The following is a 60,948-nucleotide window of genomic DNA, read 5'->3' on the forward strand; positions in this document are numbered from 1 at the left end:
CCATTATCCGAGATGCTAAATACATAATTTATTATTCCTGTATCTGAATTTCACACAGTGAGGAAAACATACAAAAATAGAAAAAGTGGAAACTTCACAGGTCGCTCAACACAGGCATGTTTTGCAGAATTCATTGGGATATATTAATGCCATTGAAATGACAGGCCCGGTCATTTACACTCGGAACTATCCCTTCGTCATAGATATTGGTATGATCCTTATTAACCTAACACTTCAGGGTTTTTTATGTACACCCAAAACTGTAGCCTCCTTGCAGCTTAATTTTAACCGGACGAGAACAAAAGTTAATGGCCATAATAATGGCAGTGATCAAACAAACACATTAATAGTATTTCAATAGGCATTGACATGATGCGAATTCTATTGACAGTTAATCTATTATGTTGTTATCAAAGCAACTGTGCTTCTGAAAAAAACTGGGGCAGAGAAGATATTTGAGTGCAATTTCAATTATTACATTTTGACAGGATGCCATTGCAAATATACATGTAGAAATAGATGCAGTCTTCTCAGTGTTTTACTCACAATGTGATGACAATTTCTCACAATGTGATGACAATTTCTCAGTGTTTTACTCACAATGTGATAACAATTTTTCTCACAATGTGATGACAATTTCTCACAATGTGATGACAATTTCTCAGTGTTTTACTCACAATGTGATGACAATTTCTCAGTGTTTTACTCACAATGTGATGACAGTTCAGTTTCTCGATTAACATTAATGAGTTCCAGTCATTCAAAATTTAAGAAATCTTACATTGAAACGTAATATTTGTGATACAATGACGATTAACGCACTCTACCTTTAAATAATTAAAAAGTACAAGAAGACTCCTTGGAAGCAACGAACATTGCACATACAGCCAGAACCACACTTTGTAAAGTATGGCAACAAGAGCAAGAAGTTCTACAGGAAAGATAAAGCAGTCTCGTTTCTTCAAATACTCAGTAACAAGTGCATTTCAGTTAGATGAAAGATGTACAGGTGAGGATGGGACAGAAACTTAGAATATTAGAATAAGTATTCTAATGCATTTAGCAAATATATGATTACACCCCTATAGTATACGGGACATGTAAGATCAAGTGAAGTAATGTTTCAAGGTTAATACTATATTTTTTATCAGACGATCTGTGGAAAAAAATAATGAAAGCGGTTGTTTGAAGTTGCAGACTGGAAATTGCTTTTCCGAAGTGAAAGAAATTTTCTAAGAATGGTAATCATCAATCATTGATAGGCCAGGCTAATTGTTGAAACCTGTCAGCGATCAACATAAATTGGAGTATAAGTATTGTTAATGACCTGGCATTGTACCTCACTGTCAATGGCGTGATATGCATCTATCGACTCGGGTTGCGGTGGGGTTGGGGGGATAGATATTATAACAACAATTTACAGACTTGTGTTATCTTATATGTTGAGATTTCATTTACTAGTTCATTTTTTATCTATTTCTGATAGTTTCTGTGGGCGAATATGGCAAGCAAATACGATTACTATCGAGCTGGAATTGTTTAATATGCTTGCAAATTAGTCAAAACAGAAAAAGGTGTCTGTTTTATATAGGTTTGCAGTAATAACACAAAAAAAACCGAAAAAAATGTTAAAATTCATTTTCATATCAAGGTCGATATCTCATTTATATAAACCAATAATGTCGTAATATTTAATAAAGTTAATTATATCTATTTATTGATTAGATAAAATATGAAGCCAATAAATCTTAAATGATAATATATTGTTCAGGTTTAAAATAACATAATGGTAGTGTAGTTTATTTTGCTTTTTTGCTGTAAATACAAAGGAACTGCTCTCTGCAGAGATCTCACTTTCAGGTGGCGTTCCGGTTATCTAAAGCTTAAATGTATAGTACTCAGCTGTTTGTTCTTGACATAATGTATACCCTGGAGTTAAGATCATGAGTTTTATAACATATATACCTAAATTTTAATACTTATTTTACAATTTTGTTATTGCAAGTAGTAGAACAAACACTTTCGTTTATAGTTATTTTCTAATTGGGTGCGTTTTTATTTACTTGCTAAATCTTGAATTAACGTTATACACCCTTTTTAATAGTAAAGTGAAGCTACCTTGAAACGCAGTTACAATGAATGACTTCAGTACGAGTAATTTTTTTTTTTTTTCGTATTGGAGTCAGTGTTTTAAGATTCAGTGGCTGTTGTTGTTTGATTTCTATATTCATCCGTGACAAGTAGGCTGAGTTATGTCAACCATAACGGCAATACGTTATATTTTCTTATGAATAATTTCCCGGTTAAAACTAATATATAATAATAAATAGCTTATTAAATGTTTTGTCTGAAAAAAGTATCAATTTATCAAGACATATCTGTCAAATTCTGATAAAGTTTTTTTAGATAAAAACAGAATTAGTTGCGTAACAGCATTTGATTATTATTTAGTAAGTTCAATTTGAAAAAAAAAATGGTGGGCAAGCACGTACTTCAGTGCGTTTTTTGATAATTCTTATCGAAAACAACATTCATTGTCAGTGTGTACTATGTGGTTCAAATAGAAAACAGTAGAATGTGGCCTCCCCGGAAAATCAGCTGAAGGATCATTCACTATCTGTTCATTTTATTCAACATGCATCTCTACTCTATTGTCTGATTGCCAATATGTTGAAGCCGGGAACAGTTTAAATTAGTAATTACTGCCCAGTTTGAGATAAACGTTGACTGTTTAATGCGAGATTCTTGTCTAGTACGTGCAGACTTTTTAAGCCATCACTTAAAGACTTCATATGAGCCGTGCCATGAGAAAACCAACATAGTGGCTTTGCGACCAGCATGGATCCAGACCAGCCTGCGCATCCGCGCAGTCTGGTCAGGATCCATGCTGTTCGCTTTCAAAGCCTATTGAAATTAAAGAAACTGTTCTGATCTGGATGCTGGTCGCAAAGCCACTATGTTGGTTTTCTCATGGCACGGCTCATATAAAGATTCAGACTTGTTTCAGTACAATGGAGATGAATAAAACAATTCTGTAAAGCAAACCATGCATTGATGTTAATCAGTTTAATAAATAATAAATATTTGTCAATTTATAGTTTGTATTTATTTTAGAACTTAAATGTACAGTGTAACTGATTTGTTTTTCTCACTTATCGGACAGAAAAATCTCTATTTTAAGAAATGCTGGAAAATCTTATCTCACATGGGTTATCACACACTCCTGTGACGGACTACTTCATGCGCTGAATATACATATTATTTATGTAAAATAATTAAAAATCAGGTACCTTTAACTTTTCTCTCCGTTCCTTATAGTGTATTTCTCGATTCAAAATTCGTTACTTTATGATAAGAACGTGCCGTTACGCTACAAACGATAAAACTAAAGCGGAACTTTGTTATTGTGCGTCACTGAAATGTCATGACGTCACTTCTGCTTACGGACGTCAATTTCCCGCTTTTTAAATATTTCCATATTTTCATGCTTGTTTTTATTGTTTCTGCTGTGGTAAGTGAGAAATAGAATCCATCATTGGTGTTCGGTGAAGATCGGAAATCCCAACCCTCGGGCGCACCGCTCAAGTCTTAAACTCGGCACAGCCTCGTTTAAGACTTTAGCGGTGCGCCCTCGGGTTGGGATTCTCTGATCTTAACCGAAGACCAATGACAGATTCTCTATATATTGCCTTCCCTAACAAACAGTTGAATATCAGACAAATGTTAAAATACTTTAGTCGTATATCATTATACAACAGATTTATATGATCTACTGTCACAAATAAATACAAATATTTACAATCAAACAAAGCTTCAATTTTCACGTGACAGTTCTGGCGGTTTACTACATGGTCACACTTATACTTCACGGGCGGTAATTATATTCCCTGGACAGACGCCGCTACTGATTTCCACGCACAACTCCGTCTACGTACAATGTCTGCTTTTATAATGTTTTCTATACCGTTCTGGTTAGAATATGCGCCGATTGATTTCCCCATAGACATATGTAGACTGACATTATCTGTTGTGATCATGATATGTTTTCTTTTGACATACTGACAATATATAATATTCATATTATGAATTCAAAAAGTAAACGTTTATTACGTGTGAAGTTTTCGTGACAATGTCTATCTGTATATTTGTAAAACTTTAAACAAAGTTATATAATACTTAATCTCTTTTATAAGTTCGTTTCTCTCTGAGCATATCTGAACAAGTGAGAGTCAAAGATTATATGAAATATTTCGGATAGTGTTATTAAAGCGAGGTTTCTCATTAAAGATCTGGTGCAGCCGTTCTGCGCATGCCCGGAAGTGATTATAAATTGGAGCGCACGGCAAAAATACGCAACGCACGCATTTAGTGTATATTATGTATAATACACTGATTAAAGGTTAGGGTTAGTAACACCATGGTTACAAAATATATACATTTAAGATACTTTTCGTTCAGATTGCTTGAAACCGGTATATACCGGAGTCTGTTATATATCACAGGCGCACCAGATCTGCTTTCAGTCACAGCCTTATTATAGAGGATTTCATTGTGGACGCCTTTATTTTTATACAACTCTAGATAATGCCTGATCGTAATTGTGTGGTCCGGTCATGTTCTGCATTCCGAGGCAAAAAATAACCAATGTGGAGGATGTTTTTTAAAAGATATTCAAATATGGTATGGAGATAATAAGTCCAAGTTTTGCATATGTAGCTGAAAATTATATCATAAGTCTCGCATTGAAATAAACGTTGTTTTACACAGACGTTATCGAGATCTTCTGTTTTAAGATCAGTTTATACAACTGTACATATTAACTGATCAATTTCTATACTATGCTTTTGATATTGAATATTCTTAGAGAAAACAGACGTTTGAAAATATTTTAGATTGTTTAGGATAAGAGCATCTAGTTTTGATCGTTCAATTCATCAAAGAGATAATAACATCTTGTTTTCAGTCAAACTAAAATTATATATTTCTATGTATAAAGAGAACAGGAGAATTACAAAGCTAACTCCATTTTCATTCAACGTTTCGACTATTTTTATTAGTCTTCTTCAGGAAGTAAACAAATATGATATGAAATAAACAACGTCATGAATATATGACGTCATAAAAGATGACGTTACGCTACAAACATTTTGGCGTAAAAATTACAATGTACAATAGGCTACATAATGTTTACACAAATGTATATCTAAAGTACTGTTTAAAGTATATTATGACAAAAGTAAAAAGAGGAAATATACCCAACAGTAATAATATAGTACTGTTGAAATTTAAAGCACAAACAATTTTGAGAACAAGTCTATGCCAAATTCTTATAACAAAGAACCTGGCTATATTCATAAAGTAATAAATATAGTTAAAAGAATTTTAAAGTGGACCTCAACGCTTAAAACAATTATTCTTTCAAAATGTATATAAGTCTAATGGCAAATACTAGATACTTTTAATTAGACGGCCAAAAGCGATAAAACTTGTGACAAGTTAAGCCACCTCGGGCAATATCAGGATTCGTTATTCCGTTCTTGGCACGAATGTAGACGTAACTATGTGCCATCAAGACCTTAAAAAACACACTTTTGGTGTTTCGTGTGTACATATTTTTTTAATTTTCTTCAACATTGTCTGACGAGGTTTACTCATGTTTATAATATACTTTTACTATTCAAGTCAGTTTTTATGAAACTCCAACAAAAATCATATATCTAAATATAACATAATCATTTTGAGAAATAAACATATGACTCTTTGGTATTTGTTTTTCTTGTATGTAAAAAAAATCGTTTCCAACCATACTCATATTTTGCGTTTACCGCCTGAGTGCGCAAATGGCTCCTTAACTAACTCCATAACTAACTCCTTAACATGGCCAAATCATTAATTTCAGTAGAAGACATCATCCTATAATTGCAGAGAGCTAGTCAACCTTCCATAATAAAACATAATGGATTATTCAAAATGTTTCACTAGTCATATTTGGAGTTTTTCTGCTTATTTTACGTAATGTTCTTTTTGGAAAATCCATTATACAGCTAGTAATATAAGGCATAAAATCTCGCACGAATCATGACCCATCGTGTTCGACCTATGCAGGTTCCTTACACAAAACTAACTTGTTCATACTTCGTTTTAGTTGCAACTGATTTCGTGCGTGCCATAGAAGTAATTACCTGTACGAAAAGCCGATTAACATGACATTTAGTACAGATTTAGTATAGGTAATAGAAGTTAATCTACAATTTATCATACTCGTGTAAATGTTTTCTAATGTGATAATATAAAACATGAAGGCTGATATATCTGCGAGCGATAGTGTCATTTGTCAAATTTCTCTATACAATTTAAGAATATTAAAACTAAGAAAGAAGTAAAGAGAGATCTGCTAAACAAATAAATTGTTTTAGAACGAAGGAGTAATATTTCTTACTTTTTTAAAATATTAGGAATTGAAAATAAAATTAAAACTATACAACTTTTTGCATGTTTATGTTATTTATTTATTTATTCATTTATTCATTTATCCCAGATGTAACACATGCCCTTTCAAGAAAACCTGACTGTAATTATATATACTGGATTCAGTAGCAAAACACAGGTAACACTACAATATAAATCAAAGCCCTGAAAGGACTGTAGGGAAGCGTAGCTGAACCCATATGCATTATAATCGAGAAGCCAGGCAAGAAAAGATTCCATCATTTTCCAATATTTCACTCAATACTTTCAGTTTTTTAACTCATTGAACCCAAACAGTAACCCAAATCCAGACCAAAGTCAGTCTATATAAAAGTTAACACCCGTTTACTTTTTGTTTTTCTAAAGTAGCGATATAGTTCTTTATGGAAATATAATTCTCTGAAAATCTAATCTGCTAGAAAATGTCGAAAAGTCGTTACAAAGTAAGTGGATTTTATATGAAATAAAGAACAGTCAGATTAATAGTGTTCAACCTATAAAAGGTAGCGCTGAGCCGGAACCATGTGTTCTTGGTCTTGGTCACGTGATAAATATTTACGTTGTAATGTAGTACAACGCGTAGACAAAGTTCTTTACAATAACTTGTAATCCCTGCCATATTTTTCATTTACAAATAAGTCTTCACATTTATTGCATATGCTAAATGAATGGTATCTATTCTCTCAGACACTTGAATTTCATAGAAGTACTGACAGAACTAATTTTATAACGTATGTATGGAGAAAGGTAGTAACGGCATTTGTAACTACAATTTCACCAATGTCTGTATACGTAGTTTGGCGACTTTGGGAAGGCTACGCTCCCAAAACAGGAATATATTCGTGCTGTGTTTGAATACTTTGGCGGATTGTTTAACAAGCTAACAATGAGCATTACACCAACGTACTATCGCCCTTTCGTGGAGAGGCAAAACAATTATTGCCCTAGCAGAACACAGTAAAAAGCCAATGGAATAACTAATTGGAATAAGATCTTAACGCTTTCTGTTATCGTAGTGCTAAGTACATAAACATCTTGTATGTAAATATACTCTAAGCATTTTGGCACGGTCTGAAATGAAAATTCCTCAATAACATATTTACGCTAACTGTTTTAATTGTTTCCAGACAGTTCAATTCACCTTTATGCTTTGGATTCATAGGTCGTTGACTGAAGGCACTGTGGGTCATGGCATACAAGTACATTTCTCTTTTACTGTCCATAAAACAGAGCAGAGGTGATAATGAAACAATTAAGGAAATTGAATAATAACATTTTGTCCTTTGTCCTTTATGTATTTTTTGTTTCGGCATTATCTGGTACTGAAACCATTGTATGTATGACCTACATTTACAGCCAAAGAATGCCGAAGGCAGCCCGCTTAGCTCAATAGAGAGAGCGCAAATCTACGGATCTCGGGGTCGTGAGTTCGATCTCTGGGCGAGGCGTATGTTCTCCGTGACGATTTGATAATTTTGTCTGAAATCATTCGTCCTCCACCTCTGATTCATGTGGGGAAGTTGGCAGTTACTTGCGGAAAACAGGTTTGTACTGGTACAGAATCCAGGAACACTGGTTAGGTTAACTGCCCACCGTTACATAATTAAAATACTGTTAATTCAAAAAAGGGAATGCCGAAATGGCACGCCAGTTACCGATGTCCAATTAACTGATAATCATGCATTTGTTCTTTGTCAATGCATTTGTTTTATTTTTTATATAAACGAAGGTTATATTCTATTTGAATAATTTGTTCAGTATTGCGTACTTGTTTGATGACAGGAAACAATTGATAGAAATTTTGAATAACTGGTATATCTGAAGCATTTTGTCTAAAATAGACTTTGCTAGTAGTTTTACAACGTTCAGGTGATTTCATACCAAAGCTTGTAAAACAACGTTAAGCAACAGACATAAGTAAATGTAATACATGGAAAGCTAATTATGCTAATCTAGTATATATGACTGATTGTTATTATGGGACGTAACTTGAATAAGCCGATGGCTGTAAATTTTATTGTAAGCAAATATGACTAGGAGATGTTATACGGAAACTAATGGATATAATTTTACAAAAATGGCGTTTCACTGACTATAAGAGTGTTTTACTTTAATTCGCATTAGCACGAGTAAGCTGTTGTTGTCCAGGTTGTATTTTTGCCATAACTTTACACGTGTCAAAAGTGGCAGAAAACTATCTGCTTTATCAAAGCATGAGAGAAAAATGATGTTTCCTTCAAAGTTGAATATGTTTTCCAGAATGTCCGTTCCCTACATGCTTATACAAGGAGGATTTCAACAATATCTAACGGAGATGCTAACATCTATTAGTTCCAACTGCATATTAAACGTATCAGTTCTGGTCAAAAGAAAGTATGCTGTAAAAGAAATATTTTATCACACAAGTTAAGAATCACTCGGTTTTTTTTTAACTCAAGCGATAATCTTTGAAATTCGCTTTATTTTATAATATTTACTGAAAAGTACAAAATGATATTTAGAAATTTTAATTTAAAGCTAGAAGCATACTTTCACAAAATTTAACATTGTACTACACTTGTTATATATTTCACGCAAAAGCAAAAGGAAAATGCATAATACAAAATCATTAAGCAGATATGATACAGGTTGCAATGAAGTCACTTGTGTTAATGCACACTTAGTCTATTAGTCTTTGATTCTAGCTTAGTAAGCTAGCATATTGTGTTTATTTATATCTTCTGTAACTTCTAGTATATCTGCATGATGTTCACGGGGAGACAATGACTGTTATAAACATTAATTGCCATAACAATGGTAATGATCAAACAAACATATTTATCTGATCTAATTAGACATTCATTTGATGCATTTCAATGACATTTATTTCACTGAAGCCGTTATCACCAAACACTGTAGTGACATAAAAGAGATTTTAATACAGTGGAACAGAGTAGGCACTTTTTCCAATTTCATTGATTGCGATTCGACAGGATAACATTGGAACTGGAAGCAATCGATCTCTATGTTAACCTGTCATATATTCTGGTATAAAATATGAAAGAATTTTCATTCAAAAGATAACCAGAACAGAAAAGCGTACATGCTAAAGTACTAGAAATTTCTCCAGGGTTCTATAATTATAAAATAATACAAGTGGGAAACCACATAAACGAAAATGTTGCAGGCTCGGTTTGACTGAACCTGTTCATGGACGGTAGTTGAAATTTTAATTTAAAGCTAGAAGCATACTTTCACAAAATTTAACATAATTGTACTACACTTGTTATACATTTCACGCAAAAGCAAAAGGAAAATGCATAATACAAAATTCATTAATCAGATATGATTACAGGTTGCAATGAAGTCACTTTTAATGCACACTTAGTCTTTATCTTTGATCTACTTAGTAAGCTTGATATTGTGTTTAAATTTATATCTTCTGTAACTTCTAGTATATCTGCATGATGTTCACGGGGAGACAATGACTGTTATAAACATTAATTGCCATAACAATGGTAATGATCAAACAAACATATTTATCTGATCTAATTAGACATTCATTTGATGCAAATTTCAAAGACATTTATTTCACTGAAGCCGTTATCACCAAACACTGTAGTAACATAAAAGAGATTTTAATACAGTGGAACAGAGTAGGCACTTTTTTCCAATTTCATTGATTGCGATTCGACAGGATAACATTGGAACTGGAAGCAATCGATCTCTATGTTAACCTGTCATATATTCCGGTATAAAATATGAAAGAATTTTCATTCAAAAGATAACCAGAACAGAAAAGCGTACATGATAAAGTACTAGAAGTTTCTCCAAGGTTCTATAATTATAAAATAAAACAAGTGGGAAACCACATAAACGAAAATGTTGCAGGCTCGGTTTGACTGAACCTGTTCATGGACAGTAGTCGAAGTGAAAGCTACAGTTCACGCCCTCTAGCCCCGGATTGAGCAGAACTCAACATTTGCACATGTTATAAGTACCAGAATGTAATTAAGAGACATCCGCTGATGTATTCATACGGTGGTGCACATAGAACCTTCAATGATGCACAGAGTACAATTCCATGAAAAGCGGCGTGGAATTTCCATAACTTCCAGAAATTTTATAATGATTTACGTGTGTTGTCCGTTGTTCCGTCCACCAACATTTCATAAAAATAACAGCTTTAGCTTTTATTTTACATGACAACTTAGCACCACTTGATAAAATGTTCATGTTATAATTACGAGTTTCTGATTAACTTCGGTAACTGTTAATATTTTAACTTAAAGTCACCAAGTATAATAGTGACGGCATTCAAACTGTTCGCGCATTAAAAATGGTCTCTATAGATATTGGAATTTGTGACTCAATGTCAGGGTCACAATGACAAAAAATATATATTTTCTTGTTAAATCCAAACTGACATAATACAATTTCCAGGTGTTAAATGAAATATTATTAAAACGCACAACAGTATATTAACAGATATAAGCAAAAATGCAATTGTATAATTATAACCAGACTTTGATTTTTAACTCATGTATTAATTTATATAGAAATTTAGATCTGAAGCTGTAGTTGAGAAATAAGACTTGGTAATTCACTTACGACATACTTTCTTCTGGTTACATAAGAAAGAATTACATCCAAGTAACAATTTATGGCCCTTATACTGTTTTCGTTTCTCATATTCTAGTCCCGCCTTCCCACACTTTCACACATACATACCTCATCCATCCCCGATAGGTTTGTTGTTTTTGTTGTTTAATTTCTGTACAATTTCGTGATATTGCTTCTCACTCCCCAACACAAGCGCATACACATTTCTCCAACGATGCAACGTGAATACTTAAGGACGTATGTAGAATTTGGTGCGAATTTCCCATACGAATTCTTCAAACTTTGGATATTGAAGGACATTCATCTAGAAAAAAAGCAATAAAGCATAGTCACGTATCGGAAAAGAGTTATATGCCTTGAAACGCATTTCCCCCAAAAAGATGTTTTCAAGGGCAGATAACTCTTTTCGAACCGTACCTATGATTTTATTGCATTTTTGTTCTAATGATTGTCTTCATACCAAGTTTAAGAATTCTGTTATTGGAAAATTCGCCCATCTCATATACAGGGAATTCTAGCGTACACCTTTAAAGGTTCAAATATGTTTCTTTATATTACTTAGTACTCCTTAGTATCTGTCTCCAACTTCCTTTTCAGTTCCTCGACTTTTTTCTGCACTTTCCTGGTTTTAGCAATACGAGAATATAGACTGAAACCGAAGGAAAATGAGGATTCTAGGTAAACAAAAATGAATAATGAGAATGTGTAAGAAAAATAAAATATTGCATGTCGAAGGTGCCCTTTCAAAATGGCATTTTACAGATATATTTCTCGTACACGCTTTTTATTTCTGTTGTAAAACTAATATGAAGTTTTGACAGTGCAAGACATTCAAGGAAATAAAACTGGCTTTTTTCAGTTTGTTTAACAGATTTCTTCTTCAGTCATTGTGTAAAACAAATTTAGAAATAAGAATAAACGAGGTATAAAAAGTTAAATAGTTGGTTAATTATTACTTCTATCCTAAAGTGTCTTATCTCATTTCCTCCTCTACCCAAATATATGAGAACCATAGGACGTAGTAAGTAATTATAAAAGGTACTACAATGAACTGACTGTCCAATCATTTACCTCGCCTTAAGTAATCATCGCTTAGCAAAATAACTTCTAAAGCCGTAGCTCAAATTTATAATAAAACAAGGATAATCCAAGTTAACAACAAAACCTTACAAGAATTTTTTTCAAAGCTTTCTCGGACAACTGATACCTACTTGAATTTCAGACTGTCACACATAATTCAGTCTGTAACCATATCTTTGAATCTCTGAAATAAACATATTGCAAATATAAGATAACATGATATGTCAAAGTATTAACCATCATACCTAAAAATCTAATTCACATTATGTCTGCCTTCTCAATCTGGGTTTTCTCCAAATGATGACATCAACTGCTATACTTTTACGTTCACCAATAACATTTCAAAGTCTGGAAATTAACTCAAGAACTGGTGCCAATTTCATCATTTTATTGCTTTTTAAAAGTCGCTAGAGAGGCCAATGTAAAAATGTCATCCCAATTGTAAATCTCCTGAGTCGCTTCTAACAATATTAAACAACAGAAAAATTGATATTAGCGTCTGGGTATTTTTGTTGGTGTTAGTATTAATCAATTCCTTTCGTCATCAGAATCTATAATATTACGTATCAGAATAACAATTATGGACAGAAGCTGCTCACATAACACTGAGTATTGTTGAAACCCGTTATTACTACTTCTAGAGCCCGCCCGCTTAGCTCAATAGGGAGAGCGCAGATCTACGGATCTCGGGGTCGTGAGTTCGAGCCCTGGGCGAGGCGTATGTTCTCCGTGACGATTTGATAAAAGACATTGTGTCTGAAATCATTCGGCATCTACCTCTGATTCATGTGGAGAAGTTGGAAGTTATTTGCGGAGAACAGGTTTGTACTGGTACAGAATCCAGGAACACTGGTTAGGTTAACTACCCGCCTTTACATAACTGAAATACTGTTGAAAAAACGGCGTTAATCCCAAAATATACGAAACAATGTTTTGGAAAAAACATCCGCTTGCGCGAGCATCTATAAACACTTCATTTCATCACTGTGTGACATATAACAGTAAATGGAAGATTACGTTTGACTGTAAAATGTTTCTGAGAAGCTTGTGTCCATTGTATTCTTTTAATCAGAAATTTCACGCATATCTGCTTTCCGAACCAGGCACTGTTTCATAGTTCTAAAAATAATACAGAGAGGCTGATGACATGTACGTTTTCGTGAAGGATCATCAAGGTACTAAATTTATAACATCCAGAATACTGCGAATTCTTTTCGGTTTGTAGGTGCCAAAGGTGAGTTATTTTCATTTGGCACAGATATAGTTCCAACATTTGCCAAAGCAATTCATGTATTCATATATTAAGCATATTGTTAATGTTTATGTTTTGCATATTGCATGACACCTACGACCTGATATTGTGACACCATTTATCGCTTAAATTGATATATCAACATTATTTTCGGTTCAAATGTACTAATATGCATCAATGCATCAAACAAATAGACGGACAAGGTTCAAAGATTCTGTACAACTCAGATAGAGTAGGAAATGCCTTAAAGAAAGAAGATACAAGTTAAAGCATAACAAAAGTTCTTTCTAGGGCACATCTATATAAATATATAATGATCATCTTGTAAAATTTGCAAGGTTGCAATGTCTGTTTTAAATATTGGTCATCAGTATGTGGAACCACAGGATCGGACACAAGGACAAGATCATTCTACCTTATTGACATTCCGTATCTCCGTTTTTAATCAGGGAGTCAGTGGCGCCGTGGAAAGCAGTTTTGACTACAACGCCAACGATCCGGGTTCGATTCCCGGACCCGGATCGATTTCCGATGGCGGCTGATATCCCGACTAGTGTTCAGTGCTGGGTGATTTACTTTACAGACTGGATGCTGGGGAGGTAAATATGACGCCTGCCATGGGCTCGGCTGGAAATAAGTTGTTTCATCCATTCCAGGCGGGGACTTTCGTCGACTACCCATATTAAATAGCGCCCTGGGGGGCGTTGCAGTTTGTACCCCCCAAGAAAAACACTAACATTTTGAACTATGGTGTTTTATACTGCCAAAAATGTCAAGTAAGTATTTACACTAGTTATTCAACATAAATTGTTAAATCCAACAACAAAGTAAATCCGTTACCACTTTCAGTTGAGTAAATACGACAATAAGACATTGACCCGGTCAATCCATTTCCACAATTAGTGTATGATTCGATGCGTGAATTTGTTGCGCATAATTAGAGGATCGGTCGAAATGGGATGTGTTTTTAAAATTAACCATGCATTTGAAGGTAACGATAATATTTAGTTGTTTACATGTAAATTTGCTGATATATGTATATCTGTTTGTACATATGTTATGTTCTTCAAGAATGGTGGAAATCCTCGGGTTTAGTAATATGTAATCCACGGAGCGCGTTCAGTCAGAGAGTCGCCTCAATTAGGAAAGAATAATTTTAACATCAGAGGTTATTTCCAAGGTCACTGACTTTGATTGGCCAGCTTGTAATGACAATAGCTTTCGAGGTCAGTTGCTCAGTCAAGTGTCACTTACCGAATCAGTGTGTTCCTTCTCAATAGAAGGAAGAATAAAATACTCGGCTCGGCAAATGCATCTAGCAGCAACAAATTTGTAAATTGTTATCTAGCTACAAACTTTAGTTCAAATAAAAATAAAGAGCAATACCTTCATTGTTCTTATAGAAAAAGCGGAGAACGACAGGTCGCTCAACACGACAAAAACGAAAATGTTGCAGGCTCGGTTACTTATAGCATGTGTAAATGTTGAGTTCTGCTCAACCCGGGGCTAGAGGGCGTGGACGGTAGCATGCATTTTAACTACCGTCCATGAACAAGCTCAATCAAACCGAGCCTGCAACATTTTCGTTTATGTTGTGTTGAGCGGCCTGTGGAGTTTTCCAAGGTCACTGACTTTGACTGGCCAGCTTGTAATGACAATAGCTTTCGAGGTCAGTTGCTCAGTCAAGTGTCACTTACCGAATCAGTGTGTTCCTTCTCAATAGAAGGAAGAATAAAATACTCGGCTCGGCAAATGCATCTTGCAGCAACAAATTTGTAAATTGTTTTCCAGCTACAAACTTTAGTTCAAATAAAAATAAAGAGCAATACCTTCATTGTTCTTATAGAAAAAGCGGAGAACGACAGGTCGCTCAACACGACAAAAACGAAAATGTTGCAGGCTCGGTAACTTTTATCATGTGTAAATGTTGAGTTCTGCTCAACCCGGGGCTAGAGGGCGTGGACGGTAGCATGCATTTTAACTACCGTCCATGAACAAGCTCAATCAAACCGAGCCTGCAACATTTTCGTTTATGTTGTGTTGAGCGGCCTGTGGAGTTTCCACTTTTTCTATTTGATTGAGCCTGTTCATGGACGGTAGTGCAAATGCGTGCTAATGTTCACGCCCTCTAGACTCGAGTTCAGCAGAACTCAACACTTACACATGCTAAAAATACAAAACAAAAAACAATTTAGAGACATCCGCAGACGAAGGAGGTATAATTTTTGAAATAGACCACTTGGTAATACCCTTTCTAGTTTCAATTGAAGAATATTGTTTTATGTTCTGATGACAAATATTCAATAGAGAATAACAGGCTACTGTCTTTTGATATCAATGTTATCAGGTCGAGGATGATATCGGCTGGAAGGGGTGAGAGAACAGAATACTGATATCAAGTGTCTGTTATTCGTTTTGGTCATGCATGAAACTTATACAAACTGCCTTCAACAATATATGTTTTCATCTCTTATCTTGTACAATTGACTTCTGAAGCAAATATAAGTAAATTCATATTTTAGTAAAGCACAGATTTGAAAATTCATCCTCTCCGAAACAATATGGCAGTCATCTTGAATTCAACTTGGACAATGTTTATTGACTTTCTGATATTCTTACAAAAACTAACAATTAAGGAGAGAGTTTCAAATAAGCTTTCAGCTTCCTACTAAATCCTGTGTGCTTTTTTGATATATATATATACATGTTGTAAATGAATTGTGATTAATAAAATATTGTTTAAACCAAAAACTAACAATAAGACTCTTACCCGCGTAAAAATAAAAAATCATCCTCTTGAATAATCAGGACATGCTTTATTTCAACATATTTAACATCTGACTAGAGCAATTACATAACATACCCAAAGCACTGAATATTTCGCTTCAAGCTCCAGACTCAGTTACATAGAATTTTTACACTGTTCCAAGAATTATAATTAAAACAAACCCTTAATTAGGCACAAATCAAGAAAAAGTATAGTGTCAAGTGTATTATAATTCTTTATGTATGGTGATATAAACCTTGTGATGTCATGATGAACGTTACACAATGACGTCTGACGAAAATGGATTTAAAAGTCAGAATTTGCACGTAGGAAGTACAGAAGTCAAATGTCGCTCCAGGGCTCCCATAAAATTGCAAATTCAAGTCGTCGTTTCTCTCAGTTTTGAATGGTTGAATATAACAATGTTGTAACTTATAAGACATTTGTTGCATTACATTTAAAAGTTTTATTTTTTTTATGCCCCCACATTTATGTTGGGACATATAGCGTTGCTGCATTCATCCATCCATACATATGTCCCGAAAATTTGGGATATGCTTAAAAGTTCCATAGATGAAGGACCTTGATTAGAAGATGACCATAAATAATGGACTTTTCCTGTGGCTATTTTTCTTGCACTTTCTTAATTTTACAAAATAGGTCAAAGTGAAGGAATTTGGTGTGGTCAACTCCTTATACACATTTTGAAGAAATGGATTCAAAGTTGCTTGGATGTACAACTTTACCTGAATACAATTTGCTTCAAACTATAGTCGAACATTTTTCATGTAAATATCTTCCACTATTCAGAGGATAGTGCAGTATGTGGGGGCGACCGTTTCCTTTGGACACAGTTCTAGTTTATTAGTGCTTCCACATCGCCAAGGTAAAACAACTGTTATTGTCTAATTTCATGAGCATTAAACGAATGTTGTTGAGCAATGTACTGCTGTTGTATTAATTAGTATAGTAGCTAAAAATATTCAGCTCAGAGATGTTTATATGCTGTTATGGATCTCTGCGCTGAAACGAATCCCGTACTGAAACCTAACCAGGAATCGTGCCAGAAGTCTGTCAAGCTATAATTTCATCAAATGAAATGCAATGAACTCACCTTATTTTAAAATGTTTCTAATTAATTTTTCTTTGATCTGGTATAAATAATCCATGCAACATAATTTGAACACAAGTTATACACACAAGTTTCAAATTGGTACCCCTGTCTGCAATATTGTGTCCGCCTTTGCAGTTGTCACCTGATCAGGGTACTCTTCATTTGAAAACCAATATTCGGTATAGAATTGTTATTTATTGACCTTTTCTGAGAACTTAAACTTTCTAGGATGTTTTAATGAATTTTTATTGAAATTGGTTATGTTTATGATTAAAATAAATGCATTAATAAGTGAAATTTTGAACTTGAATTTCAAAAATAACCACGTGCTCTGAACTGTTGCATGACGTCATCCGTTTCTCACGAGAGAAGTGTGCGAGATGTTGCGGTTTGATACTGGTTAGTTAACCAAATGGGGTTTCGCCATAACTTAATGGACGCGACCATCAGAAAATAAAAATAGCGTCAGTTAAGTTATGGTAGCCAGAACTATTAGTATAGAGGCATAATGTTATGCTTTTGCTGCAATGTAGCTACATGATTCTGATGGCTACTTCTTTAACTATGTCTGCTCTTCTGATGTTGGAACAAAGACTCAGTGCAGTGTGACAGCAGTCCTACTAATTTGAGAAAACACTGAGCGGGTATTTTGGGAAGATGAATCATACCCTTGGCTTTGAGACTTTCATTTATATCTTCTCCAACTGAACGACCTAGGTCCGCTTTGGGCACTTGTTAGCTCACCTGAGCAAGAAGTGCTCAAGGGTGAGCTGTTGTGGTCAGTGATTGTCTGGCGTCTGTCGTCGTCCGTCGAATGTCGTCCGTCAACATTTTAAACAACATATCCTCCTAAACTAACAGGCCAATTTTTACGAAACTTCACAGGGATATTCCTTAAATGGTATTGTAATATTGTTCATGGAATTGAATTCCGTACAGGACTCTGGTTGGTTGCCATGGTAAGCGAGAGGAAGAGCTTCAAAAATCTTCCCGTCGTAAACTACAACTCATAGGGTTTTAATATTTGATATATTGCATCATCTAGTAGTCCTCTACTACGATTGTTCAAATTATCCCCCTAGGGTCACATGGGGTCCCGCCCTGAGTGTCACATGGTTTATGTAGACTTATATAGGGAAAAACTTTGAAACTTTTCTTGTCCAAAACCACAGGGCTTAGGACTGTGATATTTGGTATGTAGCGTCATCTAGTGATCCTATACGAATATTGTTCAAATAATTCCCTTATGGTCAAATATGGCACCGCTCAGGGGGGTTTCTGTACTGATCTTGAATAATCTTTAACATGATTTACTCAATGAGCAATATTTTTTTTTAACTTTTAGCAGTAAAAATTCAACCAAATGTATAATTTCCCATTCAGATTTCAATACTTGTCTCGAATAATTGGTTAGAATTACACCAAACTTGGTCAATACCATCCTGGTATAGAACTTTATCAAATAACTTAGCTGAGCTGAAAATAGAAAAAAACCTTTGATGACTTCATTTCATGAACTTCTCGATAGTTCTTCACAAAATTTGGTCTGTGGCATCATTATCAGATTCTCTCTCAAATTAAGTCAATTTATTGTTAAGCTTAACTTTATTTCAAGGTCTAATAGTCAAGTTCAGGTGAGCGACTTAGGGTCACTGTGACCCTCTTGTTGTTGAAATCAGTGTGTGTTTTAAATCCAGGATATGTCTTGTTTTACGATGTAAAATCATTAAATGTATCAAGGTATTAACAACTGATAAAATATTTGTGTACTACTTTGTTGTTTTGTTTGAAGTCCAGGTACTAAGTCTTCCTAGTGTAAAGCTGACATGCATGTAATGTTTTAAATTGTATTGTATATTAAGTGAATATTATTGTGTGTCAAAACGCTTGTGATATTTCCCGTGCAGAATTTTTCGAGAGTAGACAAATACAGCCCTTTTTTTCGACTTTTATATACATTAATTTCACTTTCTTTAGTGACAAGTTGAATAGTCGCGCGTTACTGTCCTCCCACAGCTCTAAATGTTTGTACAATAACTGCATCTTCTGAATGGGATTGAATGGTTTAAACTATAGATTGTTTTTCACGACAAACGTATATCTCTCACCACTTACCATGCAGAAACTGCAAAACGCCAAAAATTAAGGACCATAACTCCAGGGAAAATCACCGAACCATAACATTCCAATGACGTACACAACTAGGCTTTGCAGTGGTAACTCCTATGAAGTTTGGTGGACTTCCAACCAGTGGTGTAGAAGAAGAAGCCAAGAGCAAACGACTTGACAAATCAAGGGTCATGACTCTGCTGAAATTCATTTAATCGGAATATGACGATGATATACACAACTACACTTCACACAAATCACTGGCGAAGTTTTTTGAAATTCAGCCTACGTGTATGCAGCAAATTGTGTTAACACTTAAATATGACAAACCAAGGGACATAAAGCTGCATGGCGATGATATGTATAACAAGACTTTGCACTGACAATCCCTTTAAGGTTTGGTAGATATCTGCCATGTAGTGTATGTGAGAGAAGTTGCCAAAATATACAGTTTGACAAGTAAAGGCCATAATGCCCTAAAATCACTGAAGCAGAACATGCCTATAATATGCGTAAGACTAGGCACTGATCACTCATGTAAGTTTTGTTGGAAATCCGTCCTGTTGTATAAGAGAAATGGCAAAAACAATAATGACATTTGTTGAATCAAGGGTCGTAACTCTGCTTAAAAACATTAAACTGAAACATGGCCATGATGTGCACAACAAGGCATGGAACTGATTATTTTAAAATAACTGAACTGGAACATGTTCGTGGTATGTATAACTAGGCTTTGCACTGAAAACTCTGTAAGGTTTGGTTGAAGTCCGCCCAGTTATATAAGAGAAATGACCAAAACATCAAAAAAAATTGACGAATCAAGTGCCATAAATTGCTGAAAATCAACAAATCAGAAAGTATTGACGATATTCAGAACTAGGCTTGGCAATGATCACTCTAAGACTTGTAAAACTTGATGTAAATCTACCCAGTCGTGCCGTTTGGAGTTACATGGACAAACTTTGTGAGAAACAGACATACAGACGGATACTACATGTGGGAGCCATAATTATAGATGGGAAGGAGTGGAAGAACAAAAACATAACTTCAGCTTCTTTATTAACTGATTTATCTCCCTTTCTACTGTAAAACCATATCAATATTTAAAAGGTACTAAGATTTCTTTCTTACCTTTATATGGTTATGTATGAGTGATTTCGTGCATATTATCTTACATACTTATCCCTTTGTGTACTTTATGTATACAGCAGGGCTTTTTCTTTTTCTTTAAAATGTTTCTCCTCTTGAGATTTTAATACAGCCTTACCCGTATTTTTTGATATTCAGTAAAAATAGTTTCATTATGTGCACACCAATGTTTGAAAATTCTTAATTGGCTGCGTAAACAGTGTGGGTGTGTTCGGGTTTAACGTCTTTATCAACAATTGGCTGCGTAAACAGGTAATTAACATCCAGTGCTCTGTGTTTGAAAATTTGTGTACACTTCAACACTGAAAAGTTTCAAACCACTCAATGGTGTATCTCAAATCCGATTAACCAACAATTTGATTTTATGCCTTACAACTGCTACAGCCTTCAAGAAAAACGATGTCAAATGACCTTGGCCTTTAGCTTTTGATTTGAATTGATATTCTTATTGTTATAGAATATTTCTAAAGAAAGAATAAGGGTAGTAATGGCACCTTTAATTTATGATACAACATTGTTTTCTTAACGATAATATTAACGCAGTTTTACCTAAGAATTTAGATATTTGGTTTGGAACTAGGTAATAGGGAATCGATCCTACCGATTTTCGTCGCAAATCGACGGAAATCGGGATCGATCCCTCTGCGGTAACATGGGATATACCGAATGAGATATCTACTATCGAATTAAAAAATGTGTCCTTCCGGCACGTGCACAGAGCGTCTGACCTTTTGGAAGAATACGCTGTTTCCTTGTGCCTTTCAAGCGTCCACATAACTTGTCCGAACCGCAACGCCTTGCACATCTGTACAAATATTAGCAGTCGGATTGATTCCCAATTAAGGCAGTACCTTATTTCATATTAGTCTCTCTGAATTTCTTGTAGATTAAAATTTTAAAATCTTGAATAGTATAAACTCGTTTCAAGGTCTCAAATTCTAAACACATAGGGGATTGCAATGAAATATATGAACCAAGATTCTATGGTCCTTAAATTTATTCTATAAACACAAGTAACTAGGTTAAATCAATGGAAATGTCAATGTTTATTTATTACTCTGCGCGCCTTGACTATTCACATAAGCAAGGACTGACAAATGATAAAATGTTAAACAAAAATTGGTGATGAAAAGCAGTCTTTTATGAATATAACATCAGGTTTTTCTAACGGAGAAAAATATATACAATCCTGTAATCTACGTTTGTTTTCGTTCACAGATAAATTGCCCTAGGGTATTGCAGTTTAAGTTATACCAAGGGAAGTGCCTGTGGTAATGTCTGTTATATATGCTGACGCAGTCTTGGTCATCTCCGTTCAATACATGTTCCGGCTCGCCCTTACCCCAATCAATTTCTGTGTTTAGTAATGTTTGGCCATCTGTCCAGTAGAATTGGTTATGGTTATTGAAGTCTTTTGCTCCTATCCAGTAGAAAGTGTGGTTATATTCTGAAATAATGAATGTTGACAAATCAGTGTGTATCTGTAAAAAAAACTCCCAGATGGAAGTCCAGAAAACTGGCCTAGAATTCCTGCAAATTTCCATATATAACTGTCGGTAACGGGTATTATGCTCCTGTGCGTTTCACTTTGCCAATGACATGTATTTGACATTATAAAAGTGCAGAGTCATTTATCTCACTTTGAGATATATAATTTATTCCTGCTTACATGTAGTTAAATGTTCAAATTACAATTTTGTCTGTGAGAGAATAAATAAAACTATGTGAGTACTATACGCTAGGTACAACATTGCCATGTTTCGTGCTGCCTTAAGAAATCACTTTTAATGAGATGTTTGATAGCAAGTGTATATGTTAACACACACACAAATTATAATCGCAAGTGGGACATAATTATGTGCATCATTTTCATTTTAATGACTTGCTCCACGTGGCAAGACATTCAAAACAAGTAGTCAAAGCCTTAATTTACACGTGGATCGGATTGATTATTTCAAGTCTTTTGGGGAAGTTTTGTTCTTCACTTGTTATTGAATTACTTGACATTGAGAAATCAGTGTGTTTAGACATAGCTTCGCCACTACATGTATTTCTATAAGCATACCAGCATTCTGATACAATCCTTTTGCATATCAAAACAACAGCTGTCGAGACGAATCGAGTTACGTAATTATACTTACGAGAATGACTTCGTAGCAAACCTTTTACTAACAAAGCCTTTTCGTGAGTATCTAAAAAAGCAAGATCATCTCCCTTTGCTTTGCACCATGCTCGAGCGTCATCCCATGATAGTGGCCTATGTGTATTTACAACATGGATACAAAGTTGCGCATGCGCATTTTGTAAATACACGTAATGTCTTATGTTGCAATACGAATGTGTAGACAATAGAGTTGTAGTAACGGTATGCAAGTTTGGCTTCGTTGTAGCTGTCTGTTTGTTATCTAATGAAAGAAAATAAACCATTTTATTTCCATACTTGTGCTCTCTCTTTCTTATGTCCCTACATTTTCATGATGATGACATGCCTATAAATATAAGGACGTAACTGTTTCTTATTACCTTTAATGACATATTAATATAGATTGAAGGCCAAACCTCTGGTCTTGCCAAATGAAATAAAATAAATCTCAGATATACAAATTCCTATGCTGGATAATATTCCTACATGGTTTCATGACTCTTGGTGAAATATTTACAGCACACATTTTCAGCAATTTATGTGTATATTTCACTAAGTCAAGGGCTATAACTTAACCTTGGTTGTGTAAAATCCCAAAGAGAACACCAGTTGCAAACTTTACATGCGGTATAACAATCACCTAATGCTTCATGACTATTAAGTTAAATACCTTTAAAAATAATATGCGATACAAACTTGTATGCCCTTTACGCATATTTTTGATAATCAAAGGCAATAACTCTGGTCAGACGGAATGAAATACAAAACAAAATCCCTAATACACCATATCATTCTGACTTCTATTGATTATGATAATTGTGCTGTGCTAGTAAAAGTTGCTATATTCTAAAGACGTTGGACTCAAAGCAACCGTTTTTGCCAGTTAACATAATTTCCTGTTGTCTGTTGCAATGCAAAATTGAAAGAAACGGATTAAATTGGACTCTTAGCATGGTAAACAAGCATTCTCTTTTGTTTTCAGTCTAAAAGTCATTAGTATCTTAAACTTTCAAAGGTTAAGACTGCTAGCTTCAATGCAAAACGGGCTGTTGTAGACAATCAAAGCACAAAGTCAAAGTCAGGACATGACTACACAAAGCTCAATACCAATACAGAGACAGACAGACAGACAGACAGACAGAGAGAGTGACGGTCTGTACACAGGTACACCAAATTTCAGCTCGCAGAAAAAGGTGTTTTTTCCTGACAGTACATCGACGCAAAAAGACAAAAGATATACACAGACAAAAGCATAATAGAATTTGACGCCAAGGAGGTTGATCGATGAATTTCCAATTTTCCAAATACCATTTTGGATTAGCTATATTAGAAATTGCCGAACGTGTATATGCATCTATAAATCTCTTTTTGTTTGTCTAGGTAATCGAGAGTTTTGACAGAACCTAATAATGAAACAAATGTACACTTTATAGAAAGTAATATTTACCGTCCGTGTTTCACATTGACCTCTGTACAAAGTGCCAGGACGGCCACCCAATTCAACGGGATGGAATAACATGCACAGCTGAAAATAAAATCTTGTCACATCAGGTTTTGGAGGCTTATGTTACCAAAACGTACAACATAGTCTGTACATACCTCAAGAAAACGCATAGTAGCTCGTTTACACCTGTTATGCTAAAATTGTTAAAACTTGTGTTTTGTGTAAGTGAATTATTTTTTGTAATGTATTATCATGAAAAGTAGAAAATATGTTTAAAACAGAGGAAAACATCTAACTACTGAAATGAAATGAAGTATACATAATGTGCACTATTTGTAAAACTCTAATGGTGGCATATCTCTGCCAACCATCACTTATTTATATACATGTAACTATTCAGTTTTCATTAAATGTGCCACGTGTACAGTTATTACCTCACAAATGGAAAAGTTTCTTGTTATTCAGATAATTATCTTAACAGGACAAGAACTGCATGTAAGTGCCAACTTCTGCCATCACCTATTCTCATAAATAAGCGAATTTGTGAAGTTTACCTAATAGCTAGTTCACCTCGAAGACGGTAGACACAGGTAGAGACGTAATGACGCGAGCATTTCTCTAAATAGTTTTTTGTACTTTTAGCATGTGTAAATGTTGAGTTCTGCTCAACCTGGGGCTAGAGGGCGCGGACAGTAGCATGCATTTCCACTACCATGAACAGGCTCAATCAAACAGAGCCTGCAACATTTTCGTTTTTGTCGTGTTGGGCGACCTGTGGAGTTTCCACTTCTTCTATTTTGTTATCATAACATTACTGATTAACTGACAAAATCTAGAGGTAACGTAAGTAAATATGTGGATGGCCATACAGTGCACTTCCAGATAGTTCTGTCCTGTTACTAAAGATACTTAAGTCGATAAAACGAAACTTTTCTATTTGCAGGATAATACTAGTGCCCCAATTTTTAGCTTGTTTTCTATCTGTCTTGTATTTTGTGTTGTGTATGTTGTCTTTCTTTGCGCTCCCTTGCTTTGGCATCCCCTCCCCTATGAGTAAGTTATCGTGCCCACCTTAATTTTGGCTGCCGGAATCCTAAGACGGTGCCTGATTGTTATTTTTTTCCTGCTTATGTGTGTGTATGTGTGTGTTTGTGTGCTTGTGCGTCTATGTGTCTTGGGCAGTGCCCTACAGTGTTGTTATATCTTACTTGTCTGTTTATCTATGTACGTTAGTTATGTGTGTGTTAGTATGTGCGTGTGTGTGTGTGTGTTTTGTACATGAGTGTCTGCGCTGCTGTGGTTTACGTTTTAGGGTAACTGTGATTAAGAAACGTATCCTCTTTTTAATATTCATCCTTGTTCCACTTTCCCCTTCACCACCTACTTTCTACCACCCTATCCCTTCCTCTTCCTTTTTCTATATTTTGCATAAACATTCTACCCCCTACCCCTTCCTCCCCCTTTTTTGCATAAACTTAAATGTACTTGCTGGACTTTGAAGCAACCCGTCTATAATGTTTTCCGTTACAGCTTCTTTTTGTTGTGGGCCTACTTCGCAAATGCGTGGCTCTGAGGCTGTGTTTTTGGTGCTCTGTGCTTCCGAGAAATCTACCCGTATCTATTATCTTTTGTGAAATTATGAAACTTGTGTGAACGACCATCTTCAAAAATGCAATTTTCAGTTACAACAGTGGCAATGTGTTGCATGTTTAGTGGAATGTTGTCTTTATGTAGATTTCAAGACTGATGGCGAAATATGCAGTCATTTTCAGGTAAATCAAATCGTTTATTGTTTTAAAGTACAATATGTCACTCATTGGAAATGATGAATAAAATCTACAGGAAGACCCTTTGAAAGCGAAGCAAAGAACGCAACCAAGCAAAATAATCGCAGATTCGGTCGGATTTTGTCTATACATGAGAGGTATTGGAAAGTGCAACACCCATCATGCCTCCATAAAACCGGCTTTTAGTGGAATTCTATTTCACTGTACATCTACATGGGATGGACTTAATGATCACATATGGTGAGAAAATATAACACTGAATTCAAGTACGGGAAAATACGCTTTTAGTTCGATTAAGAGAATAAATAAAATGCGTACTTCATTTTTGCCACAGACAGTAACATTGGTACAATCTTTGGGGTTTTGCACATCACACGTGTTACAGTACGGACCGCGTTGCTCAATGGGAATTTCTGAAAAGGAAAAATTATTACCTTTTTTTCTTTCTCTTATACCTAAAACGTACATTTCGTAATAATACTTTACATCATAAACGTATGATTGATTAAGCAGTGCCGTTTAAAGTAACTAATAATTTTAAATTTTATCTCTATATAATTATGATTACGTAAAGATAGTTTCTCAGTCTGATGTTATTCCAAGCTTCATCATTTTTAACCGTCAACCTACTAAATTTCTAAAATGAACTGGTTCATCTTTCAATTTATTATTCGAAGGAGTGTTCACTGAAAAATTACTAACTGATCAGCCTCCACGGACGTTCAGAATCACTTGCCGCCATGAGGCTAAAGGTTGAATACTATAATTCTTTCGTCTTTTGACTGGTTAGTTATGAGCTTACACTTTGTGTAGTTCTTCTAAGTATTTTAATTAAGATTTAAATCCTAATTTTTGCATGTTTATACAGGTAGCACATCGGGACTTCTTGCAAATCCATAAATCGCGCTAAAAGTCTCGATGTAGTTATTTAATCCTTACATTAACATTTTTGCGGTAGCTGAAACTGTTACAATGATATTGGCTTGCTTTACATCGGTATCAGAAAATCAAAATAAATGTCAAGATATCGATATTTTCAACATCTGAATAGTACGGAATCCTATAAGGACGATGTCGTTTGTGGTCCGTTGCGCTTTGAGGTCGACGCACGACAATGCGACAAGACATCGCGACAATACGACACGACAATGCGACACGATATCGCGAAAACGCGACACGACATCGCGACAATGCGACACGACACACGACAATAATATCGTAGTGTCGTGTCACATTGTCGCCTTTCAAAAGCATTGTCGTCCTGCGTCATGACTATGCCGGAAGCGCGACACACGACAATGCGAAACGACACGCGACAACGCGAGGGGACAACGCGAAGTGACGCTCGACAATGCGAAGCGAATTTGAATAATATCGTTTCAAATTGTCGCGCATCGACCGGTGTCTAGTCGTATTGAAAGTTTGCAAATGTCGCAGTCAAGTGCAATCGGATTTGAACCTGTTGGTGATAAATACAGGAGGAAGAGCTCGTTTGGCCCCGCCTCCTGAAAGTGTACGAGTGTTCCTAAATTGTTCCAGACAACTGCCTGTAAGGGATGCGTATGAGAGGATGAACTCGTTTGGCACTAACTCCTAAGTCTTCAAATGTTCCTGAAAACGTTGCAGACCAGTGCAAACGAAAATGAACCTGTTAACATTGTCTCTGAGAAGATGAGATAGTTTGGCACCACCTCCTGAAGGTCTGCGAGTGTTCCACAGACCAGTGCAAATAAACTGGAGCCTGCTGGTGATGTCAACAGGAGGAGAAATTTGTTCGACACCTCCTGAAAATCTACGAGTGTTCCTGCAAGCGTCGCAGATCAGTGCCAATGGATTCTAACCTTTTGGTGATGGATTCGGGAGAAAGAACTCGTTTGGCACCGTCTGTCCTGAAATTCTGCGATTGTTCCTGAAAGTGTCGCAGAACAGTGCAAATAGATTGGGACCTGATTTGGGTATCTTTAGCAGGTATAACTCATTTGTTATCACCTACTGAAAGTCTGCGTGTGTTCCTGCAAGTGTCACAGACCAAAGCACTGTTCTGCAAGACTCTCATGAACACTTGCAGACTTTCAGGAGGCAGTGCCAAACGAGTTCTTCCTCCCGCACCCATCACAAAAGGTTTAAATCCATTGGCACTGGTCTGCGACACTTGCAGGAACACTCGCAGGCTTTCAGAAGGCAATGCCAAACAAATTCTTTCTCTCATAGACATCCTTCACAGGTTCGTATTCATTTGCATAGGTCTGCAACATTTTCAGGATCACTCGTAGACTTTCAGGAGGCGATGCCGAATTAGTTCTTCCTCCTAAAGTCATCCACAGCAGGTTTCAATCCATTTGCACTTGTCTGCGATACTTTAACGAGCATTCGCAGACTTTCAGGAGAGATGCCAAACGAATTCTTTTTCTAATAGACATACCATACAAGTTAATATTCATTTTGCACTAGTCTGAAACATTTTCAGGAACACTTGCAAACTTTCAGGAGGCGGTGTCAAACGAATTTTCCTCCTGTATTTATCACCAAAAGGTTCGAAGCCTATTGCACTGGACTGCGACATTTGCAGAAACTTCTGAAGACTTTCATTTCGGTCATGTAAGTACGGACTAGGCACCGGTCGACGCGCGACAATTTGAAACGATATTATTTAAATGTCGCTTCGCATTGTTGAGCATCTCTTCGCGTTGTCGAGTGTCGTTTCGCATCGTAGTGTGTCGCGATTCCGGCACAGTTACGACACAGGACATTTCAAGACGACAATGCGAAATATCGCTTCGCATTGTCGAGCGTTGTGTCGCGTTATCGCGTGTCGTTTCTTGCGTCGCGAGCTGCAAAAAGGGCAGACCGCTACACACGACAATGCGACACGACATCGCGACAATACGACACGACATACGACAATGCAACACGATACGCGACAATGCGATACAACACACGACAATGCGAAATATTGCGTTTTTTTGAAAGGCGACAATGTGACACGACACTACGATACTATTGTCGTCTGTCATGTCGCGATTACGCGTCGCGTTGTCGTGTCGCGTTGTTGCGGTATCGTGTCACATTGTCGTGCGTCGACCTCAAATCGCGACGGACGACATACGATTTGGTCCCAACAGGATTCCGTAGAATAGAACAGCCAAAAATATCCGCTCATGTTCAGTCGTAATTCACCTTTCGATAAAAGTACAGTTCCTGGAATTTGTTTAAAAATATCTTTAAATCCAGTGAAAAAGTATATAGTCGTACTGAATCAACTTTGATATTTTCCGTTAGAAAAAAATTAGCTTTTACTATAATTCCATGTTCTTTTTGGTGTCGTTTTCTTAAGTCATAGTTTTGTAAATAACGCCAGACTGGACGACCAGACTCGTACCCGGCTGGGGAAATTCAGTTGGACTCGCCTGGCGGCTCGTCCACTATGGTTTTCCCAGCTGGGTAGTCGTCTCCGTATTGTACAGAACAATGTCAAATAACCTTTTATTATATGCACTAGGTATGATAGCATACCGTGCATACAAGGTATACTCGTCTATTATCTACAGGCAAAATATGACTTCAATATGCTGTATATTTATTTTTTTATTTATTTTTCTTCTCTACTTAAGATTTGATATTTATCCTTGTTTTTATGAGTTTGTCATGCGACCAAGAAATTATTATATTTTAAATTGTATGTATGTAACGACATACAGTATATGTATAAGTTACTGGAATAAAACTATGTTCTGTTCTGTTTTTGATATTATTACACCAATGTTGTTTATACGAAAATAAACGCTTGTTTCTTTCCATACAAAATACATGACGAATGTAAATATATATATATATATATATATTTATGACTTTTAAAAGCTGTATCATAAGTATAACAGAAGATGGAAGTAAAGGTCAAATTGAATATATCTGATACATATAGAAACATCGAAGCATATAATAACTGGCACAACTCTTCTTACTCATTACATTGTTCTGATTATTAATAAGCTATTTGAAATACATATACTTCTATATCATATTATATATCTAAAAAGGAGTTATGTTCTAATGCAAACTTATTTTATTCTTACCGTGAGTTCCGCATCCCTTCATGTTGCAGAAATCACTGGCACAGCATTCTCTACATGTTATGATATCTGTTGAGTGTGTATTCAAAATGTTCGCTGACCTTTTACCAATGAGAGGTATCGAAACGGAAAGACATTGCTAGTAAAATAAATTTTATTTTTTTGATACTTTCATATTTTATCATTAGTATATGAGAACAGTATGATCGACTTAGATAGAACTAGATTTCATTAGCAGATGTTAACATCCCTTCTTGTTCTTCTTTTTTTTTCGCAAACTGTATCGAAATTTATATAGAATTATATACACATCTAGACAAAGAAACTATTTCGAACCCACGTACGAGTTTCATCCACCCCCTATATTAAAAAAAAAAGATCTGTGGTAGTCTGACTGGATGATAGTAAAATACAAATAATAAGTCACCTACTGATTTTGGTAGACAGCCGGAATTGAAAGCTACATTTCTGCTTGGTGTTACAACTTGTTCCGTGAAACAAACCTGAAACATACCCGGAAATACTGATTAGGTATTAAACAAAAGTAGCAGCTTTTTCAACCTTTACCATTCTAAATTTCTGAAATGGACTGGTCCGTCATCCACTCTGGGTGGTACCACTAACTATTCAAAAAGCGTGTTCACATAAAATTTATTGACCGAATAGCGAACATTATTAGAGTTTTATTCTTTTAACTGTTTGATAGATATTTTTACAAAAAAAACAACATTATTTTCTAAGTGCTTATAAATTTCGTATTTTAAACCTTTAATTGCTTTAACAAATTACATTGAAATACTTTTCAGTTTCATGCGTTGTCTGCATTTTGACTGTCAAAACAAGCGAAGAACATTACAAATATCGCATGTGTCTCTTCCCTACGTTTTACCGTCTGACATGTCAACCTCTCAAGGTTTTGTCCCATTTTAATTTGTTGGGGGAAGATGAGTCATGGGTCTTTTTATTAATGCTTTACCTCTCTTTTACAGACCAGAATGTACACTTACGGCCATTTCTAACCAGTCACTTTAAATTCCATTTTCTCAAATATGGTTCAATGTTTTAGTTTGAAACTATACATCAAGTTGTTTGGCTACAAGTCGCCATATGACCTATCATGTGTCGATGCGACGTTAAATCCAACAACAACAAAAAACATTAGCTGTACAGAAATTATAAAATCTTTCAACCGTGACGATCAAGCAGTTTTGCGCCTGGTACTTGCACTTTGCAAGAGGAAATGTTGGTAAGCAAAAAAAATTTATTTCTATTTTCATTAAGTTATTCTACGATTCTATTTTAAATTACCCTAAAAAAAAAACATAATTTAGCTATTAAAATAACAATGGTTAGGATGAATATCCAAGAGCGCGGGCATGCAATTGGCATGTTGCAAGCCGGGCATTTACTCAGACACGCAAGTAAATCGGATTTTATTTATATAACGATATTTTGACTGCAAATATTTACAAAATGAATCTATTCACAATAAACTATAATACAGATGTACATTGATCAGTGAAATTTTTATATTGAATTATTTTCCGAACAGGTTGCACGAGTCTTTGGTCCTTGTGCAGGAATGGAGAAATATTACCCAATGGGTCATCCGGAACTACGTGCTGCCGATGAGGCAGAGGTGTGTGCATGTTGTGAGAGCCATGGGACGACACACGAAGTATTAATTACTTGGACGTACAAACTGTTTTGTGATTCATTGACCATTCACATTGTTACAATTTTGCGTTATGTCATTTTGTGAATTCGGATTTTACAGTGATATTTTTAATTGTTAAGTTTTATACCTATATGTTTATCAATTTAGATTATATTATGGGGAACTAAAGATTAAATTATTTATATTCATAATTTGAACGAAATCCGTTTACAAATAATCAACCTTATGGCTTTATATAAGTGTCGGGTAAGAAATTGCCCTAAGTGTAATGTCTGATGAGTTAAGTTGCAAGTTCGGCAAAAGTTTCAATTCAATGCAATAAATGTATTTTGGTCATTACCTCATCAGAATGGCAAACTGTTAGCTTCGAACAATCTCGTGGGTATGGTGCATGTTGGCACTCAAAACACTTTGTACCATAACCTGTAAATTATCAACACCTTATTTAATAAATGAATGTTTAAAATAATTCGTTCTAACGATATTCTTATAGGGTCATGCACAACATAACACAACGTTTATGAAATAACAAAATCGATACAACTGTATCATATTGGTTTATAATCACTACCAAATGAAAGGAATATTGTTTTCTAAACTTCAAAACAAACACCATAAATTTGAAGTTTTACATATTCATACATCGCTTGAAATGCTAATTTACTATATAAATATTGTAATGTTCCCCGCAATTTCCATTTTTTTGTATCCGTTTGAAAAAACTGGAAAAGTTATCTCTAGAAAAGATCAGCTTAATAAATAGAAATAAGACACAGTAAGCTTTATTTAATCAAAGTAGAACAACAGAAATCTGTCATCACTGGAAATGCATCCCGTGCTACCTTAGGGTTATCATATTAGCTTGGATCTGGGATGTTGTATTCGGCTCGAGTGGATTGTGCCAGGTCGAATCACTCGAGGGGCGCAAGCGCCGAGTGTGATCTGACTTGGCACAATCCACGAGAGCCAGATACAAAATCCCAGATATACCTACTGTTATAATGACCTTTTCATTACATATCTCCACCTTTTTGTGTGTAATTTTTTTATCAAACTTTCGAACTATTGGTGTTAAAATAGAACGTAGTGTAGTTTTGGTGTTCGCTTTTCACAAAACTATCTCAGGTAATGCTTATTAAATGAAGCAGTCCGGCAACATACAATACAAAAGGTACAATACGGAATTGTTTCTGCCTGTCCATATTTACTTATGAAATACAAGCCGTAATTTTAATAAAATTTATATAAGTATATAATAAAAATACTTTCGAAGCAGATACCGTGTTTGCTCTCTTACAGCAATTTTACGAGTCAAAATTACTTGAACAACATATTTCCACAAACTCTCCGCTGACCAATCAAAAATTTATAATTGCATGACTACACTGGCCATAGCTTTATCAGATCAGATTGTTCCCACGTTGTGCGAGTGGTGAATTTTACCCGAAACGAGTGGACGAAATGAACATTTCCGGTCTTGTAAGTGTAGAATTAGGCAATATCCCGTTACATACCAAACTGAATGAGAACGATGGGTGCCCCTGGAGCGCAGATGAGTCCGTATCGTAGCACATGTGTTCATTTATCTGAGATTTGTGCCGTTTCTTCAAACACTTCTCTGATGCGAGGGGGTGATATATACAACGCTTATTGGGACCGAGAACTTACTGAAACACTTAATATTCAAAGAGCTCTTTCTTAAGACAATGCATGCGTATTTTCATTGAATTATTCTGGTTTGTTTCTGAACAATCGTCCGAAAACCTTACGCAAATCAGTTCCGAGTGTGTCGCTACGCAACGCTATCGTGTTGATACCTTTCTGTTTCTTACTTGCCGAGCCTTATCCCTCATATAGAAGTCGTTACCTCACACAAAATAACCTATGAACGTTCTACAAATCTGACATTAAACTTTCCTCGCCATACTAATATTATAATATAGAGGATATTACATGAGTGTCTTTTTATATTGAATTTATTAAACGAGTTGAATAAAATAATAAAATGCGAGGCTCAGTCGAGCATTTTATCAATTTTATTCAACGAGTTTAATAAATTCAATGTGGAAAGTCACAAATGTAATATTCTTTTTATCACATTTTAACCTTTCCTGTCGGAACATCAAAAATTCAACTTTCTTTTACTAGTATATAAACAAGTCAATTTGACCGACGTTTCCTACACTATAAATGACGTCGACGTCAAAGCTTTATTACACTATAGTGTATTATCATTTTTATTTAATGGCTTTATTACACTTCCGCGACGTCAAACATGTGATAAAATAGCTTATTGTATTTCCATTTCTTCGCTGAAGATTAGACATATTAAGGATATTTTTTGCAGCAAATATAAACAATTAGCTGAGCTTTTCTCAAGCAAGTTTGAAAGTATGAAGAAAAAACACTTGCATTATCACCTAAATAATGTAACACAATTAACGGATGTAGATCCACCATCGAGATGTCACACAATCGCCCAAAACAATGACATACGGGATAGTTCATTTAATCTATTTAGTTACATTTCGTTTTATTTTTATTCCTTGTGAATCTATTATTGATATATTGTGCACTTAAAATGTTTTTACAAAAAGGAAACTATTTATACACAGAGCTATAGGCCAAGTAGCGCCAAATCAAATAATATTTTAATAATATTAGATAGATCGCGATTGCAATTTACTGGAATTATGTACATAGTTATGATGTAATAACAGTTTTAAACACTGGTCCTATATCTTATTCAATAAGCATTTATATGTATAGAATGGACGTCAAAAACGACATGGATTGAAATTCAGAGCATTTTGTCAAACGTTTCTGCATTTTTGAGGGAATTTTATGAAATAAAAAATGTTAAGTCTTAGATTGATGCCTTGAATTGGCGACCCAAAAGAGATAACAGTTATTTGGTCGTTTCTTGCAGGAGTGTTCTTGCTTGTTCAGCATGACTGTTTCTGCCATGTCGGAGACCTTATCTATTATATAGGTTTATTAAGTAAAATATTTGCTTATGTGTCTGGCACCCTTGGTGTTAACTAGTACTATTTCATTTCACTTAAGTGCACGGTACTTTAACCTTAAGCCAGCTAAATTTCTAAACATGGACTCCTCCATCATTCAATTTGGGCCGTACCATTTATTATTCGAAGGGGTGTTCACTTAAAATTTATTGATTGAATAGCGAATAGTGATACCATGACCAGCCTGCACTGTTCGCAAAGGCAGAATAGGCTAAAAGTTAAACAGAAATAACTGTCTCTGGTACGTGATACTTTTCCCGCCAAGCAGGCAAGAAAAACTTACAACCTGGATGTTAAGATAACTTTCGCGTTGTAATTTGTGAATACATACGCAAATTCATACGTTACTACAATAAAATAGTACTGTCAAAAGAAAAGCATTCTTTTATTCACCTTTTTTCTTGTGTTATTTGAAGGACACGGTATGCAAGAGAAAGCATTTGTCACTGGTTGAAGGTGTGGATAGAAATATCCGGGGCTTGTTTTACGTTATCTTTCCAGAGCCCCATTACCGTCTGTACAGTTGCATTACCATCCGCAACTAAGGCTAGAGAAAGCGTCTTGTAATCTAGCATCAGGAAAAAGAAGAAATCCAAAGATAAATGAAACCCCTTGTGTTCATTGATAACATTGGTCTTTCATTATTAACCTCATATTAACGAACATTTTAACACAAAAAAAATGTTTCAAACATGTCATACCTAGTGAAAATTGAAAGGAAAACTTGGTTTTAGTAAAACAAATAACAGCTACAATTCATTGTTTTAGAAAAATAAATTACATTTATAACCAGACAGTACATTGACATGAAATTTTATGTCAATTGAGGGAAATTAGGGTGTAAACTTAGGAAAATGCAAGAATTTATGAGGAATAAAGCTCGGCAAGTAAAATACAGACCGTTACACACTTGACTGCGAACCGTAGCGACACACCGAAAGCTGCATAGACTTATGTTTTCAGGCGATTGTTCAGAATCAAACTCGAATAATTCTATGAAAATAAGCATGGTTCGTCTTAAAAAAGTAGCTTTTTCAGTATTTAGTAATTGGTGATTAATTGATCCCGATAAGCACTATATATGATGCGATATTTCACCCCCACCCCCACCCCCAAACAAAAGGACAAAGATCTCCTTCCTCTGTCGGACTGTACAGAAGTGTTTAAATCAACGGCACAAATGCCAGCTAAATGAACACATGTCGCTGTGCTAAGACACGGATTAATTTGCGCTCCGGTTCGTCCGTCGTTTTCATTTGATTCAATATATAATTGGTAGAAACGTACCAATTCATCAACTTGTTCTGAGTAAAATTCACCACTCGAACAACGTTGAAACCATCTTACCTGATAAAGCTTGGCCAGGGTGATGACATGATCAGAACTGTATAAATTACTATGGCGGGAAAACCAAATGAGAGATAAAAGGTTACTCACAGCGTGTTACAAAACCAAATAGTATGCCAAGGGAAATCAGTCTCGTCATTGTGTGAATTGCAAAAATACTCTTACATTAAACTTTACACTTTACACTCCTTATTTCAAAACCAACCTGTTGTTAACTGATAAGGAGTAAGGCCATATAGGAGCGGCATGAGGTCATATTCGTGCGAACAGCCTGGTTCCCGGCTGGTTTTAAGACGGAAGGTCTGTGAAACGTAGACGGTAAAAGCGGACACCAGTCTACTAAAGTAAGCACTGAAATAACTTCCTCCTTGGTGTACTTATTACCCTAATTCGACAATTTGAGTTCATAAATATTTTTTCTATTTAAAAGACTAATTTATGAAACATTAAAACCAACCAGTCTAAGCCCAGTTGTGTTCATACTATTTTTCTATTATATATATGATTCTTTATCAACTGTGTAAGCTGCATTGACATGTTTTAAGAGCTTTATAAAATGATAATGATATTGCAAATACGTCGACTTGTATATCGCATTATGCGTTTAGTTTGAAACCCTTGCTTATACAATAGGGTGAGAAATTTATGTAACGCCATTGGCCGACATGGAACGTTAACAGGTGGCCGAAACGTGTAGCAAGACACAAGTCTTACTTTTGCATATGCATCCATCTTTAGGCTGACGAACTTGTTTGCTAGACTATTATTATCATAAACAGAAAGTCACAAAGATCAGTCAGGTTCTGAGACTGACAACACAGAATTATTCCATGCGCAGTTCAAATAGTTCCGTCATGGTTTATCAGTTTTACAATGTACCATGGACTATTTTAAAGATCGCCACTTACCTCGTTCATTTTTTTTCAACCATTAAAAGAAAACAAATATTTGAAAGTAAAAACAGATGTTTTAAAGGCGTCGCTAATTACATATTCAAACTTACTGCGCGTTTCTTTATTAGCCTGGCGTGACGTTACTCTGCTGGTTTATTCACTTTTGCATAGACTGTTACATTATGTATGCAAACAAATTTATTTTTAGCCTGTGGGATAGTCCATTTTAAGTAGAAGTTCTTACAAAAACTAACGCACTTACAATCCTGCAGTTGAAGTTTTGAAAACAACTTTATTTCTATTTCGATTCTTTGTTTGTTTGTGTTGGGTTTAACGCCGTTTTTCAACAGTATTTCAGTCATGTAATGGCGGGCAGTTAACCTATTAACCAGTGTTCCTGGATTCTGCACCAGTACAAACCTGTTCTCCGCAAGTAACTGCCAACTTCCCCACATGAATAATCAGAGGTGGAGGACGAATGATTTCAGACACAATATCTTTTATCAAATCGTCACGGAGAACATACGCCCCGCCCGTAGACCAACGCTTTCCCTACTGAGCTAAGCGAGTGGGTTATTTCGATTCTAAAAATATATTACATTTTTCATGTTTTTTGAAACATCGAAATAGATAGTGACAATACATTAATACGATGTCATTTTATAACCCTAAATTAGGAATCGAATGTTCTTTCATTTAGTGACCGTTAAAGGTAAACACGTAATAAGTACGATCGTCAAAAGTTAGCGATTTATTTAAGCGAAAGTGACTTTGTGTCAATTTAGATTATACAAAAAGTAATGGAGTTTTGCTAAGACTATTTAGGTGTTTCCATGTTTCATTTTAGGATTATTGCGATTCATGATAAAAGTCGTACCGCATGTTCGTCTCTTCTTTGTTTCTGTGCTAAGTATGTCTATATATAAAAATGAAAAAATCTGTGCCGGAGCAAGTAAATTATAAAGAAAAAAATAAATAACGTTATATGGGTTACTTAATAATAGCCAAACGGTTTCGGTTATTTACTCATCAGGGCAAATAATACAATATGGTGTTATAAAATGCGTAAAGTGGGGGAAAGAGCTTCTAAAAAAGCTTATTAGCTTGCTGCTCGATCCCTTGCCTTTGTGATATATATATATATTTATTGCAATTACATGCTATTTGTTGAAAAAATTACATGATATTTGTTGAATAAAATATTGTTTAAACTAAAATGCGTCAATGCTCGGCAACATCATTTTATGCGTACACATGTGTACACAACGTAAATATTGTGACGTCATCAATGTTGATTAAGTTTTGGTCAATGAAACAGCGTTCTTTAGATGACCTAGCTGAAACATCTATATATATATGGGTCTATAATAAGATTCATTCCGTAAAAGTTGGGTATCTACCTGCTTATTGGGTCTTTTTTCTTTTGATTAAGGCATTTATTGGGTCTTCAAAAGACAAAAGAATGACCAAATATATATACGTATATTTATTTATATACATAGACTTATTTTTACTAACTTGTTGGGTCTACAATAAGATTCATTCCGTAAAAGCTGGGTCTCTACCTACTTATCGGGTCTTGGGCATTTATTGGGTCTTCAAAAGACAAAACAAAGACCCAATATATATATGATTTAAAAAAAATCCAATAAGTAGGTAGAGACACAACTTTTACGGAATGAATCATACTGTAGACTATCTATATATTAAGATTCATTCCGTAAAATATATATATACAGATAACTCCAACCAAATTAATGTAGAAGATGTGGTCACGCCATTCTTTTCAGGACCACAACTGGAGCAGCGAAATGTAGACATAGGTAACCTAGCTGAAACAAAAAAGAAAACATTGACAATATTTTTTCTATGCGTAAACTTAATGCAAAAGAAAAAAAGTGTTCTGTTGATGTGTCTAAAATTTACTCCTACACCTGAAAAAAATAATTCTAATGAATTGGATAATGATGTCAACGAATTCTTTCGCAAGATTAGATTCCGGGAGTATTTGGATAGAGAAGACAGTACAAAATATTTCATTAGTAAAAAATAAGTCAAACTTTACCCCGCCAAGTGGGCGCAATAATAAATTAGATACATATATATTGACTAAAAAACATTGTGCTCAAATATTTCTAATGAAGACAAACAAATTAAACATAATATCACTTTAGAACAAAGAAAAGCTATAAAATCCTTAGCACAAGATAAATCCATTATTATCAAAGAAGCAGATAAAGGTAGAGGTATTATTTCGATGAATACAGATTTCTACAAAACTAAAGTATTAGAAATGTTAACAAATAGGACTTATTACACATCTATTCCTAGCAGTAATGAAAAGGATTTTTTTGAAAATATAGGAAAACTAACGCGGGGGATATTTCTAATTTAAGTAAACAGGAAAAATACTTCTTAATTAATTTTGATTGCAAGACTAGCACATTCTATGTGGTTTACCTAAAATTCACCAATTTGAAAGTAATATTATTCAAAAGGTTTGTAATAATCAAAATTCGGTAAATAAAATGCACAATGACCTGTATTTTGATTAAATCACAAAACACAAAAGCTCATTTACACAGGTTATGAACTGGTTTAGATCAGAAACACAAAAAAGCTTTCTGTTCCATCCTTTCGAAAATCACCAGATTTGACGATGTCACAAATGTCTTGAAACTTCGGCTTTCATCCCGTTTCCTGTTAAACCATTTATCTTGCACGTAGATTAAATGATCCTACAACAACCTGCTACTGCTGAGTAACAAATATGTCAATTCCTTACTTAAAACAAGATTTCAACACCCGTGTCTCCCACACAGAGTTATTCCGCTTTTACATGTACGGCTAACCTTTGTCAAACTTCACAAGCCTAAACTAAGTAGAATGAAAACGGCAAGAAAACACTAAATTTACTCTCGGAAACGATACTACGATACTATCGCTCGAGCTAATTAATAATCTGACTTGATTCAATTACGCCAGCGACGCGGCAGCCATTTTGTTTTAATCAAAATTCATATCTGAAAAGTACTTGCAGGATATGGAATATATCCTGTCTCCACGTGACGTCTATTGACCAATAGAAATGCAAGAAACTTGTAGGAGGCAAGATAAATTGAAATACTAGATCCTCAAGATTTACAACTGCGACCAATAGTTGCAGGCCCTCAATGTGAATCTAGTCGTCTTAGTTGTCTTTTTGATATTTTGCTAAAACCATTTCTGAAGAAAGTACATAGTTACGTAAGAGATGACATTGATTTCCTTAATTTTATACCAGGAACAGTACCAGAATATATACAGCTTGTTTCTTTTGACATTGTTAGTTAAACTTTATATTCTAATATTCCACATGAATTAGGCTTAGAAGCCATAACATTCTGGTTACACAAACATTCAGAGTTAATGTTGGGGTCTTTTAATAAATCTTTTATAATTGAAGGTTTGAAAATAATATTAGAAAATATTAATTTTTCATTTGATCAACTATATTTTAATCAAGCAAAAGGTACAACCATGGGCACAAAAGTTGCTCCAGCTTATGCTACTCTGGTTTTAGGTTACTTGGAAGAAGAACTATACGAAAAGGTCAAACAAGAAAAAGATGAAAAGTTTGCTAAATATGTCCAAGAACAATGGAAAAGATTTTTAGACGATTGTTTTATATATTTTGGGAAAAAATTACGTATAGAACTAATTCATTTTGAAAAGATTTTAAATTCATTACATAAAGATATAAAATTCGTAATGCAACAGAGCACAGTTAAATTACCATTTCTAGATATAATGATAATTAAGAGTGGAACTTCAATTACTACTGATATATATTTCAAAGGAACTGATTGCAAAAAGTATCTTTATTTCAAATATTGCCACACAAAAACAAACATTCCATTTTCCTTAGCAAGGTGAATATCTACAATAATTGTTTCAGACAAAAATTTACTTAAAACACGTTTGAAAGAACTGGACACCATTCTCATTGAAAGAAAATATCCATTAAAAGTTATTAAAACAGGAATTATTAAAGCAATGCAAATTCCTAGAAGTACTTTATTAAGCGTACAAAATAACTAAAGTGAGAACATCACACCATATATTTCAACATATAATCCCCAAAAAAGGGACTTATTTGAAATACTAAAAGGCAAAATGGATATTTTAAATAATAATGACACTATGAAAAGAATAATAAACGACACAAAAATTATAAAATGTAAAAGACATTTAATTTAAAAGGTCTTCTTATCAAATCTGAATTTAATAAAAACAGAACTTCTCCATCAGTACAAAAATGCAATGACCCTAGATGACAATAATAACAACAATCAATTTACGATGTTCTATGCTCTTTCCTACGAACTCTGTAACAATAAAATGCACATTTGGATTCGCGGGCCAACATCATTTGAAATATAGCAAGTTTTGGCCCTGGTGCGTTTTCTGAATAGAAGATAGTGGTGTTTTATATTCATTTGCATTTAATTTGTTATTTATTAAGTTAATAGAACTAAGGACTTCTACGAATGAGTAACTGTTGTATAACATCAATAAATGCTTGAAACAATTTCCCTAGCTCCGTGTCAAATATTTCCACAGGTATCGGAATGCGGACAGAATGGAAACGGTCATATATCCATCTAGATTATGCCCACGTAACGCGTAGAGACAATTGTCTTAACATCATTGTTTACGTCTAAGTCTCAAGCTATCTTATTATACATTCGTTACAGGTCAGTCGCATGCATGTAAGTCCGGAGAGGTGTCAACGGGGGTGCAATATTGCCAAGTTTAGCCTCAAAATGTAGTGTCCTGAAACCGATATTTTACTCGATTTATCTTAAAAACCAACTGAAAATAGCATACGATAAAGAAATAAGTGTATGTGATATAGGAGCTGGCATTTTTTCAAATTTTGAATATTGTGTAATTTTCAATTTTACAATACTTTGACCCCATGGTTTTCAATTTCAATTTTCCTGGATGTTTTGCTAACAGTGTCTTCCTTTGCATTCTTACGTTCTTTTAATAGATCTGGCCTGTCTGTGGTATGTCTGTGAAACAGGTCTTATTATAATTTGTATTCCAAAAGGTCAAATTCCATTATTTACAAGAAGACTACGGCCGTTTATATAAGTGCTTTCATCCCCTAAGGCTGTTCTGTTTAGCGCCAAATTAAAGGTGTCTCCGTCTATTTTATGTCTTGTTATTAAAAATGACTCATTTAACTCTAAAATGCATGTTTGCATTGGTGACCAACATCATGTTGATCTATCATACTGCAACGACAACTGTACATTTAGATTTTGACATGTGGTCGTGTAAACTTATTGTATATCATTTGTAAAAACCTTTATTTCTTTGATTTCCACTTTCGTAGCGGTGTCCGTCGTGTATTCAAACGTTATGATAATAGTTGAGGACTGACTGTATATTGTTTTCGTAAATTGGGCCTTATTAGAGATTGTTTTGTATAAAGCCATATTCCTCTATCATTTACAAGATAACAGTAATTAATTCACGGTCATGATTATGAGAATGTTATACTCATAAGGCTGTCCTGGACTTTCTCTTTTGCTTAGCGACAAATCAAACATATTTTCGTTTTGTTTGTTCTATGCTCTTTTCAACGAACTTTGTTACATTGAAATGCAAATTTGCATTCGCGGGCCACATCATGTTAAATGTAGCAAATTTTGGCCCTGGTACGTTTTCTAAATAAAAGAGATTTTATATGCATTTGCATTCAATTTGTTGTTTATTATGTTCATAAAACTAAGGATTTCTACAAATGGGTATCTGTTGTGTAACATATTAATAAATGCTTGAGTTTTTTCCCTTAGCTCCTTAAAGGTGAACAGGCGTAAATATTTCCTCAACAATAAGAATACAGTCAGAAAGCAAACGGTCATCCATCCAATTGCATCTAGATTATGCTAACGTAACCCATAAAGAGACACTTTTCATAACACAATTGTTTACGTCTAAGTGTCATGCTATCTAATCATACTTACGTTACAGGTTTGTCGTTTGCATGTAATTCGGAACAGGTGTCAATGTGTATGCAATATGGACTTGTTTTGCCTCAAAATTTAGTGTCCTGGATCCGATATTTTACTCGACTTATCTTACAAATTAGCTGAAAATGCCATAAGATAAAGTGATAAGTGTATGTGTTATAGCAGCCGACATTTTTCCAATTATCGAAATGTAAGTGTTTGATGCAGATCAATATTTACGAATATTTTGAATGTGCGAGTGGCATTTTTCGCGAACACAATCGAAAATTAACCATCGCGAATGTTTCCGGATCTTCAGTACTTGCAAATAAGAACTGTCTACACGTAGACGTACACTTTCTTATATCCCCCGCCGAAGGAGGGGGGGGTGGATAGTGTTTTGGCGATGTCCGTCCGGCTGTTCGTCCGTGCGTCCGTGAAATTGAAAATGCTTATAATTCAAAAAGATTTTAAGCTAGAATCACCAAATAATTAGCACATGACCTTTGCTCATATGTAGAATCATGTATTCCCTTTGACCCAGTAAAAGCAGAGTTTTCCCCTTGATTTGTTTGAAAAAAAGAAGAAAATATTTATAATTCGAAAAGTATTTCAGCTAGATTCACCAAACCTCACATAATTATTAATTAACACATGACCTTTGCTCATACATTGTATTATCCCCCATGACTTAGTGAGTTTCCCCTTGATTTGGTAAATAATGAAAATGCTTTAATTCAAAAAGTATTTTAATCAGAATCACCAAACCTCACATAATGACTAATTAGCACATGACCTTTGTTCACATTTAATCTTATTCCCCTTGACCCAGAAAAAGCCGAGTTTCCCCCTTGATTAAGCAAAAAATAGGGATTTTGATTGTATCTATTAGTAAGTAACCTATTGATGGATCTTCATGAAACTGTAAGGAAATGTAGATCACTAAAGGGCGATGATGCATGCGTAATTTCGTCAGAATCACTTCATTAACAAGAGTTATTGCCCTTTAATTATTTTACAATCCATACATTCCCATAAAGTAATTCATTGATTGCTCTTCAGAACATTTAACACTAATATAGCTCACTATATGTCAGTAGTGCATTCGTATCTTTCATCAGGATCTATTCAGTAACCTCAGAGTTATTGCCCTTTAATTGTTTTTAAATTGATAAATTTCCACAAAACAAAGTACCCCATTGATGGATCTTTATGAAACTTATTACACATATTAATCACTGTAGGGTGGAGCTCTTCTCCTTGATTTTGTAAAAAATAGGAATCAATAACCTGTTGCACAGTCCTTTTGTACATAACTTGTGTAATATCTTTCAAAATATAGTTCCCTCATTCGGCGGAGGATATAAATTCACTGGATTTGCTTGTTCGCCAAAGATCTAACCTTGATGCTTAAAGGGTGCATTTAAGTGTAAATAACTCGTAGACACATTATTTCGTTCTTGAAAAAGTAAAACATTTAAACGGGATTTAAAAGTCCTCATATCTTATTTTAGGGAAAATAAAGTAAACTCTGGTGTAATAATTTTAATCAGATCATATTATATTAATACTAAAAAGAGAAACATAACAAATCGATAACTATCTTTAAACACTTACATATTTTTGAATTGGAAAGCAATCATGCAAAATAATAGCAGACTAGGTTTTATTCATGGGATATAATGAGAATTTTGCCTTAATAGCCGGGGAGCCAAGGCATGAAAAAATGGATTTACCTGTCCGGTCATGCTATAGTCAGTTTCTTTACATATTATTAAAGTACAAAGTTTCGCGGATCAGAAAAATCGGGCCTGCAAAACAAAAGCTCTTGCGAAATATGAGAATATCAAGGGGAGATAACTCTGTATATTTGCAGCTTTTTAAGATTCAAATCCTTTTTTACTAACAAAACATGGCATCATGTTTCTAAAATCAGTTCAAATATATATCTTTTAACATTGCTTTCACGCATAAGGCTTATGGTTGAAAAATACGCAAAATGTACTCATTTTATGTACATTCTATTATAAGATTTGGCACCTAAAATACCAGAGAATAAAATAAAAATATTTAACCTAAAATTTACAGCATGAAGAAGTAACCTTTAAAATGGTCTTTTTTCTCAAAGTCATTTATTAATACCACTGCAAAACAGTCTGTTAGAATAGAAAATCATCTAGATACTCTAGTTCAGGTCTGGCTAAGAAATACGCAAATCCGGGGTATTTTATGTACCCCACCCACTTTATATAATGCAAAAAATGTATAATAAAAATATTCGACCAGCAACCAAGAAGATATATTCTTTGTATCACGTTTACAATATAATCTATATTTTTGACCATATAAAGCTGGATCAGGGAAATTTAAAAGATTTTAAACAGAAAAAGGGGGTAGGAAAACCTGTGTATTTTACAACCGATAATTAGAATTAACAACCCGTTATTAAACAAGAGCAACACTAGTGAAAGGCTATGAAACCTTTCCTTGCAAACTATTCATTTGGAAAATACTTTATTTAAATACTCTTTCGTGCAATCTAGTTTGGTTTTGGCAAAGAAATACGCTAATACGGGGTATTTTATGTACCCCACCCACTTTATATAATGCAAAAAATGTATAATAAAAAATATTCGACCAACAACCAAGAAGATATATTCTTTTTATCACGTATACAATATAATCTATATTTTTGATCATATAAAGCTGGATGAGGGGTATTTAAAAGATTTTAAATAGAAAAAGGGGGAAGGAAAACTTATGTATTTTACAACCAATAATTAGAATTAACTATCCATTATTAAATAAGAGCAACACTAATGAAAGGCGATGAAACCTTTACTTACAAACTGTTCAGTTGGAAAGTAATTTAATTAAATACTCTTTCGTGCAATCTACTCCAGACGTGGCTAAGAAATACGCAAAACCGGGGTATTTTATGTACCCCACCCACTTTATATAATGCAAAAAAATGTATAATAAAAATATTCGACGAAACATCAATGAGATATATTCTTTTTATCACATATACAATATAATTTATATTTATGACAATTTAAAGATGGATGAGGGGTATTTAAAAGATTTTGAATAGAAAAAGGGGGTAGGAAAACCTATGTATTTTACAACCGATAATTAGAACAAACAACCCGTTATTTACCATTTAATAAAAACAAGCATCAATAATATAAGGCGACGAAATCTTTACTTGCTAATTATTCATTTGAAAGTAAATTATTTAAATACTCTTTTGTGCAATTTTGTCAAAATTGTGAAATTATAGGGGTATGAACATTACCCCACCCATCTAAAACTATGTATAAAATGTGATTATTCGAGCCTTTATGCTAAAGAAATATACATATATCCTACATGGTTGTAAAGGTGTAAGTCCTGGCTATCGATTGAGACCATGTTATAGTACCTAGGATAGCCCAAGAGGTCAGGACACATCATATATGGCTACACATTATGTCCCAACATAGAAAATACGGCTTTTTGCCATGTCTGGAAGGCTTTAGACCCAGTTGAATCCCGTTTGGCCAAAACATGTACCAGTTTTATGCATCGTCGACTAGGTATGGGTCCTGGCTACAAAGTAATACGATGTTCGAGTACCTGGGTTGGCCGTGGGTGTCAGGAGAGGTAATACATGGAAGTACGGAATTCCAGTTGATAGACACTATGTTAGATTTTGACTTTTATTCGAGTCTCTTCATCCCGGGTACCTACCTAAACTATATAATGGATATGTTGGTAGATGTCTAAGCTTTACATTCAAACTACTTACAAGTCCATTTGATGCCATTAGGGTTCAGGACAGGTCTCAGAATGTGACCAAACTTGTTTTATGCGATAGGGTGCTGACCAAGACTAAGCTAGTCCGTACAGGAGAGCCGTTAGAATTGCTCAAATGGTGTCACTGGACTGCCTTAACTGCTTTGAAAAAGTTCATATTTTTAGAATATTACCGGAATTTGACCTATGAACCCGAATTGGCCTGCTTCCTGTAGCTACTGGCTTGCCCTCTGCAACAAGGAATCATTTATTAAAATCGGACATAAGACTTAAGGTTATGAAGATATGACTCTTCCGACAAGGTCCATCCCTAAATTTAATATATGAAGTATGCATATTTTTACAGAATACTTGTACATTTTGATACGGTTCGATGGTAAATATATACAAATTACATATCTTTCTAGACAATGTTTAGATTTAATTTATAAAAGTTATTTCATTAAAATACCTGGTGTTTGGAACATTCTACAATAATTTGAAGTTAATGAAAAACACGGAATTTTTCGTACGGAAAAGTACGGAAATACAGCTTTCATCTTAAATAACGTACAGACGGACGAACAGATTTTTTGTTACAACCTTTCAGATATTATATTTTTTACAAAAATAAGTTTTAAGTTTTTATTTGCAGTTATTTAAGCAAAATAAATAGATTATATAAGCACGTTTTCCTTATTTTACGGCTTATATTTTACAAGCCAAAAATGCCAAATCTCAGCAAATGTTCCCGATGGCTTATCCGTCGGGGAAAAATGATTTTATATTCGTTTAAATGATAGTTTCAACTATTTATTAAAAGAAGTTTCAATTTGATATCTTGTTCCTAACGCTTTTTATAATAAAATGAAATTGATGAAATTTTCGAAAAAAAATGTGACAAAAAATATCGTTATGCGGTCCCTATAGAAAGGCAACAGATCGTACAGACAGACAAAACTTACCTGAATCTATTTATTTCCATCATAATAATAGATATAAACCAAACCGTCTTACTTTAGTTGTTGAAAAATATTTTTAAGATAAATATGGTATATTTACGTGTTTCTTTTTACGTTTGGACCTGGCACCCATTTTCGAGCCCGGGCAATCCTTAGGATCGGGGTTAGCCCTTTTGCTATACCTTTATGAAATGATAGTTATTGGAAAGTTCTACAAATACACGTAACTTTTATTAAAATATCTTTAGTACTTTTGTCGTAACATTTGATTAAAAATGACCATTTTATTTTTATGCCCCCGAAGGGAGGCATATTAGTTTTCAACTGTCCGTCCGTTCGTTAGTTAGTAAGTTAGTTCGTCACAACGTTAACTTTTTGCATGAAGGCACTTTACTCGCGAACCACTGTACCCAGGACCTTCAAACTTCATGTGCTGATAGTACTTATTAAGTACACCACCCCTACTGACTTTGGGGTCACCAGGTCAAAGGTCAAGGTCACAGTGGCCAACGTTAACTTTTTGCATGAAGGCACTTTACTCGCGAACCACTGCACCCAGGACCTTCAAACTTCACATGCTGATAGTACTTATTAAGTATACCACCCCTACTGACGTTGGGGTCACCAGATCAAAGGTCAAGGTCACAGGGGCCAACGTTAACTTTTTGCATGAAGGCACTTTACTCGCGAACCACTGCACCCAGGACCTTCAAACTTCACATGCTGATAGTACTTATTGAGTACACCACTACTACTGATCAAGGGGTCACCAGATCAAAGGTCAAGGTCACAGGGGCCAACATTAACTTTTTGCATGAAGGCACTTTACTCGCGAACCACTTCACCCAGGACCTTCAAACTTTACATGCTGATAGTGTTTCATGAGTACACCAACCCTACTGTCTTTGGGGTCACTAGGTCAAAGGTCAAGGTCACAGGGGCCAACATTAATTTTTTGCATGAAGGCACTTTACATGCGAACCACTGCACCCAGGACCTTCAAACTTCACATGCTGTTAGTACTTATTGAGTACACAACCTCTACTGACTTTGGGGTCACCAGGTCAAAGGTCAAGGTGCTGCAGGGGTATTTGTCACCATTAGTGACAGCTCTTGTTTTTTAATTGATTTCAGGCCCGGGGTCCGAACCAGGGGGTTCAGAATGTTTGTTATTGTGTAGTATTTAATAATATCTAGCTAAAAATGTCAAACCCTACGAGAAAAATACAGGTTTTGACACTTTAATTTCGATTTCAAAAATTCGATATCAGGGACATATCCGACACCCGGACCCTAGGGGTGAGAGGAGAGGTAGAGGGAAAAATGTTCGAATCTGACCTTAATCGTTTGCATATCGACTGTGTAACCCCTGTGGGATTTTGCCTGGGTGTGTCAATTATTTTAAGCCCTTTAGAAAAAATGCCATGACTTTAATTGGTAGTCTAAGAGCTGAAAAATGAGATGCTGAAAAGTGAAAATCTAAAAAAAAATGCATTATTCTGGGAACTTGGAATTTTCGACTTCCTCATTTTTTGCTGTTGATTTTTTTAAGGTCATGGTTAGAGGTCGGGTCAAGGCCAACCGTTTGGTAGATCTACTTGGAGACCAACCAAAGTCCGTCGGAAAATCCCGACCGGGTACAATTTCTAAGTCGAAAAAAGACACCAACTTTGACCCGTTTGAGCTTTGACTGTTTCTTAGGTTACAACTCTGTATTTTGATACCGGGGTCATCATTTAAATGTTCAGAATTACCTAAGCTTTATTTTTTAATGGAACGGTTGCAGGCGGACTTATTTTCTTAGTACAAAATATTGTCGACACCGGTACGGGGAGCGTTTATTAGTTTTTACTATTTTATCGGTTATTCCCCTTTACATAAAAGGGCCCATTTTAGCGCAAGGAACGAATTTTGCTTGACAACATACAATTGAAATTACTCAAATGTCACCCATATGACCAAATCAAAATAAAATTGAAAATAGGAATAAGAAGTTTATCATTGCCATTTTAAGCATACTAAAATGACAAACTTAACAAAATAAATTCTTAATAATCATTAAAATAATTTCATATAAAGTCCTTCATATTAATTTTGACTCAACGGTTTTCATATTGATGGCATAGTTAGCAAATTGAATACTTAATTATTATTAAAATATTTGCATATTAATTCTTATGACTGAATTGTAAGAATCATTTTAATTTTCATTGGTTACAACATTAAAAGTAGTGTTATAATTAAAATATCACAATTTACATATAAATAGGGATAATGCACTTCTAAATAGCAACATGGGAGATGAATTAGCGCATTGAAATATCAACTTCTCTATTGTGTGAAGTGGCGGATATCCCCTTCCATAAATTTGAAGGTATTATTTCCTTTCCGATAAGCTAAGATCACTAAAGGAGATATTTTATTGATATCTAAATGTTACAACTATTTATTTTATTTATTTTGTTGGGCTTTACGTCGCACCGACACAATTATAGGTCATATGGCGACTTTCCAGCTTTGATGAAGGAGGAAGAACCCAGGTGCCCCTCCGTGCATTATTTCATCCCGAGCGAGCACCTAGGCAGAACCACCGACCTTCCGTAAGCCAGCTGGATGGCTTCCTCACATAAAGAATTCAACACCCCGAGTGAGGCTCGAACCCACATCGATGAGGGGCAAGAAATTTCATGGATTTGAAGTCAGCGATTTTACAATAAAAATTTTAAGATGTTACATCTAAGCTAAGAAACAATTACAAAAATATTTTGTCTTAAAACATTATGTTTTACTACGTAAATTAACCATTACGGTTCTGATCTTTTTTCATTATGAAAGGAAAATAATGTGAGGATAAGAAATGCAATTTATGCATGTACTCTTTAATCAAGCTTTATTCGAGTTTAAAATGAACAATGTCATAAACTGTTATATTTTCTGCTGCTAAGATGTTGTTTTTCTTTTTTTTGCTACGATACACATCTAACCTTCTTGCATACTAGACATTGGTTTCTGGTTATTTCACCAGTGCTGGAAAACTTCATCTTATACCACTAAGATGACTCTCGAGCTGTAAATGCCGTGTAACGAATTACATCTATGTTATGTATTCGTGAAGTTAATTTGAGTTGGGTATTGAGAAAAGTTTCATGAAACGGTTTTCTTCCCCCTCCCCCACCACCACCCCCATGTCAATGATATGAGCAGGGTGTCATATCATTCACGTGAAAAAGACTCGAAGTATCACTATTCATTATGTATGTTTTAGTTTGTTATTCATATACTAAGTTCTTTAATAAAGCCTGTATATCTAATCACGCCTATACAACGTAACATAGTACACTGTGGGGAATCACATGATCAAAATAATCTTTAAACCGAAGTTATATTTTGAAGAACATGAATAAATGTCCTACCATGATAAGATATGAAATTTAAACATAGCCTAAAATATGAATAATGAAAATTTTTAAATTATTACGTAGTTGACAATAATGATAGATATCCTGTAATTACAAACACTAAGGAAAATAAGAAGTCTCGGTTTCTTCAAGTGTTCCAGATAATCAGAACTTAGAGGCGATTGTGATTGAAATCTATGTAGTTTTTGGAAACATCTATGTTGCCACAGTAAACACTGTAATATACGTGCTATATTTTAGATTTACAGCAAAAGTTGCTTCAATATTATCCCATATTATTCATAAATTTATTTTGTGTCAGGATACGAGTTATATGACCCAGGGAAGTGCCTACACCTTTAGTATCTTGAACAATGGTTTGGATCCAATCCCTAAGGTGACTATGTCTTAGACTAGCTGACAAACGATGTAGAATGTCCTTTGTTAAAACGTAGAGCTGGTGAGACCAAATATCTCATATATAGAATTTTCCTCAGGCTACCTTGCCTAAATGATTCGTGTACCAATGATTCGTAAATGATTTTAATTATGAGCTAGACAATTTCAGGGATCAGGCAAATCAATAAATGTTTCAAACTAACAAATTTTCAATTAGCTCAAACTCCTATAGGCTGTAGACTCTATACTTGACTGGTCTTTTTGTTGAAGTTCCCGTCAGACAATGTCTTTGAAGGTAAAACTCCTATGCGCTGACCCTATAGCTCGAAACCTTATTGAAATGCTGCACTCTTCTTTAGTCTATAAACTTCCAAAGTCTTCTTTTTAATAATTTATCCACCCTGACAGGGTAACTGCAATAGTCTCCTTATCAAGGTACTGGGATAAATTATTAGTTGAATCCTCGACGTGTCTTCTTCGACCGCTGGATACCGAATGAGCTCTCTGTCATCCATCTACCTATTTATACCCCAGGAGACGTGCTATTTTTAGAACTTGTTTCTGATTGGTCCAAATTTAAACATAACGTTTTACAACGAGTACTTGCTCTATCAAATATCTGGTTCCCTTTAACTTTTGTATATGACATAATGTGTGATGCTGGGATCCAGCTATTCACATAATGAACCCAAATAAGTCACAAATGACCCTAATTCTATTATTTACAGCAATTCAACAATAATAATAGCAATGACAACCTGAAAAGGGAGTCAAGGACTATCTGTGCCTATGTAACAGTTACTTTATCAATTTATCAAACAAATTATTCTGACATTTTGGTTTAGATATTATTTTGATCATGTGATTCCCAACAGTGAAGTAAATTCGTTTACTTTGCAGGAAATATGGTAGTTTAATAATATGCTGCTTTCCTAAATTTACGGCTTAATGTCATCATCACCAATTAGCTCGGCTATTATAAAAATATATATGAGAAATTAATTCGATACAGAATTATCACTGCAATGAAAAAATATATAAATATGGGGAAAGTATAAAAATGGGAATAAATAAAAAGCAGACTATAGAGTTCGATCCCCGGGCGCGGCGTATGTTCTCCGTGACGATTTGACAAAAGACATTGTGTCTGACATCATTCTTCCTCCACCTCTGGTAATTCATGTGGGAAAGTTGGCAGTTAGTTGCGGAGAACAGGTTTGTACTGGTACAGAATCCAGGAAACTGCCCGCCGTTACATGACTGAATTACTGTTGAAAACGGCGTTAGACCCAAACAAACAAACAAATAGATGCGCATACAATATCTTCCGTTTGTGACCACTTGCACCTGTGAGTATTTTTGAAAACATCATGTTTGTTGTTAATGATAAATATCATGCAAGGAAAAATGCATTTGGACAGAATTCTCATTTATTCAGCATAATTTGCCTTTTCATTCAGTTTTCTAAATTCTGTAACAGCTTTGTCCACTCTTTCGTGACTGTTTCAAGTATTTTGTTGTAAATGTTACCAAACGTACATATTTTCAAATAAATCTGTTATTTCTATCACAAATAATTATAAATAAAGCGATATGAACTAAATACCTCCCAGATCTCTGAGAAAATCTTTGAGAAAGATATTCTCTGAATTTGTCTGTATCTCTACGAGATGCCCGCTGTTGTGCTGACGACAAAATTTCTGCAAACAAGAATAAAGTTGTTTTGAAACTCCACAATGGCGTCATTGCTTCGTGTATTTAATGTATGGGACATAATACACTATACAGCAGAATTTAATAGGAAAGCATGTATTGAACAAACAATTCTGAGCAATGGTTTCGTAGTATTCATTTTAACAATGACATAGAGGAAACAAAGAGTATGATATCATCAATTTAACAAGAAAGTCAAGAGGTTGATTTGTGTTATATCTGTCAGTCATAATGAAATATCTTTCAGAATGAAAACTGAAAGCGTGTACTGAACAACACTTTCTGAATAAATTGACAACGTGTTATTCATTTTAACAATGCAACAGTATATTTTGTACAAAAAAAAATAGTTGTCACTTTCGAAACGGATTCACATTATTGGAGAATATGTTCATTTAGGCTAATTTAAAGTTTTTCAAAGTGTTACCTCGCCAAAGTGTAAAGAAGAGCTTGAACGAACAGTAATAAGCTGGGCTAAAAAGGTTATTTTTTGCCCTCCGATTTCACACATTGGTTCACTTCGTCACTTCAGTATATGTATGACATAACGTCAATGAAACTAGAAATGACAATGTATCACCAATAGTTCTTCGAACAATATCAGAACAGCTTGCGCCGAAAGTATTGTCTGCACTTTGTGTGTATTTGCTTGTCGTGATTTCCCCTTTTGCATTGTTTTCTAATATCAGGTTCTCCTTACTTACAGCTATTTCAAGTATTCATCAGAAGAAACTGTGATAATTGTGTTATGGATCCCTTGGTATATTCTTGAAAGTTTGAGTTTTCTTACATATTTATCATTTAATAGCAAAATAAGATTAAAATATAGTGTGCAGATTTTACCTCTGCTTCAACAAACGTTTGGTTCACACGGTGTCCAAAAAGGTAACATGAGCCATGGTAGGCAACCCAACGGTCTGGGCAATCTGTACACTTTGTTAATCCTAAAACGATAATCATTCCTCGACATTTTTAATACAGTAAAAACTCTGAAAATCAGACCCTGTCCGGACTAAGTCAAAAGTGGAAATCGAATAGATTTGATGCTATAAATCATGTGAGATCGGTCTTTAATAGTTAAGAAAGTGTTTCTTTACATATGACGAAAAATGTGTCATTTTGTGAAAAAACTGATATGAGCCGTGCCATGAGAAAACCAACATAGTGGTTTTGCGACCAGCATGGAGACCGGCCTGCGCATCCGCGCAGTCTCTGTCAGGATCCATGCTGTTCGCTAACGGTTTCTCTAATTGCAGTAGGTTTTAAAAGCGAACAGCATGGATGCTGACCAGATGCTGGTCTGGATCCATGCTGGTCGCAAACCCACTATGTTGGTTTTCTCATGGCACGACTCATATGTTTAACAACAGATCCAGTAAACTTCAATCTCATAGATTAGGATATTTTTTCACTTTATAGTCTAACAGCTTAAATTGCAAAATTTAGACACACATATTAGTTTCTTTTACCCTTGTTAAGGTAAATTTTGTGATGAATAATTGATAAACAAAAATTTGACACTTGTCTGAGGTGATGTTTTTAAAATTAAAGTGACAATACCAAAAATTTGACACTTATTATCAGGTATTCAGAGGATATTGTTTGTTATTATACATTGTAATCCTTTGTGGCAATGAAAAACCTCCCATTACTTTGGACTTTGAAAATCGAACACTTTTTACAGAATTCAGATTTTCAGAGGGTCCGGTTTTTTGGAGTTTTTACTGACATTTTTGACATTTTTTATAGTTTATAGCAATAAACAATATTTATTTCTGAGACAATTTGTGCTTCTGGTAAGCTTTATTCATCAGATTTATGCAGTATCGTTAATATATATGGGTCGTCGTGGTTCGTGCTATATCTGGCGTAAATAAAACTGATCAAAAAGAAAAAGTTTCTATTCATATGATTTTACGTCCAAAAGAAGCCTTAAAAAAGATGTTTAAATCCGAGCAAGCGGGTGACAAGCTTAGAACCTTAAACTGTCTTTTGTTTCGATTGTACTATATGTTGAACTTAAACTATTTCGCTATCGTTCTGATTGTATCTGCCTTGTGAATGTCTTCATTTCTTCCTGCAGTTAAATACTATATTAGTTCACTAATCATCGTTCTGCATGAGAATCCGTTCGGGTTGAAATAAGGTCTGAAAGAAACCTGAGGTCTTTCATTCACCACTAAGACTGGTCAAATGACCTGCCTAAAGCGTATCGCTGTGACTTTATGCCAAACCGAACAATTGTTTGTATTCCGCCGAAACACTGGTCTACATCTACATCTTTCACCCAACCGTCGATTTCCGACTATAACTGGGCGGCGCTGTCAGAGAAACAGTTGTTAAAAAAATGATATGCTACAATGTTAAAAGAATATAAGCTAAAAAAGACAGTATGCTACAGTTAAAATAGGACAGAGGCAATAGAATTATATACTGACCACGCCAGCCTCTCTCTAAAGATACTGAGACTGGGGCTAGATTTGACATAAATTGTTATGGAGTTCCAGAGTCGGATGGTCCTTGGGAAGTAGGAGTTAGAAAAGTACTGAGTGTGAGACATGGGGATTAAGTAATTTAGGTTTCTAGTTGGAATAAGATGAGATTGGTCGACTGCAACTGTCTGGGTCCTTATTTTATAAAACATGACTAATGAACTGTGTAACCTTCTATATTGGAGTGTATTCCATTCTAAAGTTTTCAACATTTGTGTAACACTACTGGTGTAACTGTAGTCGTACATGACATACCTAGCAGCTGACCTTTGGACATTTTCGACTTTGCTAGTAAGGGTTTTTTTGCCAAGGATGCCAGACGCTTGAACAGTACTCCAGTTGAGAGCAGACATAGGTGTTATAGGCAGCAATTTTTACCTTTTTATTGTCAGTTTTGACATTTCGGTGTATGGAGCGAAGAGTGGAAGTTGCTTTGGAAGTGATATTTTCAATGTGTTTGGACCAGTTTAGATATTTGGAAATGGTTATGCCTAGGTATTTAGCTGCCTCACAAGTTTTTACTCTATATTGTGAAGTTTGTAGTGGTAGACCACAGGATTTTTCCTTCTAAAGATTCTAAGGACTTCACACTTGTCCGGGTTGAACTCCATGGACCATGTCTTCTCCCAGGTTTCTAAGCTAATGAGGTCTTGTTGCAGAGATATACTATCTTAAATGGTGTTGATGATAATGTATATTATGGTGTCATCTGCAAACATTCTTGCGTTACATTTGACCGAGTCTGGTAAGTCATTGATATATACCAGGAAGAGACAAGGCCCAAGAACAGACCCCTGGGGAGCTCCAGACAGTACAGGAAGTTCACTGGAAAAATGACCATCAACAGCGACTTTCTGGGGTCGGTTGGACAGGAAAGATTTGACCCATTTGGTAATTTGACACCAACGCATTGCAGCTTATAAATTAATCTAATGTGATCGACCTTGTCAAACACCTTGGAAAAGTCCATGACAATAACACCTGTTTGTTGACCCTGTTCCGTGTTATTGTAAGGTTCCTGAATAAAATTAATGAGCTGAGTCTCACAACTGTGACCTAATCTAAAGCCGTGCTGGAACTGGCTAAGTAGCTTATGCTTGTCAAAATAGGTCATAAGATTGGAAACAACAATGTGTTCAAGGAGTTTAGAAGCAATGCAAGTTAAGGAAATTGGACGACAGTTACTAGGTTTAGACTTGAGACCTTTTTTAAATACGGGGGCTACGGTGGCTTTTTTCCAATCACTGGGTACTAGGCCAGATTCGAGAGATAACCTGTATGTATAGGCAAATACAGGAGCAATTTCATGGTGGATTTCATTTAGGATGTGTGGGGATAATTCATCAGGTCCTGAGGCTTTATGTGGGGATAGGCCATGGAGCAGTTTTTCCACACCTTCAGTGGTGACCTGTATCTTATTTATCTTGGAGACTGGGGATGAGAGGACGTTAGAACATATATGCTTCAGGCAAAGGGGCTGGGGAGGGGAAAAGACAGATTCAAATTGTTTGTTTAAGATATTAACCTTTTGGACGGGGTCTGTATAGGTAAGACCATTTGATTTGAGAGGGGCAATGCCGAAATTTTCTTTTTTGTTGTGCTTGATGAAGCTGTAAAACTTTTTATTTTTACCAGGTTGAGAATCATGGTCAAATATGATGCTTTCCATATATGACCAGTATTGGGCTCTTATTTGCTTCTGGATAGAAGACTTAAGGGATTTGAATCTTTGTTGGCGGACTGGGGAGGGAGATTTGTGTAGTTTCTGGTATAGTTTATCACGCTTGTATATAAGCCTGATAATTCCCGGGGTTAACCATGGCAAGTCGGCACGGGGTTTAGACATTTTGGATGGAATGTGTTTTGACTGGGATTCATTAAGGCAGTCCTTGAATGAATTCCACGCTACTTCAGGGTCTAAATGGTTTTCGGTGAGAAAGCTAGCACCAAAAGCCTTCATATCAGATTTTAGCCCTTCCCAAAATTAGCCTTCATGTAGAGTTTAATAGGGCGTCTAGGTTGGGTTGGGCGGCCCCTATTAAGATTCAGTTCATGGAAAATTATATCATGATCCGAGGTGGCTAGACTCGGTAGGGATTTAACCAGATGTACATGAGATGGATGGTTTGTGAAAAAGAGATCAAGGGTGTTGGATAACCTACTTGGATTAACTATTTGTTCAAGATTATAATGGGAGAATCTTTCAATAAATTCTTCATAAAAGGATCTGTTTTTACAAGTTTGTTTAGGGGACTCTTTTGACCAGTCAATGTCGGGAAGGTTAAAGTCTCCAAGTAGCCATACTATGCTGTCCTTGGGTATTTTACTAAGGGATAACCAGAGTTGGGACAGGGAATCGGCGTCTAATTCTTGGGGTTTATAGTAGGCTCCGACAATGATATTTTTAAGGCCAGTGATGGTAATTTTGGCCCTGGATATATTGCATGAAGTCTTGAGTTCTGGTTTTTCTTGGCTGATCAGTGAGTTAGATATAGCTATCATCACTCCTCCCCCTTGACCTTCACTCCTGTCATCCCTATACCTTATAATTAAGATTATCAGGAAATATTTCAGAGGAGCTGATGTCTGGCTTAAGTCATGTTTCAGTAAGGCAAATAACATCTGGTTTAATTTGGTCGATGACTAGGTGTAATTCAGGGATTTTGTTTTTGACAGAGCGACAATTAATGTTAAGGAATGTGAGACGTTCAGATGTTTTTAGTTTAGGTTTGGGAGTAACCTTTTTCTTTTTAGGGATTGGGGTAGATGAGGCCTTTGGGGTTGCTGGGGCCTCATGGAGAAAAAAAGAGCTATTTAAGCTGAAACTTACTTTACTGTGGTCGTGACCTAGAGGGGAATAGTAAGAAGTGTCTCTGAGAGTATCTAGGGATTCAGTCAGTGAACTTGAGTGGTTAAGAGAGCCGCACTGTTGACAGTACCAGCTTAACTTTGAGTCTGAGAGTTTATCGTAAATATGACTGCCAATGCCTTTGCAGTCTATGTGAAACCAAGTTTCGCAGTTGTCAAACAGGAGGCCTTTTTGTGACCAGGATACATTTTGGGAACATAGAAGGTCTTACTAGCACTGGGTTTCTCTTTGTGCTTTCTAGATGAAATTACTGTTTTAAGGACGTCAACAACTGAGACACCAACAATACTGGATTTTGGAGGGAAATGGTCGCACAGTAAATTATTCTGATTTGCTGAGTAGGGGAAAATGTAATGTGCAACTATGAAGATGAATAGGCATAACAATGTCAGCCTTAGTTCCATCCTTACTGGATTAGTATGGTATCTAGACCAAACACAGCAACTCTTTGTCCGAATAGGGTAATTATCCGAAAATTGTACAGTTGCAGTATGAGTCAAAAACATCCAATAAGCTGGGAAGATAATAGGAATTATCTACACAGCTGGTAAACTAATGAGTATCTTACTACCACCAGTTATACAAAATAAGGATATTGTTTGAAAGTTTCAAGTAAATTATTATTTTGTGTATAGTTTACGAAAAAGATGTGAACTGTTCTCGATGCATGCGCAGAAACTGGTCTTTATTACATTACATTAGATGTCACATATTAGTTATTTAAAATGATATTACTTACCAATACAGCAGAGAACTGTAAAAAACATTGCCTTTCCAAAGAACGTCATCGTTTCACTGTCAATTATTCCTGTCCTTGTCGAATAATTATTTTATCTTTAAGGTGCACGTATCCCTTTAGATTTTTTTAGAAATGATATAGACCTATCTACAATAGTGATTCTGTGCTTGTTTGAAGGTCAAATGCGAAAGAATTATCTAATAGGCATCTGAGCGTCGAAGAATGATGTTATTCAAGAGAAAATCACTGTTTGGTATACATTATTTCGGTTCTAACACGTTAATATATGGATTGCTTTCTACATTATTGACTGCATCCGCAAAAACATAATCTAGTTGTATATGGTATCATTTCCGGCGTGCCTATGACGTTTAACGCTATGACGCAATAATAACGACGCACAAAGACTGATTGTGTTGCATAATATTTAACGTCATGGTTTCAGTCTTCATTGTTTTATGGGAAAAATAATCGGGTCATGCTAGAAATGTACTTCAGTCATTTATACATGTTATACAGTTGTGTGAATGCCTGATGAAATAATTTATTCAGTCTTAAACGAGTGTTAATTCACAGAAATAGAAACTATGAAAATATTAATGTTATCGTCCTAAAGGTCAAATTTCATTCCTTTTCTTAAGATCTAATTCTTGTGGGGAAGTTGGCAGTTAGTTGCGGAGAACAGGTTTGTACTGGTACAGAATCCAGGAACACTGGTTAGGTTAACTGCCCGCCGTTACATGACTGAATACTGTTGAAAACGGCGTTAAACCCAAAACAAACAAACAAATAGATGCGCGTACAATATCTTCCGATTGTGACCACTTGCACCTGTGAAACAACAACCATTTTGCTTTTGATAGAAGTTTGTAAAAATAAGTTAAGAGTGACAACTAAATTAAATTCAATTGTATACAAAAGCCTTAAGTCTTATCTTTAATTTTTGTTTCTAAATATGTAACATGAATTCATGATTTTAAATTGATAAAACGAAATAAGTAAACTTAAGTTTGTACTTACTCCAACCGAAAAAATATCAAAGGCGTACAAAAAAACCCAACTGATTTGCCATACAACTAACCGTTGTATTGAAAGGTATACGTAATATAGGTAGATGAGATAAATATAGAAGGTAAGACACATTGCTAAGGCGTATTAATAACGTAGACAAGCTTATGAAATTCTACCAGTCCTTTCATATTAAACTATTGATCAGTCTATAAGACATACCTTTGATACCGGAAGCATGGAGTGGACATCGGATCTTTTTTCTTTTAATTTATGTCGTGGCCACGAGATATAACTAAGAAAAAAAAACAATTTCTTAATTTGTGGCCACGAAATATTCGTAAGAAAAAAAAACAAAAAAACCGATTTCTTAATTCGTAGCCACGAAATATAACTAAAAAGAACAAAACAAAAAACAATATTTGCTAATTCGTGGCCACTAAATATAACTAAGAAAAATACGAAAAACGATTTTTGCTAATTCGTGGCCACGAAATATAAAAGAGTATTTGGTTTTTCGTTTTTGTTCTTAGTTATATTTCGTGGCCACGAATTAGCAAAAATCGTTTTCTTGTTGTTTTTTCTTACTTATATTTCATGGCCACGAATTAGCAACAGTTTTTTTTTTTGTTGTTTTTTTTTTCTTAGTTATATTCCGTT

The 60,948-nt window shown here is 35.0% G+C and overlaps 2 protein-coding genes across 2 annotated transcripts; both read right to left on the reverse strand.

Annotated features, from left to right (window-relative positions):
• Positions 1-24,038: 24,038 nt before the first annotated feature.
• LOC123547882 (uncharacterized) lies at positions 24,039-36,242 on the reverse strand. The gene is made up of 6 exons (XM_053550503.1): positions 36,127-36,242; positions 32,004-32,086; positions 30,417-30,488; positions 29,989-30,124; positions 26,234-26,328; positions 24,039-24,209 (listed from the first exon to the last, which is right to left on the reverse strand). The coding sequence occupies exons 1-6, from the start codon at positions 36,173-36,175 to the stop codon at positions 24,039-24,041; spliced, it is 606 nt and encodes a 201-aa protein (XP_053406478.1). The 5' UTR covers positions 36,176-36,242.
• A 2,158-nt stretch (positions 36,243-38,400) lies between these two features.
• Positions 38,401-59,407, reverse strand: LOC128559682 (snaclec coagulation factor IX/factor X-binding protein subunit A-like). The gene is made up of 4 exons (XM_053552014.1): positions 59,281-59,407; positions 54,024-54,124; positions 53,074-53,167; positions 38,401-38,761 (listed from the first exon to the last, which is right to left on the reverse strand). The coding sequence occupies exons 1-4, from the start codon at positions 59,327-59,329 to the stop codon at positions 38,643-38,645; spliced, it is 363 nt and encodes a 120-aa protein (XP_053407989.1). The 5' UTR covers positions 59,330-59,407; the 3' UTR covers positions 38,401-38,642.
• Between the last annotated feature and the right edge of the window lie 1,541 nt (positions 59,408-60,948).

Source organism: Mercenaria mercenaria, chromosome 9 (assembly GCF_021730395.1).
Source record: "Mercenaria mercenaria strain notata chromosome 9, MADL_Memer_1, whole genome shotgun sequence".
NCBI lineage: Eukaryota > Metazoa > Mollusca > Bivalvia > Venerida > Veneridae > Mercenaria > Mercenaria mercenaria.

Bases quoted from the DNA above. Each gene is read 5' to 3' on its own strand.
- LOC123547882 (XM_053550503.1), bottom strand. From the start codon at position 36,175: ATGACGAGACTGATTTCCCTTGGCATACTATTTGGTTTTGTAACACGC. The intron at 32,087-36,126 runs GTGAGTAACCTT...GATAATTTACAG, and splicing joins ATTTGGTTTTGTAACACGCT to GTTATGGTACAAAGTGTTTT. The intron at 26,329-29,988 runs GTAAGAATAAAA...TTTCCTTTTCAG, and splicing joins GAAGGGATGCGGAACTCACG to AAATTCCCATTGAGCAACGC.
- LOC128559682 (XM_053552014.1), bottom strand. From the start codon at position 59,329: ATGACGTTCTTTGGAAAGGCAATGTTTTTTACAGTTCTCTGCTGTATT. The intron at 53,168-54,023 runs GTAAAATCTGCA...TCTTGTTTGCAG, and splicing joins AAACGTTTGTTGAAGCAGAG to AAATTTTGTCGTCAGCACAA. The intron at 38,762-53,073 runs GTATTTAGTTCA...TTTTTGTTTCAG, and splicing joins TTTTCTCAGAGATCTGGGAG to CTAGGTTACCTATGTCTACA.